Source organism: Triticum urartu, chromosome 7, assembly GCF_003073215.2.
Source record: "Triticum urartu cultivar G1812 chromosome 7, Tu2.1, whole genome shotgun sequence".
NCBI lineage: Eukaryota > Viridiplantae > Streptophyta > Magnoliopsida > Poales > Poaceae > Triticum > Triticum urartu.
This window is the reverse complement of record NC_053028.1, coordinates 1,002,982-1,067,463: the sequence shown is the minus strand read 5'-3', so window position 1 is coordinate 1,067,463 and position 64,482 is coordinate 1,002,982. Positions and strand designations below refer to the sequence as shown.

The 64,482-nt window shown below is 46.9% G+C and overlaps 1 protein-coding gene across 2 annotated transcripts; it reads left to right on the top strand.

The window, feature by feature from the left end:
* Positions 1–31,449: 31,449 nt before the first annotated feature.
* LOC125525558 (disease resistance protein RGA5-like) lies at positions 31,450–49,797 on the top strand. 2 transcript variants are annotated; one of them, XM_048690566.1, is made up of 8 exons: positions 31,450–31,588; positions 31,678–31,826; positions 45,064–45,883; positions 45,973–47,895; positions 48,110–48,311; positions 48,392–48,527; positions 48,663–48,799; positions 48,922–49,797. In XM_048690566.1, exons 2-8 carry the CDS (start codon positions 31,736–31,738, stop codon positions 49,528–49,530), a joined length of 3,918 nt encoding a protein of 1,305 aa, XP_048546523.1. In that variant the 5' UTR covers positions 31,450–31,588; positions 31,678–31,735; the 3' UTR covers positions 49,531–49,797. The 2 variants fall into 2 exon arrangements, with proteins under 2 accessions (XP_048546523.1, XP_048546522.1); XM_048690565.1 differs by having other exon boundaries at positions 48,392–48,539.
* Positions 49,798–64,482: the final 14,685 nt, after the last annotated feature.

The window sequence follows — 64,482 nt, the reverse complement described above, 5'->3', positions numbered from 1 at the left end:
GACTACTACACCAATTAGTGAGGAAGCTAATGATGATGATCATGTAACTTCAGATCAAGTTACTACCGAACCTCGTAGGTAAACCAGAGTAAGCTCCGCACCAGAGTGGTACGGTAATTCTGTTTTGGAGGTCATATTACTTGACCATGATGAACCTACAAACTATGAGGAAGCTATGATGAGCCCAGATTCTGCGAAATGGCTTGAGGCCATGAAATCTGAGATGAGATCCATGTATGAGAACAAAGTATGGACTTTGATTGACTTGCCCAATGATCGGCGAGCCATTGAGATTAAATGGATCTTCAAGAGGAAGACAGACGCTGATAGTAGAGTTACTATCTACAAAGCTAGAATTGTTGCAAAAGGTTTTCGACAAGTTCAAAGTGTTGATTACGATGAGAGTTTCTCACTCATATCTATGCTTGAGTCTGTCCGAATCATGTTAGCAATTGCTGCATTTTATGAAATCTGGCAAATGGATAAAAAAATGCATTCTTTAATGGGTTTATTAAAGAAGAGTTGTATATGATGCAACCAGAAGGTTTTGTCAATCCTAAAGGTGTTAACAAAATATGCAAGCTCCAGCGATCCATCTATGAACTGGTGCAAGCATCTCGGAGTTGGAATATACGCTTTGATAAGTTGATCAAAGTATATAGTTTTATACAGACTTACGGTGAAGCCTGTATTTACAAGAAAGTGAGTGGGAGCACTACAACCTTTCTGATAAGTATATGTGCGTGACATATTGTTGATCGGGAATAATGTAGAATTATTCTGCAAAGCATAAAGGAGTATTTGAAAGGAGTTTTTCAAAGAAGGACCTCGGTGAAGCTGCTTACATATTGAGCATCAAGATCTATAGAGATAGATCAAGACGCTTGATAAAGTTTTTTCAATAAGTACATACCTTGATAAGATTTTGAAGTAGTTCAAAATGGAACAGTCAAAGAAAGAGTTTCTTGCCTGTGTTACAAGGTGTGAAATTGAGTAAGACTCAAAGCCCGACCACGGCAGAATATAGAAACAGAATGAAAGTCATTCCCTATGCCCCAGCCATAGGTTCTATAAAGTATGTCATGCTGTGTACCAGATCTATTGCATACCCTACCACTGAGTTTGGCAAGGGAGTACAATAGTGATCTAGGAGTAGATCACTGGACAGCGGTCAAAATTATCCTTAGTGGAATAAGGATATGTTTCTTGATTATGGAAATGACAAAAGGTTCGTCGTAAAGGGTTACGTCGATGCAATTTTTGACACTAATCTAGATGACTCTAAGTCTCGGTCTAGATACATATTAAAAGTGGGAGCAATTAGCTAAAGTAGCTCTATGCAGAGTATTGTAGACATAGAAATTTGCAAAATACACACGGATCTAAATTTTGGCAGACCCATTGACTAAGCTTCTCTCACAAGCAAAACATGACCACACCTTAGTACTCTTCGGGTGTTAATCACATAGCGATGTGAACTAGATTATAGACTCTAGTAAACCCTTTGGGTGTTGGTCACATGACGATGTGAACTATGGGTGTTGATCACATGGTGATGTGAACTATTGGTGTTAAATCACATGGCGATGTGAACTAGATTATTGACTCTAGTGCAAGTGGGAGACTGAAGGAAATATGCCCTAGAGGCAATAATAAAGTTATTATTTATTTCCTTACTTTCATGATAAATGTTTATTATTCATGCTAGAATTGTATTAATCGGAAACATAATACATGTGTGAATACATAGACAAACAGAGTGTCACTAGTATGCCTCTACTTGACTAGCTCGTTGATCAAAGATGATTATGTTTCCTAGTCATAGACATGAGTTGTCATTTGATTAACGGGATCACATCATTAGGAGAATGATGTGATTGACTTGACCCATTCCATTAGCTTAGCACACGATCGTTTAGTATGTTGCTATTGCTTTCTTCATGACTTATACATGTTCCTATGACTATGAGATTATGCAACTCCCGTTTACCGGAGGAACACTTTGTGTGCTACCAAACGTCACAACGTAACTGGGTGATTATAAAGGTGCTCTACAGGTGTCTCCGAAGGTACTTGTTGGGTTGGCGTATTTCGAGATTAGGATTTGTCACTCCGATTGTTGGAGAGGTATCTCTGGGCCCTCTCGGTAATGCACATCACTTAAGCCTTGCAAGCATTGCAACTAATGAGTTAGTTGCGGGATGATGTATTACGGAACGAGTAAAGAGACTTGCCGGTAACGAGATTGAACTAGGTATTGAGATACCGACGATCGAATCTCGGGCAAGTAACATACCGATGACAAAGGGAACAACGTATGTTGTTATGCGGTTTGACCGATAAAGATCTTCGTAGAATATGTGGGAGCCAATATGAGCATCCAGGTTCCGCTATTGGTTATTGACCGGAGACGTGTCTCGGTCATGTCTACATTGTTCTCGAACCCGTAGGGTCCGCACGCTTAAGGTTTCGATGACAGTTATATTATGAGTTTATGAGTTTTGATGTACCGAAGGAGTTCGGAGTCCCGGATGAGATCGGGGACATGACGAGGAGTCTCGAAATGGTTGAGACGTAAAGATCGATATACTGGACGACTATATTCGGACATCGGAAAGGTTCCGAGTGATTCGGTTATTTTTCGGAGTACCGGGGAGTTACGGGAATTCGCCGGGGAGTATATGGGCCTTATTGGGCCATACGGGAATAGAGGAGAGAGGCCAAAAGGAAGGAGGCGTGCGCCCCCCCTCTGGTCCGAATTGGACAAGGGGTGCAGCCCCCTTTTCCTTGTTCCTCTCCCCCTTTTTCCTTCTCTCCTACTCCAACAAGGGAAGGAGGAGTCCTACTCCCGGTGGGAGTAGGACTCCCCCCTTGGCGCGCCCTCCCCCTAGGCCGGCCGCCTCCCCCCTTGCTCCTTTATATACGGGGGCGGGGGGGCACCCCATAGACACACAAGTTGATCTCTGTAATCGTTCCTTAGCCGTGTGCGGTGCCCCCCTCCACCATATTCCACCTCGATCATATCGTAGCGGTGCTTAGGCGAAGCCCTGCGGCGGTAGAACATCAAGATCGTCACCACGCCGTCGTGCTGACGGAACTCATCCCCAACACTTTGCTGGATCGGAGTCCGGGGATCGTCATCGAGCTGAACGTGTGCAAGAACTCGGAGGTGCCGTAGTTTCGGTGCTTGATCGGTCGGGCCGTGAAGACGTACGACTACATCAACCGCGTTGTCATAACGCTTCCGCTGTCGGTCTACGAGGGTACGTAGACAACACTCTCCCCTCTCGTTGCTATGCATCACCATGATCTTGCGTGTGCGTAGGAATTTTTTTGAAATTACTACGTTCACCAACACTAAGTTGTTTTATCGGACTTTGAGGGGTTTGGTAGTGATGTAGTCTATAATACGAACTAAGTCCTCACCGGTGCAGGCACACACTTGGTGCCGCTTATCTCATTCAAAAAATGGTTGTTGCCTGATACAGTTGAAGTGATAGAGGGAAGTGAAAGAATGTTTTTACAAATAAAATTTGTGCAGCTAATGTTGCTCTAGAATATTAATTTCAATTAGTGCAATTTTTGATATTTTGAAGATTAATCTCAATTAATGCAATCACTCTGAGTCCATGCAGCCGGGCACGCAACAACACTCCCAGTCTGGCACGTACACCCAGCCAGGCATGCAACGACACTCTCAGTCTGGCATGTACACATAGCTGGATTGGGCCACTACCAGCAGGAGCAGGAGGAGAATGATGAGGAGGACGATCCGGATGATTTTTGCTGATCCAAAGAAGAGAGAGCTACAACATGAGGGAGGATGAGTTATTGTACGATGCATGGCTAGCCACTAGCATCGATCTGAACCATGGTACAGAGCAAATGGCTCAACATTTTGGGCCAACCTTCATACTTGGTTCCATGAGCACAAGCATTTCAAGACCTACGCCAACGAACTCATCCGCGACCGTGCGATGAAGTCTCTCAACTATCGATGGTACATCATGCAAGAGGCCATTTCCAAGTATTGTGACCATTTGAAGCAACTCATCGAACGGTGACCAAGTGATGTGCAAATCTCCGAGCAAGTAAGGTTAATATGTGTTGATAATTTGGCCGGATATGCAACTTGTTGGGACGATTTTCTCGATGTGTCGATCGTTTAGCCGGATCGGATATGCATACATGTTGATAATGTTTTACTTCATAGCCTTCCCGTCCATGCAATGTGCTATTGAAGTTAGAGAAGAAGAACTTCACCATCATGTATTACTGGTTGAAGTTGAATATGCAACCCCAGTGGAATCTATTCATTGCCAAGACAGTGGGCATGGGCTCTGAGGAAGAAACGGTTGATCCAACCGGCCACAAAAGTGCCAGACAAGAAGGTTAGAAGAGGGTTCCAGAGAAAGAAGTGGGAGGAGGAGAAAGCTAAGCGAGAAGGGGTGGCAGCCAAGATGATGGAGAGGCTCAAGGACTTTTTGGCAAAGAAAGAGGAGGAATACGTCAAGGACGCAGGTAAGGCTGAGAGGTTTAACATGTTGATGGCGGCGATCGAGAAGAAAATCATACTTGAAGAGAAGAAGGTCATTCTCGAAGAGAAGATGGTTGAGATCATGGCCACTTCGCAGGATGTGAAGATGTTCACCTTGAAGATGGATGAGTTGGATGACGATGCAAGGATGATCGTGTAAGTAGTCTGCTTTAAGATGTTGAAGCCCACGAGGGATCGGGAGGTTGCTGAGAAGGAGGCGGCGACATATTAAATGTGGAGGCCTGGATTGCCGGTCAGGCAGGCAGAAAATTCAATTTTTTGCATGGACTGCCATGCTGATATTCTTTTGTAATCGGGCATGTAAAAACTATGCATACTTGCCTTTTTTTTCTGTCGTAATCGGACGTGCCCTATGTGATCGGGAGCTATGCATTTGAATTTGAAATTAACCGAACCTAGACGGATGTAAAGGTGATGTGATTGGATGGCTGTCTCCCACATCACTGTTCGCGGACATGTTCCCGCCGGTCGGCCGATGGATACAGTTTCCTTGTTGTGGGTCGGTGTTGCAGGTGCGCTTAATTGCCCAAACTGCGGATTTCCAGGTCAGCAAAAGAACACGGGTGTACAATTATTCAGTTCACATACTTCAATAATCACGCTGTAATAGGAAAGCCCATAAGCGATATACACAATTAGAATAAGATGAACATGTGTGGAAGCCTTTGGACTCATGGTATGGCACTACATGATAAACACAACAACAATGTAGCGAGTGATGAGGTTGGTGGAGAAGGATAACAAAAGGTTTAGCACGAGCTACCTGTGATTATATCTATTTTTTCGCTAAATATTTCTCAAAATAGTATGGTTAAAAATATAGTAATGAGTGGTGGTTTGTTGAAGAGAGTATCTAGAAATCATCCCAGCAAGTCTAACCACGTTTCATCTTTTTTATTTTCTATTATAAAAGGTAATATAGTGGCAAACCAAATAAAGGAACAATTTGGCATCATGTTTACCGAAATAATATATACTATACCGTAAAACTAGGCACGTAAAAATATCTTGGTCATCCAACTAATTTCTATCGAACTATGCCAATTTTCTCTTCCACGACTATGTACACTTTTATAGATATTTCACGCCACTACTTTAGTGATCTAAAACATCTTACATTTAGTTATATATAGAGGGAGTACTTGTTTTGGCTGTACGCATTCTCTCATGAAAGTCGTGTGTAAATCCACGCAATTATACGGTATGATGTTTGAATGAATAATGCTCTCATTGTCTTGGAAAAAAAATTAATCTCATGTATATATACTCCGACGATCTTCGCGATATTAATATACTCCCTTTGTCCAAAAAGGAACTCCGCACTCATTTTTTGGGGGCCGGTGATGGGCAAATATATGTCATGGAATCAAAGAGAAAAACATGTCTGGAATAGAAATACTGTAGAAAAGATCGACCCCATACCTCTTGTTCCCAAGGCACTCTCTAAGCCTTGTGCGGAGCTCGCTGAGTGTGCCGGCATCCGAATACCCAAGTCGCCGGAGAATCTGCCGGAGAACATCCCGTGCACCTTTGTTAGCAGCACGAACCCAAGCCCGTGCTTCGTATTCGCCTTTCCCAGCTGTGTAGTCGTAGGCTTGCCAGGCAAGGAGGGTCTTCCCGATGCCATCGAAGCCAACAATGGAGATCACGTTGAGCTTCTGCTGCTGACGATGGTGGTGGATCAACTCCAGAAGCTCATCACGGCGCTCGTCCATACCCACGGCGGCCACTGAGGTGTCCGTCGCTGTATCTTCTTCGTCGGATTCCAAGGTGCTGGATCCGTCGCCGCTGCCGCCAAACTCACTGTTGTACCTTTGTCTCAGCTTAGATGCCTCCTCTGATGTCTTCCTGAGACGACGGACTGCCGCGGCAAACTGGTTACGGGCCCTCACCGTCTTCACCCGGTGAAGTTTCCGACGAATCCACGACGCGTTGGTGTGGAGCGTCACGCGGTGCGTGAATCGGTCGATGCAGTCTTCAATGGCGTGCGCCAAGTCACGCACCATGCTGATCCAGCGACTGTGTACGTGGTCGCTGCCAGAATCTCCGCTCCTCCGGCGACGCTTCTCGTCTTCTTGAACGGCCGCAGAAATCATGACAAACTCATTTTTGATGTACTCGATGTCATGCTCCAGGTCCACTCGCAGATTGTGATCTCTTACTATGAACTCGAAGAGCTTCGGCGCCATTCTACCGGCCACGGTGCCAACCGCGGCTTCCATCTCCTCTTGATCGAACAGTTCACTACCCGCATGGAATTTGGTGGATGCAATGAGAAGATAGAGTTCAGCAGCTCAACGCCATGGCCAGGTCAGACACAAGGCAAGCGTTTGTTTTATTAGCAATAATACAAAACCCATCGCATCACATCACATCACATCAGCCAAATAGACTAACACGCCAGCATCTTACAATTTAATTTTACATCCTCTAGTCAACTCGCACTAACTCCCCTTCAAACCGGGCATATTTATGTTATATTATATGGGCGCCGGCCGGCCGGCCCAAATTTCGGGCAGCCGGCCGATTGGAGCGACCGATGCCATGTGATTTGTTTTCTCCCGTGAAAAAATGGCGTACTATAACGCGGCTAATAGCACTTTATAGCGTTCTTAGAAATGTCTTGTTAAATAAATAATAATATAAAATACCTCGCTAATAGCATGCTATATTCTCGATATAGCATGCTTATAGTGTATTTAAGACTACCTACATAGGGGGAGTAATTTAGACTAATAGCATGCATATGTTACTACTCCCCCTGTCTAGGTGTGTAAGTCATTTTACGAAAACCAAATAATCCCAAAACACTTAGACGCGGTGCATTAACTTCTACATCATTTATTGTTTCTTGACATATCAACTAATAAGAGATGTGGGGTGTAAATGCTTTTAATGACTTGAGACTACCAAACATAACATGCAGTGGTTAGGTGGTGTTTGTTTCTCTAGTCTTAGGACTTTTTCTAGTCCCTGGGACTTTTTGAAAAAGACTCTCAAGGAGTTGCTTCTAAGGACTTTTAGCAAAAAGTCCCAAAAAAGTCTCACCCTGTTTGGTTTGCTAGGGACTTTTTCTAGTCCCTATACCAAAAAGTCACTGGAAACAAACACCCCCTTAGTTCATTGCATGAAATTCTTAATTAGCAAATAAACATTAAGTTCTCTCGTTTTTCCCTCCTCTTTGGTCACGGTGCACAACCTAAGATGACTTATTTACCTAGACGGAGGGAGTAGTCTATGTTACTCCCCGCGTTATAGCACGCCATTTTTTTACCTCTATAGTGGGGAGTAATATATGTGTGGTGTCATGCAATACTTCATTTATTAGGTTGTAGACTTATTTTGTCTTGATATGTGTGATGTTACTTATAGTGTGAGTAACTAGCTATGTTAATTAATTTGTCTCTCTCCTCATTAATTAGCTGCCACATCATTATTATTATTTTTGCTTAGGTGTCATCTATGTTACTCTCTATGTTACTCCCACCATGAGTAGTCTAAGGGTCACACTATTTTGTCATAGCACGCTATTTTTTTATTGGTTTTCTCGTTCCTTGCAGCATCTCTTATTCCTTCCTGCATAGGATCAATCCCCCATGCCACTCCCCCCAGCACCGAGCTTGTCGCGCCCCCTCTACACTCTGCACCGACCTCACCGCGGACCCTACACCAAGCTCGCCATTCTCGCAGCACAACCGGTGGTCGTCCTCGCACCCCCGCTCTATATGGTTCCAGCAAAACAAGATGCCAGTCATAGCATTTTGCGCCATGGATGCACCTCGACTCGTCGCAGGTTCCAGCGCAGCATGACGCTGGTTGTGGCAAAGAATAGACGGTCGGTGTAGCATCGCCGTCTTCCACTTGCAGCGCTATTGTAGCAAAATAGCTTTCCCATGGAATCTTTGTGGATTTCCGGTTGCAACAAATCAGGACTCCGTCACCTTAGCTGCCGTAGTACCATCCCTTCGGTTGAAACAAAAAACAGTGATATTTCCAGCTCCGTTACCGGCAAGGTTGTAGCAAAGAAAAATGCTTGTTCCAGCTTTCACTTCTACCGGTTCCAAAAAAAATATCTACTAGTTCCAGCTCCGACGTTGGCCGGTCGCTACCACAGAACTACCCATTCGGTTAAAGGAAAAATCAGTGCTGGTTCCACAGCAGGTTGTGGCAAACAAAAATGCTAGCTCCAGCTTCCGCTTCGGCCTATTCCAGCAAAACATATGTTGGTTCTAGCTCTGGCATCGGCCGGTTGCAGCAAACAAAGTTGCTGGTTCCAGCTGGTTCAAGGAAAAAAACTCAGCTGCTGCATTCGAATCGCCGCCATGTCGCCACCGTGTGTTCGATGGTTTGCCCCCTCTCCCCGCCGGCGGTGTGAGGGTCGCCGCAGCACTACGAGTGAGCAGCGAGATGCGTGCCCCTGGCGAGGACGATGGGTATGGAGGATAAACAAGAGAGGAGGGCGGGGCGTGCGGCGGTGGATCTAGTCGGGATTTTTGGGATGCGGCGGCACGGCTCGCCGGCCTACTACCCCATGGTAGCAAAAATCGCCAGAGACTAGGTGAGGAGTAGGGTGGGTCACGGAGCGGAGTGGATCTCGTCGCGTCTAGTCTATATCTATACCTACTAATAAAGCAAGGTGTGTTTCGTTAATTTTTTCATCCGTTCACTGCCAAAAATATTTTGTTTTCTATTCGAGGTGGTACTAAATTCTTATGCGTTTGTCTACTAGAAAAAGAATTTTCGTGCGTGGGCCTTGCTCTGTGGCCCAGCGAAACCAGCCCACTTAATTACTCTGCCCACGTAGCTGGCAAACTCTATTTTACGCACTGGGCAAGAAATAATTAGAGTTTCGCAAAGGACAACCAATTATTAGCTGGCTTTTTCTTAATTCGTGTGTTTTACATATATTTTTATTCTCCTTTACCTATCTCATTTTTTCAATCCAAGCTTTTTTAGAATGTATTTCTTAAATAAAAAATACAATAAAAAATTCAAATTCCAAAAAATTGTTTCTATTTTGAAAAATTATTCGAAACTTGCAAAAAGTTTCCTATTTTTTCAAAAATAATTTCTTTTTAAATTTGTTCCAGATTTCGAAAAATAAAATGGCATTTCGAAAAATATATTAGTTTTATTTAAATATTTTCCAATTAAAAATAATGTTTGGGTATCAAAGATACACATTTTCTAAAAATCTTATGAATTTTCAATACATGTTCCCGATTTGAAAAAATGTTCATAAATTTAAACAATGATCATGTTTTTTGCTTGAAGTTTCCCCCAGGCCAACAAATAATGGGGTGGGCCATTTTTATATGTTTCTGAGTTTTCCTTTCACTTTTATTCTTCTTTCTCTATCTCATTTTTCCTTTTTGAAATTTATTTTTCTTTGAGAATTTATTTAGTAAATTAAAAATTGTCAAAAACCGTTCAAAATAAAAAAATGGAAAATGTTCAGAATTCCAAATTTTCGTAGTTATATTGAAAAATATTTGGAACTTGCAAAAAGTTTCCAATTTTTCAAAAACAATTATTGTTTTTCAAAATTGTTCGAGATTTCTAAAAAGAAAATGGTATTTCAAAAAATGGTCTAAATTCGAAAAACATTATTGTTTTAGTGAATTTTTCACTATTTAAAATAATGTTCATGTATAAAAGATACACATTTTATAAAAATCTTATGAATTTAAAACACATATTCCCGTTTTAAAAAAAGTTCAGAAATTCAAATAATGTTGATGTTTTGATAAAAAAAAAAGTTGGTGTTTTCAGAATTTTTTTCTGAATTTTAAAAGAAATCCCTTTCATATTTCGTTTGTGATTTTCTAAAAGTGTACATAATTTTGAAAAAAAAAATCAAGATTTAGAAATTTGTTCATGTTTCTTAATATATTTAGAAATTTCTTTTCTTAAAACCCCCTCCACTAAAAGGATTTGGAAGCAAAATTAGATTGAATAACTCATGAGCCTTCTCTGACGTACATTTTTTTTAAAGGAGCATAACCCCTAGGCTCTGCACAAGACGATGCATGCAGCCATATATTATTGAAAATCCAAAATCCAGCAGCCAAAGAAACTCGACTCGGAAATAAAACGAAAAGCAAACCCTGAGGCCAAATACCTCGTGACAACAACTTCCCTAGATAACCACTAACCATATGTTATAACACACAAAGAGACAAAAATTACACAACTCCTAGGTTACACCTTCAAGAAGAAAACGCCGGACGTGCACCAATGATGGCGAGTCCACCACAAGGTTGAACTCTAGATTCTCATTCGATCCACCACCTTCAACAAGGACACGACACAGGCGCGACATGACATAGCCCGATCTGAGATCTTGTGTTTCCACCGAAGTGCATAAAATCATCGTTGAAGCCTCCTATAGCATCCGCCCTTATCCGTCTACCAACGCCTCGATATTCGGATACCTCTGGAGAAGACAATGGAAGATAAAGATGTCCCATACCGCCTGCCTCCCACTAACAGGCTAAGCATGAGCCCTCCACCAGAGCCATCGTGTGTCACCTGCCGATAGCAGGCATGATTTGACGTCTCCACATAAGATGTTGCGCGTAACATCCTCCGGTAGCACATCCACCCGGTAGCTTCACCTGCCGACGACAGGTACTGCCTAACAACTCTGAAAAAGTCACAAGTCTCACCTCCGAGCCGCATCGAACCCGATCTGTTAATGGAAGGGACGTCCCATACCGCCATCAGCCTTAGAAGGCTGTCACCACCTCGAGATCCAAACTCCGAGTCGCCCACACGACCCCGGTGTCCGCCGCCGTTGATGAAGAGGGGCCGCCGCCCTGATTCCAGGTGCTACAGGGAGCACCCACCACCGCGTTAGCTGCTGTCGTCGCCCATACAATGGCAACCGCCGCCGCAATCACGCATCAAGCACGGTCGACGCCGAAGAAAGCTCCGGTCGCCATGCGTGCCCTGCACGAGCTCAGAAACTGGATCCCAAGATCCACCGCCACCTGCACCGCCACAACATCCTGCATCAAGCTCTGACGTATGCTGACGTAACAAAACTCTTAAATGCCCTTGATTAATGAATAAAAAATAGCGGATTGATTCCTTCACACACGATGAAACCGAGAAGCTAAATGTTTCTTTTTTGTGTGCGCACATGATTTTGTATGCACATATAATTCTCACTGACTTTAAATACATATTATTTTATCTCCCGTTGCAACGCACGGGCATATGTGCTAGTAAAAGAAAAGGGAAGAGAGGAAGCGGTGCGCACGGTGCCCGCACCTCCGTGGCAAGCGAGACGTGCATGACGTGCAAGCACGACCGGTCGAAATCTTAGCCGGTTGGCTGTCATGGATCATTTACCTATGCACTATGCAGCCTAGTAATAATTTTATTTCACATGATAACTTATTTTTCTCTTTATATTTTTTCTTATGTCATCCACATGGTAGCACATCACATCACTTTGACAAGATAAATTACTAAAAGAAAAATAACGCCTAGAGAGCTATCATTCCACTATTTAATTTACATCTCCCAGTCAAATTCCCAATCACACCCCTCCAAACCCGATGGATCCATTTTTTTTATTGTGTAGCCTAGTAAATAATTTGTTCACATGATAACTTATTTTTCTCTTTATATTTTGTTATGTTATTCCCATGGTAGCACATCACATCACATTGACAAGATAAATTAATAAAAGAAAAACACCACCTAGAGAGCTTCCATCAATCCGTTTATTGATCAGATCACTACCCGGATGGAATTTGATGGATACAAAGAGAAGGTGAAGTTCAGCAACTCAACGGCATGGCCAGATCAAGGCCACGAGACTACAGTTTGTTTTATTATCAATATAACGCAACCCCACCGCAGCACATCACATCACATCACATTACATCAGCGAGATATACTAACAAGCCAGCATCTTTTTTAAATAAACGCACCAGCATCTTACCATTTTGTTTTACATCCCCGAGTCAACTCCCACTCTACTTGCAAAAAAACAAAAAAACAAAACTCCCACCCACTCCCCTCCAAACCCGGCAGATTTTGTATTCGTATCTTATGTTATGCAGCCTAGTAATATTTTTTTCACATGATAACTTATTTTTCTATTTCTATTTTTATTATGTTATCTGCATATGGTAGCACATCACATTAACAAGATAAATTAGTAAAATAAAAATAATGCCTAGAGAGCATGATCATTTTAGAATTTTTTTTGAAACTTCGGCCTCTTTATTAGATCAAATAACCGTTACATCGTCCACCAGCCACTTTACAATAGATACCGGTGGTTCCTCGACCCACAGCGAGGGTGGGTTTGAGACCGCCAGCCTAGCTAGCTCATGAGAGACACAGTTTGCCTCCCTAGGGCAATGGGCGAAAGACACCGAAGTATAACCTACTAATAGAGCATTACAATCTGCATAAATTGCCGCCGCTCCTGTCGCCGTGAGTCCGCCCGAGTTCATCGTGTTGATTACTTCCAAACAGTCCGCCTCCACCACCATCTTGGTCACGCCCACCTATTGCGCCAGTAGGAGCCCATGTCTCAAGGCATATGCTTCTGCTGTTCCCGCGTCCGCCGCATGCTCCAGCGTTTCATTCGACCCCGCTATGAATCTCCCTCTGTCATCCCTCAGCACTGCCCCGACTGCTCCACTGCGAGTTTCTACATGGAATGCTGCATCGACGTTAAGCTTGACGTGGCCCTCCATGGGCTTCTTCCATCCCTCCTTCTTCCCCCCGTGCTCTTCTTCCTTGCATGCATGTAATTTGCAGCTAGGGCTGCTATTGACAACGCCGACCGAGCCGGTGTCTGAACTTTTTCTCCATGGACTCGTTGCCTTCTCTCCCACCATACATACCATATCCCGACGAGGATTAATGTCTGAGCGCTCACCTCTGGAAGCATGCTCTCTCTCGTCGGCATGCATAGAATATGGTCCAGAACTGAGGAACCAGCTCTGTCCACACTACACGCCTCCTCCACTAATCCTTCTAGCCGTAGACACCTCCATACTTCTGCCGCCCTTGTGCAAGTAAAAAGCACATGCTTGATATCCTCACATCTGCCTGCACACATTGGACAGTTCCTGGGCATAGCAATATGTCGATTTGCCAGGACACCGAAACATGGTATGAACCCATGCAACACTTTCCATGCGTGTATCTTGATCTTGCCCGGCAATGAGGACTCCCAAAGCTTCGCCCAAACTGGATAACGCTGTGATTGTTGTCCTTCCGCTCTCATAAACCATCGTCCAAACTGATGCTCCCACTCCGCATGATATGCCGACCGGACTGTGAACATGTTGTTCTTAGTAAATCTCCATGCCACAAAATCCTCCATCATACCGTGCGGCGCGAGCGGGATCGCTAGGATTCTCTCTGCATCAACCTGCCAAAACGTATCCATAACAAGTTCCTGATCCCACACACCTGTCACCGGATCAATCAGATCGGACACCTTTGACAACAGGTTTGCTCCTCTCGGGGTAACTACACGTCCATCTGCACTCTCGGCAATCCACGAGTCAGACCAAATATTAACCCGAGAACCATCTCCGATCCTCCAAATGGCTCCTCTTTTGAATGTGTTAATTCCTGCACAAATGCTCTGCCACGTGTAAGAACACCCACTCTTCATCTTTGCCTCCAAAAGTTTTCCCTCCGGGTAATACTTCGCTCTTAATACTTGAGCGCACAGCCACTCCGGGTTTTCCAACAGTCTCCATACCTGCTTGGCCAGCAAGGCAAGATTGAAACTATGTAGATCCCTAAACCCCAGCCCCCCTTTACTCTTCGGTATGCAGATTTTCCACCAAGCCGCCCAGTGAATTCTCTTATGGTTGTCGTCATCACCCCACCAATACCTTGATATGGCATCCGTCATCCCTTTGCAAATTTTTTTCGGGATATTAAACACCGACATCGCGAATACTGGCATGGCTTGGGCAACAACATTAATGAGAATATCCTTCCCTCCCGTGGAAAGTAGCTTCTCCTTCCATCCATTCACCAACTGGTTGATCCGTTCAATTAGATATTCAAAAGCTTCACACCTGTCCACACCCACCATTGCAGGTAATCCCAAATACCTATCATTCATGGCTTCCGAAAAAATACGCAGGTTCTGACATATCAGCGCCTTCTCTTCCGCTGGTGTGTTCGAGCTAAAAAACACACTGGACTTAGCATCACTAACCAGCTGCCCTGAGCTCTCACAGTATGCATCCAAAATCTCCCTCAGACAAGCTGCATTAGCTGCGTCGGCTCTCATCAGAATTAGGGAGTCGTCCGCGAAGAGTAAGTGCGAGACTTGCGGTGCATCTCTACAGACTCGCACCCCCACCAGATTACCGTTGTTCTCTTCCCTTTGCAGCATATTCGACAAAGCCTCCGCACACAATAGAAATAGGTAAGGAGATAGAGGATCTCCTTGCCTTAATCCTCTCGAAGGGGTAAACACCCCCGTACTAGACCCGTTGAAACACACATTATATGACACTGTTGAAACACATGCCATAATCAACGATACCCACTTATTATCAAAACCCAGCCTCTCCATCATTCTCTTCAGGAAACACCATTCCACTCGGTCGTATGCCTTGTGCATATCTAACTTCACCGCACAGAGCCCTGTCTTTCCTTGTTTCCACTTAATAGAATGCATGCATTCATACGCAATCAGTATATTGTCCGTGATCAATCTCCCGGGAACAAATGCGCTTTGCGTCGGGCTAATAATCTCCGGCAGGATTCCTTTCAACCGATTAGCCAACATCTTCGAGATGATCTTGTAGGCCACATTACACAGACTAATCGGTCTAAATTGCGTGGTATTGGTCGGTGCTGATGAAGCTATGTACCTAGGGTAGGGGCATGGACATGTCCTAAGTGCCCTACCCAAGGACATCCCTAGAAGAAGTCACCTTTCAATCGATTTGGAGGTATCCCACTCGACGGATTCAAGACACTCGACCACGAAGCTATCACTCGACCACGAAGCCAACCACTCGACTGCCAGGAGATCTAAAGTCACTCCGCACGCAAACGGTCGGTCATTAAGTAGCTTTTATGGTCATCATAGCACTTTATTAGGGGCGTTACCAGTAACGCCCAGCCTTAATGTACTTTAAATCCTGCATTACTGAGGGCTGGAGGGGCCTGGCGAACTCTATATAAGCCACCCCCCTCCTCAGTATCAAGGGTTCGCACCCCTGTTATTCACACACCTATAATCCAATCGACCGCCTCCGGGCACTGAGACGTAGGGCTGTTACTTCCTCCGCGAAGGGCCTGAACTCGTAAACATCGTGTGCTTACAACTCTTCCATAGCTAAGATATAGCCTCTCCATTCATACCCACCTACATCACTGTCAGAGTTAGAACCACGACAGTTGGCGCCCACCGTGGAGCTAGGAGTCTTAGCGCCTAGTTGGAGAAGTTGTGATTTTTGCGATCCCTTTGATCATGGTTTTGGGTGGAGCTTTGGTGGAGGGCCGCGAGATCCGTCTCGGCGCGCTCTCGTTCATCGCCGACGACTCCGCTTGGCTTCAGGAGGCTCCACTCGACATCGACGTGCTCCCCGTCCGCGGAGCGACGCACTTTCGCGCATGTGTCTGTGGCAGCCGTCGACCCAGTATCGGTCGGCTCCCATGTCATCTCCCCACCTTGTCTCTCGCCGGCGCAAGCGCTCTGGTCGATCGAGGCTTCAGAGGTGGGTGAGGCATGCGGTGGCTTGCCAGTCGGCCACCCCACAAGTTGCGGCAATTGAGCCCGACGAATCCCTCTACGGCCTGTTCGACCTGTCGACTGGCTTCGCAGAGACCGCGTCCGAATGCGACAGCAGTGACCCAGCGGCGGAGGTCCTGGTGATCGATGGACCACGCGATCCTCCCGGTTTTCCCCGCACCGATGGAGGTGCAGGCGGGGGCGACCCGTCGCATCCCCACGAGGAATATCTCCCTGAGCCTCTCACTCAGTGCAACGAGAGGAGCTTCGCCGCCGGAACATGGATGCACTTCACGCTCCTATCGTTGGAGAAACCCCCAAGGCCCGGGCCTTGGAGGACGTGTGCTTGGCTAACTTGGCTGAGGGCACTCGACTAGAGAACCTCCAGCGAGCACTCGACGAGCGAGCGCGTCAACGGGCTCCCGAATCTAGTCGACGTCAGCTCTTCCCGCCTACGCAGGTATATCGAACTCCGTTTCAGAATTTGGCGGCCGCGGCTCGTATAGCAGAGTCGATTCAGCCCTCCCAGTCAGAGGCTGGTAGGGGCTTGTTGCAAATCAGAGCGTTGCTCCGAGCAGCGGGAAACCAGAATTCTGCTGTTTCTCAGTCGCGGAATAGGATCCATAGTCGATCCATTGCAGTGGATACAGTCCAGTCGGCTCACAGCCCAAGATCGCCCGTGAGGCGTGAGGGACATGGAGACCGTCATGATCAGTACAGAAGGAATGAGCAATATGATCACCGATTCGATCGTGATGATAGACGTCGAGTGCCAACCCCTCCCCCGAGGAGTGGGTCATACGCGCCTCGACAGCAGGATGACAGACGCCCCCATAGTGTTGGGCGGAGAATTCCAGTCGACCTTAGGGAACCAGGCTTTGATACGAGATCCATTCTCGTTCAAGGTTTGGTCGACAGGAACAGAGCTCACCGAGAAGGCCACGACAGAGATGCGCCTACCAGTAGCAGAGTACATGTTTCAGGACCAGAGTGTTTCAGTCGAGCCATCAGAGCCGCTGTGATTCCTCCCAACTTCAGGTTGGCGACTGGAGTTAGTAAGTTCACCGGTGAGTCTAAGCCTGACACTTGGCTCGAAGATTACCGAGTGGCTGTCCAGATTGGCGGAGGCAATGATGAGGTAGCTATGAAGCATTTGCCTCTCATGTTAGAAGGCTCAGCCAGAGCGTGGCTAAATCAGTTAGCACCCAACAGCATCTACACTTGGGAGGACCTCTCCCGAGTGTTTGTCACAACTTTTGAAGGAACATGCAAGCGACCTGCGAGTCTTATAGAATTGCGGTCTTGCGTGCAGAAACCGAATGAAACTCTGAGAGATTACATCCAGAGGTGGATCACGTTGCATCACACAGTTGAGAATGTGCCAGGTCATCAAGCAGTTTGTGCCTTTAAAGAAGGCGTTAAATACAGAGAATTGAATCTGAAGTTCGGTCGAACCGGAGAGATGTCTCTCAATCGGATGGTGGAGATCGCCACCAAGTACGCTAATGGTGAAGATGAGGATCGACTCTGGAGTGGCAAGCACAAGGCAGTCGCCCAGGAAACCGGAGGAAATTCCAGTCGGAAACAGAAGCGGAAGGCCGAGCCAGTCGCTCCTGGGGAGGCCCTGGCCGTAACCCAGGGGACATTTAAGGGAAAACCCAAGGGGCCTTGGAACCCCAAGAAAGTTAAGGACCAAGATGGAAATGATGTTTTGGATCTACCGTGTCACATCCACACCAAGAAAGATGAAGAGGGTAAACTCATTTACCCAAAGCATACCACTCGACAGTGTCGGCTCCTGATCCAGCAGTTCCAGGGCAAACAGTCCAAAGATAAAGAAAAGGAGTCGGACAAAGTTGAGGACAAGGAAGATAGTGACGATGGATACCCCCAGGTCAATTCCACCTTGATGATTTTTGCTGATGTTGAAAGCAAAAGTCGACTGAAAGTCATTAACCGCGAGGTGAATATAGTTGCTCCGGCAACACCCAGTTATCTGAAGTGGTCTCAGACTGCCATCACATTCGACCAGTTTGATCAACCTACGCACATTGCCACCCCTGGGAGGCAAGCTTTGGTGGTCGACCCAGTTGTCGAGGGCACTCGACTGACTAAAGTCCTGATGGATGGTGGCAGTGGTTTGAACATACTGTATGCAGAAACATTGAAAGGGATGGGCATTCCGATGTCCAGGCTCAGTACCAGTAACATGAGTTTCCATGGAGTCATTCCTGGGAAGAAAGCCGAGTCACTCGGCCAAATAGCTCTGGATGTGGTTTTTGGTGACTCCAAGAATTACTGCAAGGAAAAGTTGACATTCGAAGTTGTGGATTTCCAAAATGCTTATCATGCCATTTTGGGCAGGCCAGCTTATGCATGCTTCATGGCTCGACCATGTTATGTGTACCTCAAATTGAAGATGCCTGGCCCCAAAGGTGTGATCACTGTTACAGGCAATCGGAAGAAAGCAGAAGAGTGTTTTCAGAAAGGCTCAAAGATTGCTGACGCTCAGATGGCAGTGGTCGAGCTGCAAGAGTATCAGAAAACTGCAGATCCGAGTGAGTTGCTACGAGTCAAGAAGCCTGCTTTAGAGTCAGCTTTTCAGTCGTCCGGTGAAACGAAGCCAGTTCACATTCACCCGACCGACCCAAATGCTGCTCCGACTCACATCTCAACAACGCTCGACTCCAAATAGGAAGAAGCGCTCATCCAGTTCCTCCGTGAGAACTGGGACATCTTCGCATGGAAACCTTCTGACATGCCTGGAGTTCCCAGGGGGCTGGCTGAGCACCGTCTACGAGTCGACCCAAAATTTAAGCCTGTGAAAGAACATCTTCGACGGTCCGCCGTTCAGAAGAGGAAGGAAATTGGCGAGGAGGTGGCTCGGCTCCTAGCAGCAGAGTTCATCCGAGAAATTTACCACTCCGAGTGGCTCGCCAATGTTGTCATGGGCCCCAAGAAGGACAAGTCACTTCGCATGTGCATTGACTTTAAACATATCAATCGGGCCTGCCCGAAAGATCTTTTCCCTCTCCCCCACATTGATCAGATAGTCGACTCGACCGTGGGGTGTGAGCGTTTGTCTTTTCTAGACGCCTATTCAGGGTACCATCAGATCCGTCTGTATGGACCTGACAAGATCAAAACAGCTTTCATCACTCCATTCGGGTGCTTCTGTTATGTCACCATGCCCTTCGGCCTCAAGAATGTCGGAGCCACGTTCATGAGGATGATTCAGAAGTGTTTGCTCACTCAGATCAGTCGGAATGTGGAGGCATACATGGATGACATTGTGGTTAAGTCACGGAAGGGTTCCGACCTGCTGACTGACCTTGCTGAAACCTTTGCCAACCTCAGGAGGTATAATATCAAGCTCAATCCATCAAAGTGCACATTCGGAGTTCCGGGTGGGAAGTTACTCGGTTTTCTCGTTTCCGAACGGGGAATCGACGTCAACCCTGAAAAAATTGGTACTATTCTCCAGATGAAACGTCCTGTGCGTGTGCATGACGTCCAGAAGCTTACAGGATGCTTGGCCGCTTTAAGTCGATTCATCTCTCGCCTCGGTGAAAAGGCATTGCCTCTTTACCGACTGATGAAGAAGTCCGACAAGTTCGAGTGGACTCCAGAAGCTGATGCGGCGTTTGCAGAGCTCAAAGCTCTGCTCTCCACCCAGCCGGTGCTTGCTGCCCCAATCAGCAAGGAGCCTTTGCTGCTTTACATTGCAGCTACAGGACAAGTTGTCAGTACAGTACTTACGGTCGAGCGGGAAGAAGAAGGAAAGGCCTTCAAAGTTCAACGCCCAGTGTATTATGTTTCTGAAGTTTTGACTCCTTCAAAGCAAAGATATCCCCATTACCAGAAGCTTGTGTATGGGATTTATATGACCATGAAGAAGGTTGCACATTACTTATCTGATCATTCCATTACAGTCGTCAGCGACGCTCCCCTATCAGAGATTTTGCACAACAGAGATGCAACTGGTCGAGTGGCCAAATGGGCAATTGAACTTCTCCCCTTAGATATCAAGTTTGAGGCAAAGAAAGCTATCAAGTCCCAAGCAATTGCAGATTTCGTCGCCGAGTGGATCGAACAGCAACTTCTGACTCAAGTTCACTCGGAGCACTGGACCATGTTCTTCGATGGATCTAAGATGCTGAATGGTTCCGGCGCTGGGGTAGTATTGGTTTCCCCCTGAGGAGATAAGCTCAGATATGTTCTCCAGATTCACTTCGATTCCTCCAATAACGAAGCAGAGTATGAAGCACTTTTATATGGGTTGCGCATGGCCATTTCACTCGGCGTCCGTCGCCTCATGGTCTATGGCGACTCAGATTTGGTGGTTAATCAGGTGATGAAGGAGTGAGACGTCAGAAGTCCAGCTATGACTGGTTATTGCAATGCAGTGAGAAAGTTAGAGAAGAAATTCGAGGGGTTAGAACTTCATCATATCCCCCGACTGAAGAATCAAGCGGCTGATGATTTGGCAAACATAGGCTCCAAGAGAGAAGCCATTCCCAGCAATGTGTTTTTGGAACACATCCACTCGCCATCAGTCCAAGAAGATCCTTTTACGGATGAAGCCCCGCAGCCAAAGAGTGCCACAGATCCGACTGAAGTTGAAATTCCGGCAGTGGTCGACCTAATCATGGAAGTTTTGGCAATCACCCCCGACTGGACGATACCGTACATTGCGTATATCCTGAGAAAGGAACTCCCGGAGGACGAAGAAGAGGCTCGACAGATCGTCCGTCGATCCAAAGCCTTTACAGTCATAAAGGGACAGTTGTATAGAGAAAGCGCGACTGGAGTCGGTCAGAAGTGTATAACACCAGAAGAAGGTCAGATAATCCTTGATGACATCCACTCGGGGACCTGTGGTCATCATGCGTCCTCTCGGACCATTGTGGCTAAAGCATACCGAGCAGGATTTTACTGGCCAAGAGCGAATGAAATGGCAAAAGAGATAGTCGACAAGTGTGAAGGGTGCCAGTTCTACTCCAACATGTCACACAAGTCTGCATCAGTCCTGAAGACCATTCCAATCGTCTGGCCCTTCCCTGTTTGGGGACTGGACATGGTTGGCCCGTTGAGAACAGGCAGGAGCGGCTTCACACATGTGCTTGTGGCAGTCGACAAGTTTACCAAATGGATTGAAGCTAAACCTATCAAGAATCTTGATGCTGGCACTGTTATCAGTTTCATCAGGGAGTTAACATTCAGATATGGAGTCCCGCATAGCATCATCACTGACAATGGGTCAAACTTTGATTCGGACAAGTTCAGAGCTTTTTGCGCCTCGCAAGGCACGCGAGTCGACTATGCATCGGTCGCCCATCCCCAGTCGAATGGACAAGCTGAAAGGGCAAATGGTCTGATTCTCAAAGGACTAAAGCCTCGACTGATGCGTGATCTCAAGCACGCGGCAGGCGCTTGGGTCGACGAGCTTCCGTCAGTTCTGTGGGGATTGAGGACCACCCCGAACCGGTCGACTGGGAGAACTCCGTTCTTTCTGGTTTACGGAGCCGAAGCAGTCCTGCCGAGTGATCTACTTCACAATGCACCCCGAGTCGAGCTTTACACCGAAGATGAAGCAGAACAAGCCCGGCAAGACGCAGTCGACCTCCTAGAAGAAGAAAGGGAAATGGCTATGATCAGATCGACCATTTATCAGCAAGACTTGCGTCGATTCCATGCCAGAAACGTGAAGAGTCGAGCCTTCCAAGAAGGAGATCTGGTCCTCCGAGTGGATCAACAGAAACCACACAAGCTCGCTCCTACTTGGGAAGGCCCCTTCATCGTCACCAGAGTCCTCCACAATGGAGCGTATCACCTTTACAATGTTGATCGCCAGATCGATGAGCCACGAGCTTGGAATGCGGAACTGCTCCGCCCCTTTTACACTTGAATTCTCACTCGGATGAGATGTAATAACTTCTGTAGTTTATTTTTATCAAAGACAAGAGTGTTCCAATTTCTTCTGCAATTGCTATCACTTTTGTTTACGTATAAAATCCCCCAGTGGGTGACTTAGCTGCGAATCCGTTTCGCCTAAGTTTGCAAAAAAAATCCTACCGAGTGGTGAGCCAGACTCCCACTCGGGGGCTTAGCTGCAGCCCAGCGCTTGCCTAAGTATGTAAAAATCCTACCGAGTGGTGAGCCAGACTCCCACTCGGAGGCTTAGCTGCAGCCCAGTGCTCGCCTAAGTGTTTAAAAATCCTACCAAGTGGTGAGCCAGACTCCCACTCGGAGGCTTAGCTGCAGCCCAGCGCTCGCCTAAGTGTTTTAAAATCCTACCGAATGGAGAGCAAACCTCCCACTCGGGGGCTTAGCTGCAGTCCAGTACTCGCCTAAGTTTGAAAAAATCCTACCGAGTGGAGAGCAAACCTCCCACTCGGGGGCTTAGCTGCAGCCCAGTGCTCGCCTAAGTTTGAAAAAATCCTACCGAGTGGAGAGCAAACCTCCCACTCGGGGGCTTAGCTGCAGCCCAGTGCTCGCCTAAGTTTGAAAAAATCCTACCGAGTGGAGAGCAAACCTCTCACTCGGAGGCTTAGCTGCAGCCCAGTGCTCGCCTAAGTGTTTAAAAATCCTACCGAGTGGAGAGCAAACCTCCCACTCGGGGGCTTAGCTGCAGTCCAGTACTCGCCTAAGTTTGAAAAAATCCTACTGAGTGGAGAGCAAACCTCCCACTCGGGGGCTTAGCTGCAGTCCAGTACTCGCCTAAGTTTGAAAAAATCCTACCGAGTGGAGAGCAAACCTCCCACTCGGGGGCTTAGCTGCAGCCCAGTGCTCGCTTAAGTATGAAAAATCCTACCGAGTGGAGAGCAAACCTCCCACTCGGGGGCTTAGCTGCAGCCCAGTGCTCGCCTAAGTATGAAAAATCCTACCGAGTGGAGAGCAAACCTCCCACTCGGGGGCTTAGCTGCAGCCCAGTGCTCGCCTAAGTTTGAAAAAATCCTACCGAGTGGAGAGCAAACCTCCCACTCGGAGGCTTAGCTGCAGCCCAGTGCTCGCCTAAGTATGAAAAATCCTACCTAGTGGAGAGCAAACCTCCCACTCGGGGGCTTAGCTGCAGCCCAGGGCTCGCCTAAGTTTGAAAAATCCTACCGAGTGGCGAGCAAACCTCCCACTCGGGGGCTTAGCTGCAGCCCAGCGCTCGCCTAAGTACGGAACACATCCCAATCCGCAAGGACGACGAGGTGCGAATCGACTGTTACCTTCTCCTTCGGAGCTGCACCACAAATACGAAGTTATTTGGAGTGAAGATCAAGTTCCACTCGACAGATAATCCATGAAGATATTCGACGATAAATCAAGTTCGTATAAGAGCCAAAGGTCCCAGACCTCAGATCAAAGTATTCGAGCCCTCAGCACGACAAAGTTTAACGGTTACAAAATCCACTCGGCATTCCGAGGCAAATTTAAAGTGAAGCATAAAAGTTTTTATTCCTCAGGTGGAGGACTGGAAGGGGCAACGAACTCGTCCAAGTCGATCCCGTCTGCAATACGAGTGGCAACAACAATGAAAGTCTCCATGAAGTCTTGAAAGCTGTGCTTCCTGGTATTGGCAACTTGGATGGCGGCCAACTTTTCCTCTCGCGCCTCCCTGCAGTGGACGCAGACCAGAGACAGAGCGATGTCAGCGCCACACCTTGCGGAGGATTTCTTCCATTCCGTCACTCGACCAGCAACGTCATTCAGTCGAGTCATCAGAGACTCGAGGTCATTCGGAAGCGTCGTCCTGGGCCAGAGCGACGTGTCGGTCTGCGACACCGCAACCTTCAGTCGGGCCAGATAGTCAACCACGCTGGCAACACGAGACTCCAGTCGGAGCACGTTCATAGCAGCCTCGTCCTTCACGAGAGAATTGGCAGGGTCCAAGCCTGGCTCCACTCGACTGGTCTCCTCTTCGAAGTTCTGGCAGAATTCTGTAAACACGATTCAAGAATAAGACAGTGGCTCTACACGAGTTTGGTAACTGCAAGACAGTCGGGCTGGAGTAATTACCCTCGAGCATGACGAACAGCTTCTTGGCGAGTCCACCAAGATAAGCCTCCAGATCGTTCCTCTTCCCTGCCAGTTCACTCGCCTTGTCATTCAGAGCAATTTGTCGTTCTTCAGACGGCTGACCTCTAGATTGGCTGCGTCGAGAGCAGCTTCCAGTCTGGAGTTCTCCTGTTCAAGAGTACCGACTGAAGCCAGTTTTTCTTCAGCAAGCTTCGTTTTGTTCAAGGCCTCCTTCTGCGCTTCGGCAAGATCTTGATCCTTCTTCTTCAGAGCTTCCTCCAGTTTATCTATGGAACGTCGAGTGAGATCAACATCAAGAATGGACAAGAAAGAAAAGTCACTCGTCAAGAATGGAGAACCTCACCAGCCATACCTTTTGCTTCTCCTCGCGCCTTCTGCAAATTCTCTTGAGCAAGCTTCAAGTCAAGGTTGAGCTGGATCTGTTTATTCTCCAACTCAGTATAGCGAGCCACAAGTTCACAGGATTTCTGCAAAAAAATCAGTCGACAGATGTCCAAGATAAGTTGCTTCCGAGTAACCAAGAGACAATGATGGCGTTTTCTAAGACTACAGCTGAATCAAAAACATTCGACAGTAGTCTCGGGGACTACACCCAGTGGGTGCACTCAGCGTGCCCCCACTGGTTTGAAAAAAAATCGACTGCCCGCAGTCGACCGGATACAGTTCCATTCGACATGGCCTGACCAGACCGAGTGAAGAAGTACAACTACAGCAACACAATATAAAGACTACAGTCGACTGCCAACAGTCCACCGTAGTCTCGGGGACTACACCCAGTGGGTGCAGTTAGCGTGCCCCCACTCGTCCAAAAATTGACAGACACACCCAGTGGGTGTACAGATATAAAGATCTTCGGAAAAGAGATTCTTCAAACAGCATATCCTAACAGAACAAGCGGTGAATCGACTGACCTGGACGTTGCTCTGAAGAGCTGAACTCGCGTCATAAGCGGCTTGGCTGGCTTCCCGAACCACCTTCACCTGCTCCATCATGATTCCCGCCTGGCGTATAGCCTCTTTAGCGGCACCCACTTGGTCCTCAGGGACGTGGTGTGTAGCAAAAAGCGAAGGCGGATTTGCAGTCGACGTCGAGGGCCGCACGCTCGTCAGAGGAACGGCGAAAGTCACGAAAGCCCGAGCGGTATCACCACCATCCCGAGCTACGGCCTCAGGCGCCGGAGTAGATTGTGGGGTCTTGCCAGCCGACGCCCTCCTGTTCCTTCTCACTCTCAGCGGCACTTCGTCGTCGTCATCAGGGAGGTCAATAACATGAGGAGGAGCTACAAGAAAAATTCAATCGACCGGAGTTATAAGAAATCGTCAGTCGACTCAAGGCAGAGCATCAGTGATCTTACCAGGGTTGGAGGTAACAGCGTCTTCCATCTCTTGATCATCGTCCTTGGCGGAGATCTCCGAGGTAGCAGCACTGCAAATTTTGAAAGTCAGTCAGCTCACTCGATGAGTCGACCAAGAGTCTGTCACGTTCAACAAAGGAAAGCAAATTCTACTATTACCCAGAAATGGTGGGGACAGTCATCTTCATCTTGGGCAGAGCCTTGGGCGGCTTGGACGGCGTCGCGCGTGGGTGCTTGGGAGCTTTTTCAGTCGGCGTTGGAGAAGAGGTCCGAGGGCGCTTCGACGACTGCCCAACGGGAGCAGTCGCCTTACCACGTTCCCGCGCAGGGTCGTGTGTAAGCTTGGATCGCCTTTCCAAGCTAGGGATGGCAATGGGTAGGGTATGGGCGGGTACAACCTCCTTCTACCCAAACCCATACCCATAGAAACTTTTTATACCCACCCACTTCAATGCCCATGGGTATAAACTGACACCCATGCCCATACCCATCGGGTATCGTATACCCAATGGGCATCCATTGTGTACAATATATAGCATTCAAATTCTTAAGAGGTAGAGAAATGAGTTTAAAATTCAAGTGATCATGGTAGAGTAGTATAGCACGTATGTGGCCTCCTCCAGTGGGTGGCCTTTTGGAGGCATCAGGGGAGTATGAGCAGCGGTTGGTGGAAGGCCGACGTAGTGGAAGGCGGTGGTGGGAATTTGGGATCGCTGGATTGAGTGTTCGACAAGAGTCTGGTAGCTAAGAGTCGATATTTCATCTTTTGAGGAGTCACATAGGACATATGAGGAGTGGCGAGCGGGTGATTATGAGCCTATGAGCTATGACCTGTTTAAGGAATACGAGATTTAGGGTTGGACCATATGAGTTGGATGTTAACCCCACATGTTATAGGAGTTATTTTCATTTATTAATTTTCTGGGTATCCATTGGGTTACCCATGGGCACAATTTCTTACCCATGCCCTACCCATATATTTTGCGGGTATGGGTACCCATTACCCATGGGTAGAAAATCTCTTCAAGTCTTGCCCATACCCATTGTTTTCGGATAGGGTACCCGCGGGTACCCATACCCATGGGCAAAACTGCCATCCCTATTCCAAGCGGGGGGTTCAGCTTCCTCCTCCTCCTCTTCGCTGGAGTCGACGTCGTCGTCTCCCTCTCCTTCGCCGTCAGATTCCCACTCTCCTTGTTCGTCTCCACTTTCGCCTCCGCTCGCCTCCCCTTCCTCGGCCTGCTCCTGTGCTCCATTGGGTGTCGAGTACATCTCAGTAATTGCCTGGAGGACAACAGACAAGACAAAAGTCAATCGACCGATTCAAAGAGAACAAATAAAGAAAGCAAGATCTCAGTCAGAAACACAAGGTCATACCTGGTCCACTTCGTATGTGTTGTCGAGTGGAGGAATCCTCCTGGCGCCTCGGGGGTTGTCTTTGTTCCCTGTGATGCTCGACAGCCACCCTTCCAGCATCTCGTCAGTGACCTCCTCTGGGTGAACCCGAGTGGTGTCTTCGAGACCCGAGTACAGCCACATTGGGTGGTCACGAGCCTGAAGCGGTTGGATGCGCCTCCGAAGGAAGACCTCCAGCAAGTCCATGCCGGTCACGCCCTCGCAGACAAGCTGAACCACTCGACCAACCAGCACCTTGACTTGTGCCCTTTCCTCCGGCGCCACTTTCAGAGAGGCAGGTTTTTGCGCTCGGTCCAGAGAGAAAGGGGGAAGCCCAGTCGACTGTCCCGGGGTCGCCTGGTCTTTACAGTAAAACCAGGTCGACTGCCAACCACGGACCGACTCGGGGAAAGTGATAGACGGAAAAGAACTTTTTCCCCTCATCTGGATCGCCAGACCCCCGCACAGCTGGATCACTTGCGTCCGCTCGTCACTCGACTTGGCCTTCTTTACCGATTGGGAGCGACAAGTGAAGATGTGTTTGAAGAGTCCCCAATGGGGGCGGCAACCCAAGAAATTTTCACACAAGGAAACGAAAGCAGCAAGATACACGATGGAATTGGGAGTGAAGTGGTGGAGCTGCGCTCCGAAGAAGTTCAAAAAGCTCCGGAAAAAAGGATGAGGAGGCAGAGAAAATCCGCGATCGATATGGGTGGCGAGGAGGACGCACTCACCGTCGAGAGGCTGGGGTTCGACTTCTTTCCCCGGGAGACGCGCAGCCTCGTGGGGAATGACTCCCCCCTCGACCATATCATCAAGATCGTCCTGCCGAATCACCGATGGCATCCAGTCGCCCTGGATCCAATCCTTGGGCAGAGCAGTCCTCGAGGAAGATCCGCCCCGAGCGGACTTCTTCCCCTTCCCCTGCACCGCCGTCTTCTTTGCGTGCTCCAGAGCCGAAGTCTTGTCCTTCACCATCGTCGTCGGCGAAGCTCGAACAGGCCTACGGCACCAAGGTGAGGGCGGAGGTGGCGGAGGAACTTGTGAAGGGAGAAGGAAAAGTGAGGACGCACTGTTCGGAGGTCCCGAGCCGGCAGCTTATAAGAGGTCGCTTCCGAGTGGCTGACTGGTGGGCCCGGGCAATCCCGTCAAATCCCGCAACAGGCGCGCGCGCGGTATGTGGCGAAAAAGGTGGCGCAGGGATCGAGGAGCTTCCGCCTTATCCCATCCGATTGCTGCGGCCGCCCCCGTCCCGCGCGCTTCCCGAAATTCAAATCCCGCGAAATCCGCGGGTTGCAGAACAATTCGTCAGACAGAAGATCCCTTTCATACCGTCACCCGGAACTTTACGAGTACAGGAATTCACTCGACAAGAGGCCAAGAATGGATCAAGGCGACTGAAAGAAGTTGACGACGTCATCCGTGACAATTGATTCGAATCAAGGAGCTCGTGTCGCACAGGAAACCAGTCGGAAGGATCCTCAACTCCTTCCCCACTCAAACCTCGATCCATTCGGGGGCTAATGATGAAGCTATGTACCTAGGGTAGGGGCATGGACCTGTCCTAAGTGCCCTACACAAGGACATCCCTAGAAGAAGTCACCTTTCAATCGATTTGGAGGTATCCCACTCGACGGATTCAAGACACTCGACCACGGAGCTATCACTCGACCACGAAGCCAACCACTCGACTGCCAGGAGATCTAAAGTCACTCCGCACGCAAACGGTCGGTCATTAAGTAGCTTTTATGGTCATCATAGCACTTTATTAGGGGCGTTACCAGTAACGCCCAGCCTTAATGTACTTTAAATCCTGCATTACTGAGGGCTGGAGGGGCCTGGCGAACTCTATATCAGCCACCCCCCTCCTCAGTATCAAGGGTTCGCACCCCTGTTATTCACACACCTATAATCCAATCGACTGCCTTCGGGCACCGAGACGTAGGGCTGTTACTTCCTCCGCGAAGGGCCTGAACTCGTAAACATCGTGTGCTTACAACTCTTCAATAGCTAAGATCTAGCCTCTCCATTCATACCCCCCTACATCACTGTCAGAGTTAGAACCACGACAGGTGCAGCCACCTTAGGGATCAACACAATAGTTGTGCTATTCCACCCGTCAGGTATCTTGCCTGTGTTTATGGCTTCCAACACCTCCTTCACTAGATCGCCCTTGATCATACTCCAAAACCGCTTATAGAATACTGCATGTAATCCATCCGGTCCAGGGGCCTTGATGATCATTTTAGAATTTAGTCTACATCCCGAGTCATCTTCACGCCGCTCCAAACCCGAGGATTCAGTTTTTCTTTCTTATGTTGTGCAGCCTAGTACTAATTTATGCACATGATAAAGTATGTTTCTCATTATAGCGTTTCTTATGTTATTTTCATGGTAGCACATCAGATCACGCCAAGTCACATCACACTAACAACATAAATTAGTAAAAGGAAAACACCTCCTAGAGAATATGATCATCTTACAATTTAGGTTACATCCTCAAGTCAACTCTCAATCATGCCCGTCCGACCCTGATGGATGTTCTTAAACACAATACAGACGCAGATGCTCATGTACACGCACATACACTCGCTCATATGACCGCATGCAGGCACACTCTACCCCTATGAGCATCTCCTATATATGGAACCGGCACAACATCATAACATTGACGAGGTCACCATAGGGGCCGCGTAGTCAAGGGAACATCTCCTCCCACTGAATGAACTTCGACGAAAGGGTGAAATAAATCCAGGAAAATGCGAGCACCAGTACCAACTCTAGCACTTGAACCCCAGTGGGTTGGTTCCACCACAAGAAACCTAACCATCTCTGCATCACTAAGTTTGCAACCCGGTTGGATTCGTTTTTTTTTCTTATGATGTGCAGCCTAGTAATAACTTGGTTCACTTGATAACTTATTTTTCCCTTTCTATATTTTCTTATGTTATTAACATGGTACCACATCACATTAACAAGAAAAATTAGTAAAATTAAAACAACTCATCCTTCTAGTAATAATTTGTTCATATGATAACATATTTTACCTCTTTATAAGTTTTTCTTATGTTATTCTCATGGTAGCACATCACATCAACAAGATAAATTAGTTATAAAAAATAAAGCCTATAGATTACGATCATTTTACAATTGAATTTACATTCCCGAGTCAACTCCCACTCACGTATCTCCAACCCTCGTGGATTTTGCCAAAAGAAATGCTTATGTTGTGCAAGCTAGTAATAATATGTTCATTGTGATAACTTATTCGGTAGCACATCACATCACATTAAAACAACACATAGAGAACATGATCATTTTACAATTTAATTTACATCTCCGAATCAGCTCCCAACTCCCAACCAAACCCGATGGATGTAGTTTTTTTTTTTCTAATGCTGCACACCTAGTAATAATTTGTTCAAGTTATAACTTAATTTTTCTCTTTGTAACATTTTCTTATTGATATGCATGGTAGAACATCATATCACATCCAATTGAAAAGGATTTATGAAAAGAGTGACGAATATGATGAGATCCACCGCGTCTTCCCTCCCCGGGGCCTGAGGTTGCACCCAGCCCTAGCTCCCCCTTTTCCCTCACCGTTGTTGCCGCTGAAGGATGCTGGTCTTTCTTGTTCACTTTCGTAGCGGCGAGCTCCCCACTTAGCGGTCAAGGTGCATATTTGCGTGGCAGTAGGGCTCCTATCTTTCATGCTCTTTTGAATTTTGTTAGGGTTTGTGTTCTGCTCAGAGATGCGAGGCGGCGGCGGCTCTCTGACAACAGAATAAGGTCCCCCCGCCTTGTCCCCATGCTGGTGGTGTTTCTAGTATCGTTGGAAGGCGTGTGGAGGTTTGTCTCCGACGGATCTAATGGGATTCGGTTGGTGTTTGTCTTTGGTGGATCCACCTGGATCTTGTCTTCGTTCGTCTGTGTTCGTGTGTCTACAGGTCTGTGTTCGGCAGTTGTTGTTCTGGTGCGCTGGTCCTATGAGACCTTAGCACGACAACTTCCCTAATGTCTAATACAACAAGGTTTGTCTGGCTTCGATGGGGGAGGGGCAAAGACGGCGGCGCGCCTTCGGCTCGCACGCTAGTAGTCGTGTCTAGGTGGTCTACAGACCTAGATATATTTTTTACTTCTAGGGTTCTTTGTACTATATTGACAGTTCATGAATAGATCGGAAGTTATTCTCGCAAAAACAAACAAACAAACAAACAAACAAACAATAAAGAAACAAGGGTGTGGGCCCAGGAAAGAAAAGGAATACTACTATTCAGCAAGGCGGAGGATCTATTAGTAACATTTCTGAAGTTGGAGTCTTTATATGCATATATGTTCCAGTGTTGTCATAGCCTTGCGACTTGGAAACGGCAGACAGAAATACAGTTACTTGGTCGCATCGAAGAAGAAAGCTACCGAAGAGACAGAGAAGCCTCCTTCAGTTATTTGGAAGCTGAGACGAAGCTTGATCGGCTCCGTTTACCATGATTTAGTATTTTGACGTTGGTTGGTAAGTGTTGTTCGATCTACCTCCCTTCTGCATCTGCGTTGATTGATTTTGAGTCATTCCATCCATGTCTCTTTCTTTTGTCTGTCCAGACGCTGGGTGAGTGCAAGTTAAGGAGATCGGTCTAGCAAAGGTAGCTAGCTCTGATCGATGGAGCACCTGCGAGAGATCGTAGAAGAGGAGGCCAAGGAACCACCTGACGTGCACAAGCTCATCCTCTCTGATCCGAGTCTTACCCGAGGTAAGCCCGCGACAGCCCCTCACGCTTTTGACTGCTTAACAATTAACTGGTTGCATGTCTTTTGTTTGAAAGCAGAATTCCCCTTGCTTTCCACAAAATACGAACATTAAGTTTCAATTCAAAGTTTGATCAAGTTTATAGAAAAAATAGCAATATTTTTATTTATACCTAATTAATAATAAAGAGAAAAACTTTCTTTGTTCTCCTTCCATCACCGTTTTATATCCGTTAATTTTGTATCAATCATAAAGAATGACGCATAGGATTTACAAAAAATAATCGGCCAGCATTTACTGCCTCCGTTCGCTCGACTGGGTCCCAGCCTAGGCTACGCCAGTGTTTCAAAAGAAAAGAGAAAAAGTCAGGCCGTGAAGCCAAGTACAAGGGCGTGTTAGGCTCGAACTCACTACCTTTCTACGTAATTTGTACATTTAGGACCAACTAAGCTTTTTTTTACCATGGTATAATCAAAGTCGTTCACAAACACGAGCATATACTCACCCTTATAAATGCAGACACGCACACGCTACTCTTATGAGCATCTCCGAGAGACTGAGCAGGTACATCACATTGAGATTGATGAAGTAGCTACAGACACTTTCATAGTCGATTGGAACGTCTCCTTGCACCGAAGGCACACTGCCGGAATGTCTGAAATAAATTCAGAAAAATGCGAGCACCAATGTCAAGTCTAAGACTAACTCTGGTGGGCTAAGGATACCATTATCCTCCTAACCATCCAACCATAGGTTGGTTTGCACCAAATAGATAGTCTTGACCACCTCTTGCCCGAGCCGCTCCCGCGGGCGGCAGGGCGAACCCTAGCCGCCGCCGCCGGACCACTCCTCTTCCTCACCTCCTCTCCTCCTCGCCGCCGCCGGAGGGCGCCGCCGAGCGAAGCGCGGTCAGCGTCGGCGGCGGCGGGGTCCTCTGGCCTCCCTCCCCTGTTGCTCGCGGCGCGGGCGCGGCGGCTTGGCAGGGACGCGTCGCTCGCGCCTGGCGGCGCGGCTTGCCGGTGGAGTGGCGGCGGCTGCGCTGTGGTTGGGCGGCGTGCGAGGTGGAGTTGGCCGGGACGGCTCTGCTGCGGGTGGTGTCGCCGACGGCCCAGATCCCCTTGTCAGCCGGCTCGGGCTGCGGCAGCTTGGACCGGAGGGCTCACTGCCTTGACTTGGTGGTGCTCCGGCGAGGCTGAGGGGCCTCTTGCTGCTGTTGGCTGGCGGCGGGAGAGGCTCGGGGGGTGGAGTGTGACGGCACGGGGGCGGGCAGCAGCCTCGGTGGCGCGCCGCTCTGCTGCAGGGCAGTTCGGGGCTCCCCTCGGGGTCCTGGCGTGGATTTGGGCTGCCACGGCGTGGTGGTGGCTCATAGCGGTGGTTCGGCTTGGCTCACGGTGGCGGTAGGACATCTCCGGCGTCGGTTCATCGGTGAGCGGCCTGTTTCGGCTTCGACCCCTCTTCTCGTCGTCCGGGCACTACCCTCGTTGAAGGGCTGGCCTTCTCCCAGCTGCGGTCCAGTGCTCGTCTCGCGCCCAGTGTTGCGGGATCGAGCTCGTCTCGCGCCCGGCAGCAGGACCGAGCTTGTCTCATGCCCGACAGCAGGACCGAGCACGTCTCGCGCCAGGCAGCAGGACCAGCTCATCTCGCGCCTGGCTACAGAATCGAGCTCGTCTCGCGTCTGGCGCAGCAGGACGGGTCACCGGAGGCCAATTTTGGCCGGCCTATCGTGTTTCAGCGGTGGGGGCTACCCAGGAGTGTGAAAGGCAAGGCCTTTCCACTCGTCTCTTTGGTTGGGGTAGCGACGGGCTCGGGTGAGATGGTGTCAAGGTCTTGGATGCCGGGGCGGCGGCCTTGGTGGTGGTAGCGCGGTGCTCATGGGTAGAGCCCATGGCTTGGTGCTGCCCGGTGACCATGGCCGTGTGGGCGGCATGGTGGCTCTGGTGTGGCGTTTGGGGCGGTGAGTGTTGGTCGGGGTGAAAACCTATTCTATCTTCGGACGGACCGGCGGCGGCGTAGCGCATTCCCTTCTTGAAGGCGTCGTCGCGTCTCTCATCGGTCATCGTGTTGCTCTAGGGGAAACTCTGATCCTCGGGCCGGGCGGCGGCGGCGCGTTAGCGTCGTAACCTTCTTGAAGGCACCGCCTTGGAGCACACGGTTCATCATATGCGGCTTCATCTCTTCGCGGTGGCGTGTTCACGGTGGAGGACCCTGATTGCTCTTGTAGTGTTAGGGGTGGTGCTGTTGCGCTCAGCGCCTATGTATCCGCCTTGGGTGTGTGCGTGTGTTGTCGTGGGGTGCGTTTGTACTTGGGCTGTGGTTGTTCATTGCTTTATATATAAAGCGGGGCAAAAGCCTTTTTCGGTAACTAGCTGGTTTACTAAGTACAAGTTATGTGATAACTCAATCCGGAACCCAAGTTCAGAAGCACCCGATGAACAGTAAAAAACAAAACAAAATCAAAAAGTTCCAAATTTTTTGATGTATGAGTGTATGATGTCTGTGCCAAATTTCAGTGCATTTGAACATATGAGTTGCTCTCGGAAAAAAAAAAGTCAGGTTGAAACGGTATAAAATAGTAAACTTTTTCACGGACCCAAATTTCTTTTTTTATCTGAGAGCTACTCGGATGTCCAAATAATAAAAGGGCTATTTCTTCTAGCGGTGTGTCATGGCAATTGCACCAAAGTTATGAAATGTTACCCACCAATGTCATCTTTAAGTGATAAAAATGTTTCACATTGAGAAATCCCCAGCCCGGGCCGCGTCATGCAGTAGTGACCTTCTATACTGTGCTCTGTGCGCTGGGAGAGGACGCAGCTCGCCCGTTTGGGCCGGCCATGTCTAAACGGCCTGTTAAAAAAAATCCTGCCAGCCAGTTTTTTAGATTTTGGTCTAATATTTGTTCCTTTTCTTTTTTGTCCTAGTTTTCTCCACTTCAATCGTTTGGGCCTTCAAAAAAGTTTAGAAAATTCAAAAAAATAATTTTTAAGTAAAATATTTAATATATCATAAAATATTATTGGATTCAAAAAATGTTAGAGATTTTGCAGAAAAATGCTTACTCATTAAAAAAATATTCGAAAATATGAATACAATTGTCCGGGAAATCCAAAAATGATCATTATTGTTTATAAGGTTCATCCAATAAAAAATGTTAATGAAATTGAAAAAAATTCATCAATTCAAAAAAGGTTCATGAATGGGAAAATATCATAAAAATTCAAAAATTGTGCGCAACTTTCAAAATAGTTTATTCATTCATAAAATGTTCGTTATTCAAAACATGATCATGCATTTCAAATAATGTTCACTAAATCCAACGAGTGTTCGTGAATTTCAAAAATTGCTCCACCAATTTGCAGAAAATATTAGTCAATTCTAGAAATGTTCGCCAATTCAAGAAAATTATTTAGAAAAATGATGACAACTTTATATTTTTTATTTCAAATATTACAAAATGTTGATCAATTCAAAATATGTTCTTGATTTTACAAAATGTTGAAAATTTGTAAAAGTGATCACGAATTTGAGGGATGTTTACGATTTCAAATATGTGAACGAGTTTAAAAAATGTTCATGATTTCATGAAAATGAGACTGGTAGTGTATCTCAATGATGTAGCAAAATATGTTCATGCCCATTGGAGATTATGATTATTTTTCGCCCGTTGCAATGCACGGACCCTTTTGCTAGTAATAATAAAGGGACTATTGCTTTTGGTGGTACATCATAAAAATTGCCCCCAAATATGCAAAATATTACCCACCAATGCCATCTATAAATAATAAAAGTGTTCCACATAGAGAAATCCTCTGCCTGGACTGGCCCATGCAGTAGGGACCTCCTGTACTGCGCCATGCATGCTGAGAGAAGACGCAGTGCGCCCTTTTGAGCCGGCGCATGTTTGGGCGGCCTATTTTTTTATTTCTTTCCTTTCTTTTCTGTATCAGTTTTTCTGCTTTATAACATTTGGGACTTCAAAAAAGTTTCGAAAATCCAAATAAATGAGAATTTCCAAATAAATCATAAAATATTTCTGGAATCCAAAATGTTCACGATTTTGCAAAAAGATGTTTGTTTATTGAAAAAATACTGAAAATTTTGAAAACGACTGTTCAGGATATCAAAAGGTGTTCGTCATTTTCTAAATGGTTCATGTATTAAAAAGTGTTAATGAAAATGAACCAAATTTCACCAATTCAAAAAATGTTCATGAATGAAAAACTGTCCTTAAAACTAAAAACTGTTCCTGACGGACAAAATAGTTTATTCGTTCATAAAATGTTCACTATTCAAAAAATGATCATGCATTTGAAAAAAATTTCGTTAAAACAAATAAATGTTTGTGAATTTCAAAAATTGCTCCACCAATTTCTAAAAAGGGTCTGTCAATTCTAGAAATATTCGCTGATTCAAGAAAATTATTTAAAAAAATGCTCACAACTTTATATATTTTTTGAGGCAAATAGTGCAAAATGTTCATGAATTTAAAAAAGTTCTTGATTTTACAAAATGTTTGAAAAATTGTAAAAGTGTTCTCGAATTTTAAAAAAGTTTATGATTTCAAATATGTGAACGAGTTTAAAAACATGTTCATGATTTCAATAAATGTTCAAGATTTGGTGGGACTAATAGTGTATCTCGGTGATGTAGCAAAATACGATCATGGCCATTGGAGATTACGATTAGTTTTCTCCGGTTGCAATGCACGGGCCGTTTTGCTACTACTAATAAAGGGCTATTGCTTTTGGCGGTAGGTCACGAAAATTGCCCCAAAGTTGCAAAATATTACCCACCAATGTCATCTATAAATGATAAAAAAAAGTTCCACATAGAGAAATACAACGCCTGGGCCGGCCCACTCAGTACGGACCTCCTATACTGCGCTCTGCGTGCTGCGAGAAGACGCAGCGCGCCTGTTTGGCCCGGCCTATGTCTGGGCCGCCTATTTTGAAACTTTTGTCTTTTATTTGTTCTCTTTCTTTTCTGTATTAGTTTTTTCTACTTTAAATCATCTAGGACTTCAAAAAAAATGTTTAATAAATCATAAAATGTTGATAGACTTAAAAAATTTCATGATTTTGCAAAAAAAAAGTTTGTTTATTCTGAAAATAGTCAAGATTTTATAAACAACTATTCGGGCAATCAAAAGATGTTCGTTATTTTTAAAACGGTTCATGTATTAAAAAGTGTTAATGAAATTGAACAAAATTTTGCCAAGTCAAAAAATGTTCATAAATGGAAAATTATCCTTGAAATTCAAAAATTGTTCATGACTTACAAAATAGTTCATTCATTCATAAAATGTTCGCTATTCAAAACGTGATCATTCATTTCAAAAAATGTTTGTTAAATAGTAATTTTTTTCGTAAATTTCAAAAATTTCTCCACCAATTTCCAAAAAATGTTCGTCAGTTCTAGAAATGTTCGCCGATTCAAGAAAAGTATTTAGAAAAATGCTCATAACTTTATATATTCATTGTTGCAAATAGTACAAAATGTTCATGAATTAAAAAAATGTTCTTGATTTTACACAGTGTTTGAAAATTTGTAAAAGTCTTCACAAATTTGAATAATTGTTCATGATTTGAAATATGTGCATGAGTTTAAAAAAAGGTTCATGATTTTATGAAATTGAGAGTGATAGTGTATCTCGGTAATCTAGCAAAATGTGGTCATGGCCATTGAAGATTATGTTTTTTTTTTCTCACATTGCAATGCATGGGGCCTTATTGCTAGTAATAATAAAGCACGAAAGCTTTTGATCCTATGTCGTGTCTTGTTGGAGGAAACGCCCTGCCTATATAAGCAGTTTTACATAACCCCCTAATATACGTGTTAATCACCCTGCAGTCTATTGAGAATATTTTTTTTTCGAATAACCAAATCTTTTAAACCGTAACTTTTATTTTAACATGTTATATATGAAATGTTATTAGAAAAGTGTGTAGAATTTGAATATGGTATTATTGTACATGTTAAATATTTTTAAAATGGTATCTAGGTTGCAGTGTAATCAGTGGCGCATGATTCATCTTTATTTCGTCCCAGCGATCTGTATCGCAACATTTGAAATTAAACATTAATATTTGAAAAAGGTTATAATCCTTGGGCATGCTGTACTTGCACCAGGTTCTATTTTTGTACATTTCATGATCTAAGACCCTACATACGTACCATTTCTTAACGAAATCCACGCGCATACTTACTAACGGACTACACAATTTTTTGTAGTGAATACAGGAACAATTTTTATAGGATGTACATACATTTATAAAATTCATGAACATCAAAAGTCCATGAAGATTTTTTTTGAAAACATCCGAAACATTCGTGTGATCGTCATGAATGTTAATGGTGGAAATGATAAGTACAATCATAATTTGTGCTTTATATATATATATATATATATATATATATATATATATATATATATATATGTGCTTTCTTGAATAGACTTAATTTATAAATGTGGTCTCCTCAGTATCAAACAGCACCTCAAAGATGGCGCCTAAGTGTGGTCGTAGGTGCACGCCATTAATATGCCGAGTCAGAATCAAAATTGGATCGAAATGATAGCGGCTTAGGTAAAAAATATTTACTGTTCTGCTGCACCGCACGGGCATGTTTACTAGTCTCCTTTCATCACCCCTTTATATCCGTTAATTTTACATCAACCATAAAGAATAATGACGAATGCCGGCTAAGATTTGAAATAATCGGCCCACAGTTACTGGGTCCGGGAACTGCTGGGCTGAATCCGTTCGCTCGACTTGGTCTCAACCTAGGCCTACGCCAGTGTTTCAAACGACAAGAAAAAAAGTCAGGCCATGAAGCCAAGTACAAGGGCGTGTTAGACTCGAACTGACGACCTTCCTACATAATTCGCATACACAAGCATACACTAACCCTTATAAACGCACACTTGCACACTTTATCCATATGAGCACATCCGAAAAACTGAGCCGGTACATCATATTGAGATTGAAGAAGTCGCTACAGAAACCTTCATAGCCGACGAGAACGTCTCCTTGCATTGAAGGCACATCGCCAGAATGTCTGAAATAAATTCAGAAAAATACGAGCACCAATATCAAGTATAAGATTTGGACTCTCGTAGGCTGAGGATACCACTGTCCTCCCAATCATCCAATCATAGGTTGGTTCGCACCAACTAAACTAGCTGGTCTATGCTTATAAGTACAAGTTATGCGATAATTCAATCCGGAACCCGAGCTCTGATGCACCTGATGAATAGTAAAAAAATAAAAAAAACAAGATAAAAATGTTCTGAATTTCGTGATGCATGAGTGCGTGATGTCCGTGCCAAATTTCAGCGCATTTGGACATATGAGTTGCTCTTGGCAAAAAACAAAACAAAATCAAATCGAAATAGTACAAAATAGTAAACTTTCTCATAGACCCCAAATTTGACTTTTTTTAGAGCTACTCAGATTTCCAAATACATGAAACATTCAATGATGTACCTTTAACGTATAATAAAAATGGACTGTAAGCTTACGCATACAACACTAAAACCCTAACATTACAAAAAGAGCAAAATAATACCAGCAACGGCACAAAAAACACCTGCTACGGGTACTTTTGTTACCAGTGATGGGCAGAAAAATTTATCAGTGGCAGGTACAAAACCACGCCCGCCACTTCTACTTGAGTTACCAGTGGCCGACATCAATATGAGCCCGCCACTAGTTTGTTAGGTCAGAATAATCGTGGGACTAAAAATACCAGTGGCGGGCACAGGCAACTTTGATTCCATGGCTTATCTGCGCCAATTTTATTAGTGGCGGTCATAAAGTATGTAAAAATACTAGTGGCGGCCATGAATTTGTGCCTGCCACTACAGTAATTTTCCAAATTACTATTGGCAGATGCTGGAGTATGTTCGCTACTAATGCGGCCCCACCTATAAGCCTTTCCCAGTAGGGTGGGGTGGATTGGCCTATCACAAAATTTAGTCAATTTTAGATTTTGGCAGTTTTAGCATAAAAGCTATTGATACTTATAACAATCCAATCAATGTAAACAAGTATAGCAATGGTAAATAACATAACTTGCATGAATGCAAAGGAGTCGAGTTGAGAAGGAAAACATAGAGAAACTCGATTGTGTTTTCTATAGGTGTGAATAGTTGGCACTATCCAATATCCATGTTCATGGAGGGTTTAAAGTAAAGGTTCTAGGATCACAAGGATCCTGGGTTTGTTGCCCACCAAGCGGGCCACCAAGAACAACCAACTTAGGCCGTACAAACTGTCGAGTCCTGCACGAAGGATCAAAGGGGTAAATCTTCACGAAGCACGTGATCTATGGGACCGTACAAACTCTCGAGTCCTTCACACATAGAAAATGGTATGCTCTGAGAAGACGACTCGCCCTCCCTCGTCTCTCCCTCCGCCGCCACAAGAGGTGCTTGCCGGTGCGGGTGTGCGACACCTATGAAGGTTGCTGCAGGGATGTAGCGGCTCTGTCTTGTTGGAGGGCCTCGCCGTTCGTGGCGATGGATCCGATAGGTGGCGCACGGCATGGCATGTGCGAGGGGGTGTGCTAGTTGGTTCTGGCGGGCTACCTCCCCTGGTTGTGCGGGCAACCGGGGGGGGGGGGTGGCGGTCATTGGTGTTGCGGTGACCCCTCGGTAGTGTGCCAGTGCATCATGGAGAAGCTATGCTCCCGATCTTGATCTGCTCTGATTCATGATAGTTCCAGCCCTTGGCAACTGCAGTCGTCGTCCCCGGGGCACTGACTAGCGGATCTTGTGGATGGGCGTGATTCCTAGGGAAATTCATGGCTGGCGTGGAGGCCACACCAAAGGCCATGCCTTCCAGTGCCATTTTCCTTCCTTGAGGCCCTGGTGTAATCCCCCCCCCATCCTTCCTCGAGCACAGGTGAAAACTTGCCCTTCCATAGTAGGGCGACGACGGCACATCCTGCTGTGCTTGTTCCTGAAGGCATCATCCGGGAATTGCTCTTGTGGTGGAGCCGGTGGTGGTTCCATATGGAGTGAGGCGGCCAGGTCTTCTCAACAAAAGCCTACGCGGTCCCTAGTTTGGAGGGTCCATGCCAGTGGTGCGGATTTCCCTCGAGTTGTTGCGGTACGCTGCCCAGAGTGAGCCTTGAGCTCCGGTGATTCCAATCACTGACATCACATGGTGTTGCCCCCCTTTAGGCCTTTCTTCATGGTTCTACGCCTTTGATCGACGAGTCTTAGCCGACGCCCTATCTTGCTGCTGTTGGCGACGGTGTTCTAGTGGTCCGTTTCCATTGCCTGTGGGTCTACTTCTGTTGTTACCCTTCGATAGCTTGGGCGCCTTGGTCTGGATTCTAGTGGAACCTCTCTATTGGCTGCTAGTGCAGCACCCGTCTGGGTGAAAGGGTTGTGGCCCTTCGCGGTTGTGGAGACAGACCTTGTGCTGCTCATATTTGGCCCTTTGGATACAGTCAGTGGCACGATACTTGCTCGGTGTTGCCCTCCTCTTGAGGCCTTAGTTAGCTTAGCTAGTTTTGGCATTGTGGTGGTTGATGGCAATGGCGTTTTTCTCTTTCCTTTGAATCATTCCTCTTAGCACTCTGTATCTGTGTTCCGCTTTGTTTTCATTTCTGTGTCTTTGTAATTCTGGTCGGTTGATGGCTTTGTTAATTCAAAGTCAGGCTTGGTCGATGCATTTTCTCTAAAAAATGATAGGCTCTCCATTGACTCCTAACCATCCAAGATGTGTTCACCATCGAAGAGTAACGAGCAAATCAAAGTCACTTGACAAGAATTCCTCAAATGATCTTCAATAAAAGTACATTTAAGAATTCAAAAGAACACTCTCCCACAAGAATATGATTGTGGTAAAAGTAATTTCCTTTTGGAGTAGAGATTCAACAAAGGGGAAAATATTGGCTTTTAAAGAATGCGATAAATGTACATGGAATCATCTAACACTTCTTTTCTTATTTTCATGCCATTGAGGCCTCTTCCTTCTTGTGGCAGTAGATAACTGATTGGAATGTTGTGGAGTGAAGTGCTCTACAATGGATGAAATAAATGGATGGGATGTATGATGATAGTTATGGTAGCAACCACGAAAGGGCATGGGGATAGGTAGAGAGAGAATACAAAATCCATTTGTTATTTAAAAAGTTACTACACTTGAAGTACCATATGAAAAACTTGTGGTGCTTTCGAGTCAGTTTAAACAAATTTAAACAGCCAGGGCAACATTCAGAAACCAGAGAGAAAACAATACTACGACGTAACGGTTGAAAAATGGGCGGTGCCTACAAACAAAAATGTGGCTCTTTCTGCATAGACAAAACATCTACGTATCTGGTAAAATCAATTGCTTTTTTTCTAGAAAAATGAGGCTGAAACCCCAGATCTTTGCATGAAAAGATGCACACAACCATTTTATTAAATTATTTCATAAATGTGTCGCAAGAATATGCATCAAACAACACGAAGCCACGATTTCACACCTACAAGCTCAACAATGCGGGATGCCATCATATCATCCAACCATCTAGAACCGGGGTCATCACTGAGCCACCCGTATGGTGTATCAAGAGAACACATCCAGTCCAACAAACACTCAGAGTGCACCCCATGCACACACTCCAGAAGCCACCACCACCATCGAAAAGTCAAGCCATCTCTAGGGTAGATATCAACAATATCCCTGCTAGACCAGGTGTTGACGCCACCACGGCGCCAAACAACGCAACCGCTCTACACTTGTCCATGAAGACGCCTCCGCCGCCGATACTCGGCTGCGCAGTGCCGTCGAGACCAGCTTTCGTCGACGCTATAGATACAACGCCACTCCACCTCCTGGACCCTCCAACAGCTGCTCCAAAACGATACCCCTAGGAGGGAGAACGGCGCCAAGCGTCACCATGTTTGATCTGGAAGAACTATATCTTAGGATTTCCCTCGGAGCAGCCAGAGTGAGTAGACGTGAACTGCAATGAGGATGCATTTGATAGGGTAACAATGCATAGACGTCGCCATCGTTCGCCAGAGTTGCTTCAATTTTCACTAGCATTCATGGCTCCATTCATCGCCGCTGGCAGAAACCGACGGGCGAGATCGGTCCAGACCCAGCCAAAGCCAAAGCAACACCGCAACACCTCCATAGGCGGCCATGATCTCCACTAGGGCTGGACGTACAGAGCAGGCTTTTCGGCCCGCTCGTGGCTCACTCGGTCTTGGCCCGCTCGGTCCTGGCCCGCTAGAGAAACTGGCCGGTCCGGTCTGCCAAATTGAGCCCGAAAATTTGTCGGTCCGGTCCGGGCTTTGACCGGTCCGACCGAGAGGACCGAGAAAACACTGTCATCGTCGCCACCGTTCCTCGTCATCGCGGCCACCGGCAGCCCCCGGGTGAACCTCCGCGTCCCCAAGCTTTCCCTCTTCTTCCTTCATCTCCTCACCATGCGCCATAGCCTCTCGCCGCCGCTAGCCGTCGCTGCTGTGCGTGCACCGCCGATGATCTCGTGTTCTCGACCTGGCATTGGCAGTGTTATAGCTGCGGGTTTCGCTGCCATGGCAGCAAAAAGAGGCGGCGACGATGACGGTTTAAACACAGCACGCACACGGGCCATCAACTGGGATAAACGCTCGATCGGCCATGAGTCTCGGATTGTGGAGAAATGCTCGACCGTGATTTCCGCTTCCAACAGATCAGGAAAGTACAGTGTTTTCTTTTTGGAAGGCAATAGATTTAATAGCGTCTGCTATAATCACGCGCCGTGATCCTATGCTGCCGTTTTCATTTTGTTGAAGCATATGATCAGGTCCATCAGCCGGCACGTTGGTCTCTCTTCCGTTGCTCTCTCTTCAGTTTCTGCACTTTTATTCAGTCGAACAGGTAAAAGAAAGTACGACATAAACAAGGCTCGATCCGAAAATCACGGCGCCATTGACCACTAACTCGACGTCAGGTTTGATCCGCTATTTATGGCAAGGCCAGCACTCCGGAAATCATGGGCTCATGCGCACCCTACATTAGTTGCATATACTACAGAAAAACTGCTAAGGAAGGTTCATGGCTAGCAGCCGCGCACTTTCGACGGCACATCGCCCACCTTGCCGCCGTCGCTTGCGCATGTCGCCCACCTCGCAACAGCACCCGCGCACGTCGCCCACAACTCCGCTGCCCCTGCACCTCGCCGCCGGTGGTTATTGGCCGGTCCGCTCGGTCCGGCTCGGGCTTTGCCGCCGCCGGTCCGGTCCGTGAAAACTGGACCGCGTGGCTGGTCGGTCCGGACCGCCGCCGGCCGGTCCAAAGGGTGGCTCGGTGAGGGACCGGACCGGCCCGGACCGTGTCCACCCTGAATCTCCACTAGCAAGGATAGGGGGCTATCACCCCATGCCATTGCGACGCGCCGGAGCCAGAGCACCAGCTAATGCCACCAAGGCGATGTTAGGAAGGATGACGACTGCGGCCAGAGGAGCACCAAGACGTGCTGCCAGGCCGAGCCACCCCCACCAGATCTTCGCGCTGCTGTGACGCACAAGGACAGACCGGGGCACCCGCGTGTGGCTCCGCCTCGGCCGCGCCCTAGAGAGTAGAGATGCAACGGAGGAAGGCCTCGCTGCCGCCTTCATCCCCTACTCCAGCTTTTCCAGCGGTGCTCCAGCGGCGGCGATGGCTAGGGATAGTTATATAGGACATGTGATGCATATACAATAGAATTTATCTCTACAATTAAAGGAGATTTGCTTCCATCGCCTACCCCCTCCCTCGGTTTCTTCCTCCCCACGCAACACTGATCCCTCCTTGGTTTTCTCTTTGTTTTTTGGTATTCTCAACCAATCCCGCACAAAATAAAAATCAACATATCTCTTGTTATTGAAGGGGAGTTGGTTCCGTCGCCTCCCCCTCCCTCCGTGTTTCCTCCCCACTACCACCTCCCTCCTTGGTTTTTTACCCTTTATGGCGAAAGCTTGATGACCACAACTGTCCTCCCAAAAACACTTGAAAGAGAAGCCCTTCACCTCGAGGGTTTGTAAAAGGATGGGCCATTTGTACTTGTAATAATCCCTCAAAAATCTATTTAAATATTACTCCATTCAGCCTTTTCAGTTGTGTCCATGAATTGTCTCATGCAAGATTACCATATCTTCAAGGTCGTCTGAATGGGGCAGAGATAATCTGTCTAGACACTAACTGCTTTATTATTTACATATGTACTAGCAATAATGGTCAGTAATTAATTATATTTTTGTATTCTGTGTTTAGATGTTTCGACTCGAGGCAGAGAACGAGGCAAAGTCAGGGCAACAAGGGTGCCAAGCAGTGCTTCGCTGGGTGCCGCGAGATCCCTTGTTGGGAAGCTAGACATGCTGCATATAGCTCCCCCTAAAGGATGCTCCTCTGGGAGGGTCAATGATGGGATACGCCTCCTCAAAGATGACGTCGAACAGTTAAGCTCATACCTTGATGAATTGTTAGAGGTGGAGGAGCTTCCACCGACAGCCAAGTGCTGGATGAATGAGGCCCGTGACCTATCTTACAAAATGGAGGATTACATCGACAACTTATTTGTTGCCAACAATACTAGAATCCTCCGCAAATTCTTCAATTACGTCAAGACTCCATGGGAGCTCAAGCGAACGGTGTATAAATTCAGGATATATGTCCAGGAGGCAATTCAACGGTATGAGGTGTACGTTCTATCATATTTCAACGTCAAGAACAGCTTGAGGCATAGATTTGTGTCCCTTGGTCCTATGCTTCCAACGCCATATGAAGACATAGTAATTGATGACCAGATAAATGAAGTTATCGGCTTATTGGCTAACAATGAAGACCAGCAGATCAAGGTGGTATCTGTTCTTGGATCAGCTTGTCTCGGTAAAACTACACTTGCTACAATGGTGTACAATAAAATTGGGAAGCAATACAGTAGTCGAGCTTTCATTCGGGTGCCCCGAAAGCCTGATATGAAGAGTATTTTCCGTGACATACTCTCGCAACTCCAGCAGCAGCAGCATCCGCCGGAAGATTGCAAGGAAGTTGACCTCATTGACATGATCAAGGAATATCTACAAGACAAAAGGTTGTTTGTTTTTCTGCAGATAAGCAAAAATAAATCTCTCATATTCCCTAAAGCCTAAAGCCTAATATGAGTCCATTATTGGCATGCAGGTACTTAATTATCATCGATGACGTATGGACTGCATTTGTATGGGATATTATTAATCATGCTCTTCCAAAGGGTGGTCGTGGCAGCAGAATAATAACAACTACAGAGATTGAGGACGTTGCATTAACATGCAGCTGTTATCAGCCGGAGCGTGTTTTTGTGATGAAACCTCTGGATGATCATCACTCAAAAAAGCTATTCTTTAGCAGAGCTTTTGGCTCTGAAAGTGATTGTCCTGAAGAATTCAGAGACGTTTGTACTGACATTGTTGAAATCTGTGGTGGTTTGCCGCTAGCAACAGTCAGCATAGCTAGCCTTTTAGCAAGCCAGCCTGTCATATCAATTGATCTATTGAAGTACATCCATCAGTCATTAAGCTCCCGTATCTCATCAGCAAGTTCTACTTCAGAGAGAACGAGACAAGCACTGAATCTGAGCTTCAACAATCTCCCTAATTATTTGAAGACATGTTTGATGTATCTTAGTATGTATCCACAGGGCTATAAATTCTGCAAGGATGATTTGGTGAAGCAGTATGTGGCTGAAGATTTCATTGATACTACAGAAGGGCAAGACATCCATAAAGTTGCAGAAAGCTATATCAATCAACTTATTGATAGAAGATTTATCAAGCCTGTATCTATGAACTACAATAATGAGGTGTTATCCTGTGCAGTTCATGACGCGGTACATGATCTTATTGCATACAAGTCTGTAGAAGAGAATTTCATCGTGGCACTAGACTACAGCCAAAAGAAAGTGCCAATTTCACACAACGTCCGTAGACTATCTCTCCTCTTTGACAATGCAAGATATGCCAAGAAACCATCAAACATCAAAAGTTCACAAGTTCGGTCACTTGCTTATTCTGGATTACTCGAGTGTATGCCTTGTATGAAGGAGTTCAAGCTTCTTCGTGTTTTGAACCTTCAGTTATTCAGCCATGGCCGCCGCGGCGGTGACACAGTAGACCTCACTGGGATTTCAAAAATGTTTCAACTGAGATATTTGAAGATTACATGTGATGTGTGCATAAAACTGCCAAAGCAGATGGGAGTGCTGAGATATTTGGAAACACTGGATGTTAGGGATGCAACAATCACCGATGTTCCATGGATCCATCTGCCACACTTGTTGCACCTTAGTCTTCCTGTCGAGAGACATCTGTTGGACTGGATTTTCAACATCGGGTTTGTCAGTCTGGCGACCCTTGGTAAAGTGAACTGCCTGCAGGATCTTCATCTTACCATTCCTTCTGTGCCTCCTTCCGACAATCAAGAGAGAATCATGGAGGCTCTGGGACATTGTTTAATTGGAGGACATGGCAACCTGAAAACTTTTGTAGTGGCTCATGGATATTCGATTAAGAATGGCGCCCTTGGTGGCACTTCGAAAGTAGCCGTTTCATGGCATAACATGGCACCTCCCCCTCGTCTCGAGAGATTTGAATGCTCACCGCATAGCTGCATCATATTTTACAAGATTCCTCCGTGGGTTAAAATGCTTGTCAACCTATGCATTCTGAAGATCGCAGTGAGGGACATGCAGATGAGTTGTGTTGATATCCTCAGAGGATTGCCCGCCCTCATTGCTCTGTCGCTGTATGTCGAGACGGCGCCGTATGAGAAGATCATCTTTGACAAGTCTGGGTTCTCTGTTCTCATGTACTTCAAGTTGAGGTTCATGAGTGGTATTGCTAGGATAATTTTTTTGAAGGATGCAATGCCTGATCTCTTGAAGCTCAAACTAGGATTCAATGCCATCCCCCAAGTGGATCAATATGAACATGGTATCATCAGCATCGGTCGTATGCCAAGCGTTAAAGAGATCTCTGCAAAATTTGGGGGTGCAGCTTCTGATGGAGTGTATGACTTGGTTAAAAATCATCCGAGTAATCCTAAAGTCAAGAGATCACCTGATAAAAGGTACCCTTCCACTGTTCCTTGTACTCCCTCTGTCTCATAATATAAGAGTGTTTTTGACACTACACTAGTGTAAAAAACGCTCTTATATTATGGGAAGGAGGGAGTAGAAAACATACATATGCCCTCCTTTACTTAGACTTGAATTCTTCAGTTAAACCTGATTTTATTCTTCATGCTCTAACAAACCAAGCTAGCTAAATGGTTAATGTAACAGTGAAGAAACAGAGAGCCCACCGCCAGGGATTATTGATGTAAAAATCTTTACCCTGTACGAGCTCATAGACGCCACCAGCAACTTCTCTAGGAATAACATCCTCGGCGAGGATGACTTCGGCCACATCTACAAGGGCACCGTCGTTGGGTTCGGCCCCATCGCTGCTGTGAATGGCCACAAGTGGACAACAATGTACCAGCAGGTATGTGCGTTCTTAATTTTTCTTTTTTGTTCTGTTCCAAAAGATGTATGAATGAAGTTAATTCATGTGTGATCGATCAGACGGACTTGCGGGATCTCGGGATGATGCAACATCCTCATCTGGTGAGGCTGCTGGGGTACTGCTACCAAGACGAGCACAGGATACTCGTCTACGAGTACATGCCCAAAGGCAGCCTCAAGCACCACCTCTTGGAGAGTAAGCATGCATGTATTAATTCATGGTCCATGGTTTGAGATTTAATTTGTCGTTACATACATATAGCTTCTGTTCTGACCGATCGATTGTTTAAATTTAATATTCATCAGTGCATACATATAATGATATCCGCAGATCCCCCTGTGCCATTACCATGGTCGACACGGCTCAACATCGCCGTCGGAGTGGCTGAGGGGCTGGCTTTTCTGCAGGAGCATGGCAAGCGGATATCCTACAGTGGTTTGAAAGCCTCCAACATTCTGCTTGACTCGGTAATATTATATGGAGATTTGTTCATATTAAACTTTTCCCCTGTGCCTCCTAAGAATTACTGTAGAGAAGAACGTACAGCTCCGAATCTATCCTTGGTGTTTAATCGTGATGTACTCTCCAGGATTACACAGCCAAGCTGTGGGGCTTTCGCCCGGCGATGGACGGCGGTGTGCGGAAGGATGGGGCGTACATCTTGACGGCAGAAAGAGATGTGTACTACTTCCTGGGTGTGGTGCTCCTAGAGCTGCTGTCTGGGCAGCCGTGCATGGACAAGAATCGAAATCTCGTCCAGTGCTCGCGCTCCTACATGTACCTGCTGGACACGGGCCAAACGCGCAAGCTGCCCCGTAGCATGGAACCCACCATAGAGGACAAGCTGCGCCGTATCATGGACCCGAGCCTGGAGGGGCGGTATTCGTCATCGGCAGCGTGGAGCACCGCGCAGATGGCGCACCGGTGCCTGCATGACGAGGAGCCACCGAGCATGCACGAGATCCTGGACGCCCTCGAGCCGCTGCTCGACGATCATGCCAAGGACGGGCCGAGGCCGAGGATTGGCATGCGACCGCCAAAGGAAAGTGTAGCCAAACGGCGGCCGGTTGGGGCAGTGCAAGGGAGAGGCAAAGCTAAGCAGCAGCAGGCTAAGGAGGTGGACCAACCAACAACGAGGGCTTCTAACTCTGCTGTCACTCCTCCGATGATGCACTCAGCTCCTCAAGGAAGCGAATGATAATGACAATGCAGTATCTATCCAGGCTCCACCAACCCGTCAACTCTAAGTTGCTAGCTCCGACAGTCCATATTTATATTTGTATCTTATCATAATTTGGAATGCACCATGTTTACATACATAATTTCCACACCATTGTGCGCGATGATCTCTTCGTCAGCCGACCTCGTCTGTGTGCCGTAGCACATTCCTGTATGTTAAGATAATACTACGTACCAAACATCAAGTTCAGCCTTGCCCTCTAAAGTTTATGTTGAAGATTGTTCAGATTTATTTTGGTTTATTAGCTCATCCTCTAAAAACAATTTACTTTTTACTGACGAAAAGGCAGGGCCACTGCTTTCATTGCGTATAGACGGAAAAAAGAGGGTTACAAAGTAAATGGGGGGTATTGTTTGTAGGTGGAAATACAATTCGGAACATTAGTCTGGTTCTAGCGGTCTTTCTACTAGTGCAAGACTCGCCGCTGGCCAGCATCCACCCAGTCTTTAGCCTCAATCTGAATTTTGGCGAACAGGCGCGTAGAGGTACATGACGTGTTTTTGAAAACTCTTTCATTTCTCTCCTTCCATACCATCCACCAGACAAGAGCCATCGCAGATCTCCAAGACTACGCCGTCTCCTTGTGCATACACATAGAAGAACGTTGCCACCAGTCGATCATGTCCTCATTACCACTGTTACAGAGTCGCTGGGAAGATCCGAATTACTGATGGTTAAGTGCCAAATTTCCTTGGCGAAGGGTGAGGGAGTCCTGAATTAGAGGATCCTCGGGTGTCCGGTCTATTTGATATGGGCCGGACTGATGGGCCGTGAAGATAAAGCAGAAGACCATCCCTCGTGTCCGGGTAGGACTCCTATGTGCGTAGAACGACAAGTTTGGTGTCCGGGTGTAATGTTCCCTTCCTCTGCAAGCCGACTCTATACAACCCTAGGCCCCTCCGGTGTGTATATAAACCGGAGGGTATAGTCTGAAGAAACCACGAGAAGGATTATAGGCTAGACAACTAGGGTTTAGCCATTACGATGTCGAGGTAGATCAACTCTTGTAATCCTTATACACATCGAATATAATCAAGCAGGACATAGGGTTTTACCTCCTTTAAGAGGGCCCGAACCTGGGTAAAACATCGTGTCCCTACTGTCCCTTGTTACCATCGATCCTCAAACACACAACTTGGGACCCCCTATCCGAGATCTGCCGATTTTGACACCGATATTAGTGCTTTAATTGGGAGTTCCTTTGTGTTGTCGACAGAAGAATTAATCGATGGCTCGCCTCGTCATCGACGACGACGCTGTTTCCGGGGAGACCTTTCTCCCTGGTCAACTCTTTGTGTTTGGCGGCTTCGTCCTACGTGCCAACTCGACTGGTCACCTTGAGCAGGTCGACAACTATGCCCCTGGTCACCAGATCAGGTTTGGAAGTTTGAATTACATCGCCGATATCCGAGGAGACCTGATCTTTGAGGGGTTCACGGCCTCGGCCGCCGCTCCCCACCCATACGAAGGAGCTGCTTCGGATCCACTATCAGATCCCGTCCAGGGGTCGACGCTCGTATCCGCCTCGGCCTTAGATCCGGGGCAGACCACATCGTCCGAAGACGGGAGGATAAACCCCGCCGGACTCTCTCCCATCACGGAGCTTCTAGCCAGAGACCCAGATGCGACCATGCCGTCTGCGGACCCGGAGTTAAACGGGACTCTCCCCGTCATCGGGAAGCCGGACTCACCTCTAGACTTCAACTCCGAACTCTCGAGGTCTGCATCCATCGGGCTCGATCAAGTGGTTATCACCGAGCCTAGCTACGCACATCCTCAGACTCCTGTCCAGCTTTCACTCTTAAACGAAACGCTGGACTTAATACAGTCTCTCGCCATCACGGGAGTGTCACCTCCAAACTACACGCCCAGCTTGGATTGGGGGCTGAGAGTAGGGAATTTTACGTCCCACCCACCACCCACTTAATAGCCATTGTCGAGGATTTAACCGACATGCTAGACTATGCCTTCGAAGACATCGATGGCATAGACGACGGTGTCGAAGCCGAGCCAGGCCAAAACCCGCCCACTACCGGGCATTGGATGGCCACTTCTACTTACGATGTATACATGGTGGACACGCCTGAGAAGAAGGACGACGATGGCCCTCAAGATCAAGATGAGGACAAGCCCGTCGATGAACCACCAAAACGCCGGCGTCAGCGGCGCCGCTCACGATCGCGTTGGGGAAGGGAAAGCAATACCGGCACCGGAGATAATGACACTCCGGATAACGCCGAAGACCACCCCGTTGAGCCTGTGTTCGAGCAGGATGAAAGGGAAGAGGGTCAATATAGCCCCGAAGAACTCGCCGATCACGAGGATTCGGAAGATAGTAACTACTTAGCTGTCTCCGAAGAGGATGTTAGCCTCGGTAACGAAGATTTCATCGTCCCAGAGGAACCCCTCGAACAAGAACGCTTCAAGCGACGGCTCAGCGCCACCGCACAGAGCCTAAAAAAGAAACAACAATGGATTCAAGCCGAACATGATACGCTCAATGACAGATGACCAAGGTCCTAGCCGCCGAAGAAGGATATAGCTTTGAGCGCCAAACAAAAAGTTATCCCAAACGCAGGCTACTACCACAATTCGACGACGAGGCCTTTGAGCCAATACCGTCAAAATACAATCATGTCGATCAACTAGACCGATCACCACGTGGACGGGACAAAATGGCTAATTATGCCGCACACCAGCCCGCGCCCTCTCACCATAGAGGCAAGGAGACAGTGGCTCCGGGCTACACGTACGACCTACGTCAGGACCTGACCAATAGAGCAGGTCAGACCAGATCAATCTATGGATCAAGAGGACGTGCCCCAGCACGAGATGACGACCATCAAGCCTGGCACGACAAACATAACCAAATCCGGGGTCAGCCACGAACATAGATGTCATCCGAACTCCGTCGTGATGTCGCCCGGTACAGAGGTGCCGCGCACCCCATGTGCTTTACCGATGAGGTAATGCAGCACCAATTTCCGGAATGGTTCAAACCCGTGAACATCGAGCAATACAATGGAACGACGGATTCCGCTGTATGGATTGAAGATTTTCTTCTCCACATTCACATGGCTCGCGGAGATGATCTCCACACCATTAAATACCTCCCTCTAAAGCTGAAAGGACCAGCACGACACTGGTTGAATAGCCTCCCAGAGAACTCCATTGAAAGTTGGGAACACTTAGAGGATGCTTTTCGGGCTAACTTTCAGGGCACTTATGTCCTCAAGGAAGCAAATGATAATGACAATGCAGTATCTATCCAGTCTCCACCAACCCGTCAACTCTAAGTTGCTAGCTCCGAGAGTCCATATTTATATTTATATCTTATCACTAGTAGAAAAAGGGCCATTTGTCCCGGTTCTAGAGGGCCTTTAGTCCCGGTTCTGGAACCGGGACTAATGGGTCGGTACTAAAGGCCCTCCACGTGGCTGCTGTCTGGAGCTCCACCTTTAGTCCCGGTTAGTAACACCAACGGGGACTAAAGTAAATTTTACGATTTTTTTTTGATTTTTTGATTTTTTTTTCTGATTTTCAAATTTCTAAATTATTTTACAATTTAATCTCTAATTACCCCCCATCATTCCAAATCATCTAACTTCCCTGCCGGTCACCCATCCTCTCACTACTCCAGGCTGAGCACACCTAACTTCCGGTTTCTATTCCCCTCATTTCCAAGTCTACACTTGTTGTTTTCCTCACAATATATAATAAGATGTCAATCTTATTAACCCTCAGGAGTTTAGCTTGAGCATGAAGTCACACGTTTCGCTGTTTGAGTTTGAAACTATTATTCTAAAAAACAATAATTATTTAGTAACAATAACATTTCTTGAGTAAGTAGTTTGACCACAGTTTGACCAGATTTGACCAAAATTCAAAATAAATAAATAATTATTTAGTAACACTAATATTCTTGAATAGTTATGTAGTAACACCAATACTTCTTGAATAAGTAGTTTGACCATAGTTGGACCAGATTTAACCAAAATTCAATTTTTTTTTTGAAATTTGAGCATATCTTTTTTTTCCTTTAAGAATTTGAGGATTCTATAGACTTGCAAACAGGCCTATGGCGGTCCAAATTGGATGCGGATTTTCGTGCTGAACATTTTAATATATTATACGTCTTTTCCGACATCGTATGCAAAAGTTATAGCTATTTTACTTTTTCATGACATTTTTTTGCAAAACATGTCCAAATTTAAGTTTTTTAATTTTCCTAACTAGTAGATGTAGTAATATATCTACATCTCGAAGGATTTTATTTTTTGAAGTTTTTATAATTTTCTTTTGTTTTTATCAAAACTGAAATGGCGATACACCGAGGGGGGGGGGGGGGGGGGGGGGGGGGGGGGGGGGTAGAGTTTGAGAAATGGGCCCTTTTGTCCCGGTTCGTGTCTCAAACCGGGACTAAAGGACCCATTTGAACCGGGACTAATGCTCACATTAGTCCCGGTTCGTAATGCAACCGGGACTAATGTGTATATTGCGCTGTGACCAAAGCCCTATTTTCTACTAGTGTATCATTATTTGGAATGCACCATGTTTACATGCATAATTTCCATGCCATTGTGCGCGATGATCTCTTCGTCAGCCGACCCTGTCTGTGTACCGTACGTAGCACATTGCTGTATGTGTTAAGATAATACTACGTACCAAACATCAAGTTCAGCCTTGCCCTCTAAAGTTTATGTTGAAGATTGTTCAGATTTTCTCAAGAAAGATAAAGCACATTTTTTTGGCTTATTAGCTCATCCTCTCAAAACAGTTTACTTTTTATTGACGAAAACGCATGGCCACTGCTTTCGTTGTGTACAGACAAAAAAAAGGGTTACAAAGTAAGAGCGGAGAGGGGGGGGGGGGGGGGGGGGGGGGGGGGGTATTGTTTGTAGGTGGAAATACAATTCGGAACATTAGTCTGGTTCTAGAGGTCTTTCTACTAGTGCCAAGACTAGCCGCCGGCCAGCATCCACCCAGTCTCTTTCATTTCTCTCCTTCCGTAACATCCACCAGACAAGAGCCATCGCAGATCTCAAAGACTTTGTCGTCTCCTTGTGCATACCCATAGAAGAACGTCGTCCTCATTACCACTGTTACAGAGTCACTGGGAAGACCCAAATTACTGATGGTAGACACTTGTGAGTTAACGATATAGTGCCAAATTTCCTTGGCGAAGGGGCATACCAATAAGAGATGGGAGACACTTTCAAGAGCTTGCAAGCACAAGGCACAGATGGGATTATGTGGCCAGCCTCTCTTAGCCAGGTTATCAGCACTTAAACATTTTCCTTGTGCCGCTAGCCACACGAAAAATTGGCATTTGGGTGGCGCGTCAGAGCTCCAGGCAAGTTTGGATAAGAGCGGCTTCATGTGGGCAGACAGCATAGCAGCAGAAGCCGAAGCAGCAGAGAAGCAACCATTAGTAGTCCAGCGCCAGGTTAAGGTGTCAGGCTGGTCAGGGGTGAGGTGTGTGTGCTGCACAACATTCCAGAGAGTCGAGAACTAGACAATGGAGGCAGCCAACAGGTTGGCTTTAAAGTATCGCATCCATTTGTCACCCAGTAAACCAGGTTTGACGGTTATAGTTTTGAGTGTGCATTGCTTGAACAGATTAGGAGATTTTGTATACAAGCTTTCCCTGTTAGACTTAGAGATAAACTTCTATTGTAATCTCAACAAACTTCCTCTCCTTCTCGTTCTCATATCTATCTCTGTAACTACTGTATCCTAGCGATCGGTAATTCTTGTAAGCCACGGTAGAGGCTTTCTGCCCTCGATCAATGTATATCGCCTCCTTGATATACATCCTGAACTGTGATAGTGATTCCGCAATAATAACAACCTGAGTCATCGCAAAAAAAAAAACCCCTGAGTCTTGGGAGTCTTGGCATGACCGATGAATTTGAGGAGGGATCTGAATTTGAGGCGGGATCTGGTGGTCTTGATGTTGTTGGGAACAAGGGAGGGATCTTCAGGCCGCACAGAAATTAAGCTGTCGATGTAATCCTCCATGTCAGTAAGACAGATCGCGCGCCTCATTCATCCAACAAATGGCGGTCAGGGGAGGGTCCTCCACCTCTGACAGTTGATCAAGGTAGGAGCTCATCTTTTCAACATCATCTTTGAGGAGGCATATCCCGTCCTTGACCCTCGCGACCCGCTTGCTGTTGGAGCATCCCTGTAAAAAAGTAGGAGCTTGCAGCAGCATTTCCAGCTTCCGAACAAGGGGTCTCATGGCGCCAAGTGGAGCACTGATTGGGACCCCAACCTCTCTACCTCTGCCTCGGATTGGAACATCTCAACACAGACAAACAAAACAAAGGTACAATTATAGTTAACGAATAATGCATGTTGCCGTCACAAAATAATGACATACATCAGCCGCAGCTGCGAGGCAGCAGCTAAAAGAAGGGATCTCCTCATTTTCATAGAAATGGTTGCCGAAATCGCATTATCAGTGAGAAAGGGATGCATAGTTTGGTGTGGAAGAAAATAATAGTTCATCCCTTCTAGCTGTAAGTACAACAGAATGTACAGTACAGTTGTAAAGCAATAATAGTGCATCCTTTCTGCTGTATGCAATCATTAGCAAGTGAGAGGACTGTCATGGGCTTACCTCTGATAGGATCGGAGAATACACTCTTGTGCACTTGAGGAGATTCCTCGGCCTCATCCTCCTCCGCAAGTGGGGATTGTACATGCTGCTCTAGGAGAGGTATGATCACCACTTCCTCCTTGAACTCTCGCAGCATCAATTAATCAGGAACCTGCAGCCCCCTCTTCCCACCCCACAGGTGAAGGCCATTATGAAGCATGTGCTTGGGTTCGTGCAGCGGACAAAGGCGCGCAGGATATCCTCAAGGAGATACTCCGGCAGCTTGGAATAATGGATTCCACCATCACAGCAAGCTCCTGCAAGCTCCGCGCAACCCTCAGGGATTTCCTTGGGACCAAAAGGTACATATCACATCAATTCTAGCTCCAGGGGAAACCTTGATCCTTGGATTGGGCGGTTGCAGCGCTTTGGTGCCGTGACCTTCCTGAAGGCGCGCCTTGAAGCTCACAATTCGTCATATGTGGCTTTGTCTCCTCACAGTGTCGTGTTCACGGTAGAGGACCTCGGTAGCTCTTGTAGTGATAGGGGGTGGTGTTGCTGCGCTCAGCTCCTATGTATCCGGCCTTGGGTGTGTGCATGTGTTGGAGTAGCGTGTGTTTGTATCGAATAGTCAATGATCCTTGCTTTATATATAAAGCGGGGAGAAAGCCTTTTTCGGTAACACCCATCCTCTAAGAAGGTTTATTTAATAAAAATGTTTATTTAAGAACGACACCTACAGAAAGGGAACAAATTATGTTTTGTTTTGCCCAGAGATAAGTCTTAGTAAACTCAAAACAATGCATTCAATAAGAAAACATATAGAGATCCTTGAGTACCACTAACAAAGGGTTTTCACCCTGGAAATCAAGACTCGTTGTCCATAGAACACTACTAAATTGTTGCCCCACTTGAAAAGCACGCTGTTATGATACACCGATAGTCTGGCTCACAGGCACCACACACACGGTTTTGACGTAGCCACATGCAAACAAAACCATGTTCACGGAACAAGCAACGAAACATTGCCTTCTTCCATCTATTGGGTTGCTTTCTCCTTCGAGCCTTGCCAATCTCTTCAAACACAACTGCCAAGAACATCACCATAATACCTTGGTAATCGTGGTGGTTTTACCAAAGTACCAAATGGTGTCCAACCATTGTGCGGTTGAAGCCATGGACCTTGGCCAGGCCCATTGCCCTCGGCGACAGCGGTGCCACACCTAAGTTAGCATTAAGGCTACAACGGTGCGAGTGCTGAGGAGGTGGCCATGATGGCGACGATGCATGGCTACCCAACGGCTGCCTGCAATCATCCCATCGACTCTGTGTTCAGGACACACACTCCACACATACATTGAGGTGGCAGCGAGGAGGGAGGGGCACGGGCAGTGGCGAATCCAGAAAGAAAATGGAGGGTGGGCTCAAAGTTAATGGCGAAAAAATGAAACGTTCGTTTCAAAAGAAAACATTATCTCCTAATTCTTTTGTCCAAATAAGCTAAGGTTTTCCCAGATTACTACTGCAAGCAATATCTGCCAAACCGGTGCTCAAAACGACATAAATTCTTTCAAGGCCAATACTAGTAACATGTTTAACCATACCACATATTTTCATACAATTCACACAAGCAACAAATAAAAGACAAAGAGGTGTTGCTTCTTACTAATGCCCTAGTCACCAACCGCAAGCCATCTGTCCAAATTAGCACACTTGCTAGTGATACAACAATAAGGCATCCACAACTGACTATTAAAAGTTTAAAACTAGTAAACACTGACATATATACCTCTAAGGAATCACATTAAACTGATGAGGCAAATGTTTCCGACATCTCATTTTCTCTTCATTTCTGCAAATCTGCAAATAAGTTGCAAAGTTTCATTGGATACTAACTTAATTAACATCACATAAACAGATGAATTACTAATTACAGATGAACAGATGAACTACTAGTTACCAGTACTTGCAATTTACAAAGTTGCAAAATTACCCAGCTTTCGAGCCTGCGGCTGCCCAACTAGTGGCCTGGTCTCCTCCGAAGTCCACGTCGTGCGCCTCCGACTCCGAGCTCCGACGGTCCGACCACCGACAGGCTGGCGGCAGCCGCGTTCCACAAGTGCAGGGTACAGGCTGCAGGCTGCAGCTGGGCCTAGGGCGCGTCCGCGACTCGCTGCTGGCGCGGTGCTCCAGCAATCCGCCGACCCCGGCGGCTCCCTGGTCCGCCGCTCTCGTCGGCTCCCTGTTTGTCCGCCGCCGGCCAGTGCTAGGTCTGAGAAGCGGAGTCTGAGCGTTGTGTCGCTCTTGTGCGTGCGTGCCCACCGGATCGATGAACTTGTTCGCTGGATTTCTGCGGGCTGATGTTGGAGTGGGCCGAGTCTGAGAGATTGGGCTGCTGGGCTGTGACGAAGAATAGTACTAAAAAAATCATTTTTTTAGGGTAGGCTGAAGCCCTATGAAGCGTCACTACTGGACTCGCCACTGGGCATGGGGAAGGGGGTCTTCGAGGAGGGAGCGTCGCGGGAGGAGGAGGAGGTGAAAGTTTTTCCAAAGACATAATATATCCATCCTTCACTCGATATCATGTTGAGAATATCGCTTATTGTTATCGTTTCGATCAACTGGGGATTAGAGCGTAATCGGAAATTGGCTGATTAATCGATTTTATTGGTTGACTATTAATCGGCCATTTTTTGCAAATCCCAGGTTCCCAACACTAAAATATGCTATATTTAACACCAAAATAATACTTGACATAAGTGTTACCTTGATTCCTAGCCTTTGAATCCTCGTATAATGACAAACAAAATATGACTACATATCGTGTAACAAGGTCCACAAAACGCCAATAAATATAGTTTTTCCAAACATAGTGTTATGAATAAGCCTGATTTATCGGTAGATCCTGATAAATCTTTTGTCATAGCGATAAATCGGCCCAAACGATAAATGATGAAGATAAGGCATAATCTTATCGGTCACCTCAAGAGTAGCGATAAATCGAACGATAAATCTTTGAATCGGAAGATTTTTTGAACAGTGCTTGATATACCTAAAAACTATTAAATGCTTAGTTAAACAGAAGGAAAAGTAAAATGGTCGTTGAAACCACTGTTAAAGAACACATAATACGACCGATAAGCTTTCACAAGCAATTTAAGAGTAGACTGAAAATAACACAATTATTTATCACCAACCTATGGGTAACTCTATGTTGCTCAAATTGTGGAGGATGTCATATGAACACCACACCAACTTCGTGTTTTGATCTAGCACTACTGAAAAATGGCATATAGGTGAACCCCAATGAGTGGCCGGCGAGATGGGGAACCTGCCACAGGTATTTTTGGAAACTAGAATGGCAGGTAACAAAACATGCCCGCCACAGTAAACGGACCAACTGTGGCGGGCGCAGTGGACCACCGGCCACACGTATGTTCACCCGGACGAAACTTGTCTGTGTAACACCGCTGTGATGGGAAGTACATAGTGCCTGTCACAGGCAGATGCCCTAGAAGTAGCGGGCAACTCATAGCAACCGCCACTAGTTATCCTTGCCAGCCATCCCATTTTATCAGAACATAGCTGCGGCGGTAGCTAGTTGCGGGACGTCGCAGCACAAACACATTTTACCCCCCGCACAACCTGTCGTCCCCTCACTTCACTTGCCCTAATTGTCCCATTGATCTCACTCTGGGCGTAGTCGGCTCTACCTCATTGTCCTCTTCGCCGGCCCCGTCAAACATGTCGTCCTCTCAGGCACCTCCCCTTCGGCCCCACAGTCCTGTTCCCTGCCCACGTCAGCCCCGCCGTCATCTTCGTCGTCTACGTCGGCCCCGCCATTGTGTTCGCCACCATGATGTCACATGAAGCTATGTCGGTATTTCCTCAAAGAGGAAGGGATGATGCAGCACAACTATGGTAGGTATTTCCCTTAGTGATGAGACCAAGGTTACCGAACCAGCAGGAGAACCACGCAACACTATGTAAATGGTACTTGCACACAAAGAACAAATACTTGCAAACCGACGTGTTAAAGGGGTTGTCAATCCCTTTCGGATAACGGTGCCAGAAATTGTCAAGTTGACGGGATAAAACTGTAGTAGATTGAAAGATGCAAATAAAAGCAAATAAAATGCAGCAAAGTATTTTGTGTTTTTGATAATATAGATCTGAAAATAAAAGTTGCAAATGGAGGAAAAATCAAATAGCAATATAGATCTAAAAGTATATGATAGGAAAATAGACCCGGGGGCCGTAGATTTCACTAGTGGCTTCTCTCGAAAAATAGCAACGGCGGGTAGACAAATTACTTTTGGGCAATTGATAGAGAAGCAAATAATTATGATGATATCCAAGACAATGATCATGTATATAGGCATCACGTCCAAGATTAGTAGACCGACTCCTGCCTCCATCTACTACTGTTACTCCACACATCGACCGCTATCCAGAACACATCTAGTGTATTAAGTTCATGGAAAAACGGATTATGCAATAAGAACGATAACATGATGTAGACAAGATCTATTCATGTAGGAATAGACCCCATCTTTTTATCCTTAATAGCAACGATACATGCGTGCCTTGCTGCCCCTTCTGTCACTGGGAAAGGTCACCGCAAGATCGAACCCATTACAAAGCACCTCTTCCCATTGCAAGATAAATAGATCAAGTTGGCCAAACAAAACCCAAATAGCGAAGAAGAAATATGAGAATCAAGAATGGATATTAAGTCAAGGAAAATCTGATCATAAACTCACAATTCGTCGGTTCCCAACAAACACACCACACAAAAGTCATTACATCAAATAGATCTCCAAGAGACCATTGTATTGAGATACGAAGAGAGAAGAATCCATCTAGCTACTACCTACGGACCCATAGGTCTGTGATAAACAACTCACGCATCATCGGAGAGGCACCAATGAGGATGATTGATCTCTCCGTGATCGTGTTCCCCTCCGGCGGAGTGCCGGAAAAGGGCTCTAGATTGGATCTCGTGGTTCTTGAATTTGCGGCGGCCGAAATAAAATTTCGTCGCATCCCCTCGGGTTTATGGAATATTGGGGTATTTATAGAGCGAAGAGGCGGTGCGGGATGCCACCAAGGTGGACACAACCCACCAGGGCGCGCCTGTGTTGGGGAACATAGTAATTTAAAAAAAATCCTACGCACATGCAGGATCATGGTGATGCATAGCAACGAGAGGGGAGAGTGTTGTCCATGTACCCTCGTAGACCGAAAGCTGAAGCGTTATGACAACGCGGTTGATGTAGTCGTACGTATTCACGATCGACCGATCCTAGTACCGAGTACGGCACCTCCGCGATCTGCACACGTTCAGTTCGGTGACGTCCCACGAACTCACGATCCAGTAGAGCTTCGAGGGAGAGTTCCGTCAGCACGACGGCATGATGACGGTGACGATGAAGCTACCGACGCAAGGGTTCGCCTAAGCACCGCTACGATATGACCGAGGTGGATTATGGTGGAGGGGGGCACCGCACACGGCTAAGAGATCAATGGTCAACTTGTGTGTCTATGGGGTGCCCCCCTCCCCCGTATATAAAGGAGTGGAGGAGGGGGAGGAGGCCGGCCTCCTAGGCGCGCCCCAAGGGGAGTCCTACTCCCACCGGGAGTAGGATTCCACCTCTTCCAGGAGTAGGAGTAGGAGGGAAGGAAGGAGGAGAAAGGGGGAAGGAAAAAGAGGGGCAGCGCCCCCCCTTCCTAGTCCAATTCGGACTAGAGGGATAGGGTGTCGGTGTCAAAACCGGCGGATCTCGGGTAGGGGGTCCCGAACTGTGTGTCTAGGATCGATGGTAACAGGAGATGGGGGACACGATGTTTACCCAGGTTCGGGCCCTCTCTATGGAGGTAATACCCTACTTCCTGCTTGATTGATCTTGATGAATATAAGTGTTACAAGAGTTGATCTACCACGAGATCGTAATGGCCAAACCCTAGAAGTCTAGCCTATATTACTATGGTAATGTGTCCTTTCCGGACTAACCCCTCCGGTTTATATAGACATCGGGGGGATCTAGTATTTACATGGAGTCGGTTACATAAGAAGGAATCTTCAGTCGCCAAGCTTGCCTTCCACGCCAAGTAGAGTCCAATCCGGACACGGGTACAGTCTTCGGCCTTCATGTCTTCGCGGCCCATCAGTCCGGCCCATGGATAACAGGCCGGATGCCCGAGGACCCCTTAGTCCAGGAATCCCTCAGTAGCCCCTGAACCTGGCTTCAATGATGAGGAGTCCAGCGCGCAGATTTGTCTTCGGCATTTCAAGGCGGGTTCCATCCTTCCGAACTCCAAAATAGTCTTCGGATGTAGTAAGTATATCCGGACCTGTACATATAATTGCGGAGAATACAATATCACACGAGTCCAACTTGCTGATAACTGTTCATGACATCGTATCATGCCTGCCCGGTTGCTATTTCCAACCGTTGGCTAGCGAGCCGCCCCACGTTTCGGGCGCGATTTTATTGGCACGTCTTGTCAAAGCAGAGATCGTGTCCCCTTATTTACGAGATCTTCATTAATGCAGGCGTGGGTAACCCAACTGTCCCCTGGGTACAACTCCTTGGGGATAGGTAAGTTTAGAGACCCAGGTGGAGGCGCTCGGTATCTGGGGTCTTTATATAGGGACCCCGTCTTGTCTTTTTCTTTTGCGCTTGCTTCTTCCTCAACCCCAGCCACCTCAAGTCCTTACCCTCGGGTTCCAATCTCCACCAGCCCCAATCATGTCCGGATCCAGCCGTCCAGGCCGGTGGGTGGCTTCTTCTGTCTCGGAGGAGGATATTGCAAAGCTCCGCGCGGCGAGGTATCTGACCCCAAAAGTCCTTCATCGGCTTCCCGCAAAGGGCAGGTTATTCCTACCCCCAAATCCGGCGAGAGGGTAGTATTCGTATCCCACTTTCTCCATGGGCTAGGGTTCACGCTTAACCCCTTCGTCCGGGGGCTCATGTTCTACTACGGGCTAGATTTTCACGATCTAGCCCTGGACTCCATTCTCCTCATCTCGACATTTATCGTCACGTGTGAGGCCTTCCTCCGGACTCCTCCGCACTTTGGTTTGTGGCTCAATACCTTTGACGTGAGGCCGCAGGTGACAGAGGAGGAGCAGGCAGAGTGCGGTAGCGTCATAATAGGCGAGCTTGCCAGCGCGGTTTGGCTTGAAGGATCTTTCGCCAGGTCTTTCGACCTATGGCAGCAGGGGTGGTTTTATATCAACGAGCCGCGCGGCTCCAAGTGGGCGGCTGCGCCCGCGTTCCGACCCGGCCCTCCAATTCAGCTTGCCTCATGGATCAATAAGGGATTGGACTGGGGATCCGTCAATGAAGTGCAGACTCTGCAAAGTCGCATCTGAAGCCTTACCGAGAAGGGCATCGATCTTGTGAACGTCGTTCAAGTAATGCTAGTCCGCCGGACTCTGCCATGTCAGCGGAGGCCTCTCCGTATGTGGGAGTTTAATCCAGAAGGGCGGCAGACTCTTCAGCACTTCTTCGGCACTACGCACAAAGGAATGTGGAAATTATATTTCGGGGAACGAGAGCAATGGCCGGACACCACCGAAGATGTTGGCCTTGACTACAATCATCCGGACACTTCGGTAAGTACTCAATCTCCGAACACCTTCCATTCAAGCATCTCTTGACAAGATACTGAACAATCCGTCCCTGTACAGGACTGGATAAAGAAAGCGGTGTTAATCCGGTGTCCGGTGCCCCTTCCAGAAGACTCTGCGACTGCCCTGCTGACGAGAATGCTGATTCCGACACCGTACCAGGTGTCTGCAGAGGGGGGCGAGTGCAGGGAGCCTAGGGGTGATACTTGCCCTGAGGATGAATTAAACACTGCATTCGGGGAAACCGGAACCCTTTTGCCCAAGGGCAAAGGTGCAGAGGGAGCCCTCCATGGCAAGAAGAGGGCCACTTCCGAAGATCAGGAGGGGAAGCCTTCCAAGAGAGGAAAAATGCCATCGTCGGGCAGCTTGGGCCAGGCAAGCGATGCTGCCGTAGGGCTTGATGACGAGGACGAACCTCGGGCCAAACCGTAAGTGAAGCTGGGGCACTTTAAACATACCTCATTCCTTTCCTATTAGTGAAGTAATCATCCGACATATATACATCCACGCAGGCTAACGTCTGGTGTTTCTCAATCGTCCTCCTCCTTGGGAGATCTTCTTCCGGAGATGATGGAGAGTGACACGCCTTCTCCGGCCTCCTCGCCCAATAGGGGGGATGATACCGAGGTATCGTCCCGAAAGGCTCCTCCCGATCGCCAAGTTGTGAGGA

What these genes read in the sequence shown, in the direction of transcription:
- LOC125525558 (XM_048690565.1), top strand. Translation starts at nt 31,736, where the DNA reads ATGGAGCACCTGCGAGAGATCGTAGAAGAGGAGGCCAAGGAACCACCT. An exon ending in GGACAACAATGTACCAGCAG is followed by an intron (nt 48,312 to 48,391) that starts GTATGTGCGTTC and finishes GTGATCGATCAG; the next exon opens with ACGGACTTGCGGGATCTCGG. An exon ending in CCAACATTCTGCTTGACTCG is followed by an intron (nt 48,800 to 48,921) that starts GTAATATTATAT and finishes TGTACTCTCCAG; the next exon opens with GATTACACAGCCAAGCTGTG.